Source organism: Lolium perenne, chromosome 4 (genome assembly GCF_019359855.2).
Source record: "Lolium perenne isolate Kyuss_39 chromosome 4, Kyuss_2.0, whole genome shotgun sequence".
Taxonomy (NCBI): domain Eukaryota; kingdom Viridiplantae; phylum Streptophyta; class Magnoliopsida; order Poales; family Poaceae; genus Lolium; species Lolium perenne.
This window is the reverse complement of record NC_067247.2, coordinates 325,631,975-325,704,063: the sequence shown is the minus strand read 5'-3', so window position 1 is coordinate 325,704,063 and position 72,089 is coordinate 325,631,975. Positions and strand designations below refer to the sequence as shown.

Genomic DNA, 72,089 nt, shown 5'->3' with positions numbered 1-72,089 from the left:
GGTTAGCTCCCTTAACTGAGGGTATCCTTAGGTGCTCCAGGAAAATACCAGGCGGAATTTTCTTCCTGCCGGATCCGAGCTTGGATAGCATGTCTGCCGCTGTGTTATCATCTCTCCTGACGTACTTGACTTCGTATCCGAGGAAGCACTTGGCAATCTCATCAACTTCGTCTCTGTAGGCCGCCATGACGGAGTTTCTGGCATTCCAGGTTCCGGCTACTTGTTGTGCCACCAGGTCGGAATCTCCACAGCATATAATGTGCTTGATCCCGATTTCCTTGGCGATGCGCAGACCGTGTAGTAGAGCCTCGTATTCCGCCATGTTGTTTGTAGCTTCAAAGTGGATCTGCAGAACATACTGCAGTTCTTCTCCGGTAGGGGACTTCAGGGTGACTCCGGCTCCTGAGCCTTGATGCTGCTTGGATCCATCGAAGTGCATGACCCATGTTTCTGGTTCTGGCTCTAGACTTGCATCCGGGGCTTCTGTCCAATCTGCGACGAAATCTGCCAAGACTTGGGATTTAACCGCAGTCCTAGGCTTGTAAGCGATGTCGAAGGCGGATAATTCGATGCCCCATTTAGCCGTACGTCCTGTTGCGTCAGCGTTGTTGAGAATTGTTGACAGCGGAGCCTTGCTCACGATCACATCGGGTGCTCTTGAAAGTAATGTCTCAGCTTCCGGCTGCCTAGGAACACTCCATAAGCTAGCTTCTGAAAGTGAGGGTATCTTTGCTTTGACTCCGTCAGTACCTCGCTAATGTAATAGACAGGTCTTTGGACGTCGTATTCATGGCCTTCTTCCTTTCGCTCCACCACGATGACGAGGCTGATCACTTTGTTGGTAGCTGCCAGATAAAGGAGCATTGGCTCTGACTCTGCTGGGGCTGCCAAGATAGGTGGGGAGGTGAGTATTTCCTTCAACCCCCGAAGAGCTGCGTCGGCTGCGTCGTCCCCACGCAATTTGTCTGTTTTCTTCAGCAGCTTGTACAAAGGTAGCGCCTTCTCGCCAAGACGGCTAACAAACCTACTGATTGCTGCGACGCAACCAGTTAGTCGTTGCACATCTTTAAGACAAGTTGGCCGTTTGATACACAGGATTGCCTTGATTTTTTTCGGGTTAACCTCAATGCCTCTGTGAGAGACTATGAAGCCAAGGAGTTTTCCGGCTGGCACGCCAAAGACGCACTTTAGCGGATTCAACATCATCTTGTACCTGCGGAGGTTGTCGAAGGTTTCTGTGAGGTCGCTGATCAAGTCGGATCCTTTCCGGGTCATGACCGCGATGCCGTCGACGTAAGCGTGCACGTTCCGGCCGATTTGATCCTTCAGGCACCGCTACATCGTACGTTGGTAGGTGGCACCTGCGTTTTTCAAACCAAAAGGCATAGTAACATAGCAGTAAGTACCAAACGGGGTAATGAATGAAGTTGCCTTTTGGTCGGATTCCTTCATCCGGATCTGATGATACCCGGAATAAGCATCAAGAAAACACAGAAGTTCCGCCCCTGCCGTCGAATCAATGACTTGGTCAATGCGCGGCAAGGGGAACGGATCCTTCGGGCAATGCTTGTTCAAGCCGGAGTAATCGATGCACATTCTTAGTATTTCAGTGTTCTTTTTGGGTACAAGGACGGGATTTGCGACCCAATCGGTGTGGATAACTTCTATTACAAAACCTGCCTCTAGTAACTTAGCTAGTTCCATTCCTATGGCGCGGCGCTTCTTATCTCCAAAGCGTCGCATAGCTTGCTTCACCGGTTTAGCCCCCGGATTTATGTTGAGGTAGTGCTCGGCGAGTTCCCTAGGTACTCCGGACATGTCAGAAGGTTGCCATGCGAAGATATCCATGTTAGCGCGGAGGAACTCGACGAGCGCGTCTTCCTATTTGGGGTCCATGTTGGCTCCGACTGAAACCTGCTTGGAAGGGTCGCCTTTGATGAGGTCGTGCTTCTTGGTTTCTATCGCGGCCTTGAAGGAGGTTTTCTGTTCGGAGATCTACTTCTTGGTGGTCTGCATCTCAGTCGGATCCACCGCGGCTCTGTAGCCTTTCAGCTCCTCTCCAGATATCACAGACTCTGCGAAGGCGGCTTCGCCTAACTCGCACTCATGAGCCTTTTTGTAGTCTCCGGATACGGTAATCATACCCTTAGGACCTGGAATCTTGAGTTTGTTGTAGGTGTAGCACGCTCTCGCGTGGAACTTGTGGTAGGTGGGCCTGCCGAAGATGACGTGGTAGGAGCTCTTGAAGGGCACAACTTCAAACGTGATCTTTTCTTCGCGGAAATTGTGAGCATCGCCGAAGGCCACGGGAAGTGTGATGCTGCCGAGGGAATTCGCCTTCTTACCCGGAACCACGCCATGAAACTCAGTGTTGCTGTGTTTGAGCTGTTCCTTGGTGAGGTTCATCCGCTCTAGAGTCTCCAGGTACATGATGTTCAAGCTGGCTCCACCATCCATGAGGCACTTGGAGAAGTCATACCCGTCTATGCGGGGACTTACAACCAAGGCGTAGCATTCTTTTGGCACGACGGCAGGGTGATCCTCCCTGTCAAATGTGCATGGGACTTCCGACCACCTGACATACTGCGGCACAGCCGGAACTGTGGCGTTCAGGATCCGGGTAGCTGACTTGGTAGCGCGGACTGTTGGGGTTCCGAGGAAAGTGTGGTAAGCCCCCACGCTCTTTTTCTCGAATGGGTTGGATTTACCTGCGGGCCCTGCCTTGGGGTCCGGCGAGTTGTCATCCTCATCCATCGCCTCGGAACTGTCTTCCTCTTTGTCCTTGTTCTTGCCCTTGCCTCCTTTGCCGCGTGGGCGGTGCTTCCGGGCTCGCTTGTAACCTGCTTCCGGGTCAGATTTTAGATCGTTGACCCACTTGCAGTTGCGATTGGTGTGAGTGGACTTCCCTGTAGCCGGATCCAGGCGGGCCAGGCAGGGCATGTCTCTGTACTCTTCATAGGTTTGGGGAGCGCGGGTTCCGGCTGCGGTGACTTCGTCACGCTGCTGGCCCCTGCCGGCTCCGCCTCCGCGGCCGCGTCCTCTTCCGCCTCCTTGACGGCAGGGTGATCCTCCCTGTCAAATGTGCACGTTGGAACGTCATGGCGACCATCTCGGATCCGCCACTCTTCTGGTCATCAGGGGGATTTTTTCGCTTGCCGCCGCTACTGTTACCGTTGACACGGTTCTTTTTCTGCTGGTGCAGGGGGATTGTTGTGGCTGCTAGATCTCCGCCAGCGTCGTCATCGGCGGCAGTATGATCACTGGCAATGGATATCATATCATCCAGGGTCAGTTTATTTGCGTTAGCTAAGCATGTGAGCTTGTGCCGCAGCAACCCTCCTCGCTGCAATCCTCCTATAAAGGCGTGCATAGCCGTGGTGTGATCGACGTTCTCACACTCGTTCCTGCATGCTAGCCATCGGGTGAGGAAGTTTCTTGATGTTTCTCCCTTCTTCTGGATACATGCCTGTAAGTCGCTTATCGTGGCTGGTCTTTTGTAGGTGCCCCTGAAGTGCTTTTCGAAGGCATTCTTCAGGTCGAACCAGCAAAAGATGGAGTTCCTTTCGAGGTCGCTGAGCCAGATCCGGGCTGGACCTACAAGGTACAACTGAAGCATGCGGCATGCGATATTAGGGGTTCCTCCGGCGAAGGTTACAGCATTGTAGTAATCCTCAACCTAGGTGTCCGGCCTTTCGGTACCATCATATGTCTTTAGGTTTCCGGGTAGCTTGAGGTTCATCCTTGGCATTGGTTCCTCTCGGATCATCCTGCCGAAGCACTTTGGGCCAATGTAGTCAGATCTGTACTCATTGAGGCGTTCTCGGGCGTCGCGTGGACCGCCGCCTGGGGTTTTTGAGCGGGAGCGGGATCTTCGGCCACCGCCTCCGCCTCCGCCTCCGCCGCTGGGTGGCGGTGAAGGGGACCTGCGAGGGGGCCTGTAAGATTTTTTGCTTCCGCCGTCTGAATCCCGGCGGTCTTCCCGAGGCTCGCTCCGACTTCGGTGGCTACCTTCACCTTGGTGATAGTTTCCTCCGTCATTCCGGCTCCTACGAGGCTCTGGCTCACGTTCCGCGTTCCGGTTCCTCCTGGGCTCCTGCTCGCGATCATTGTTCCGGCCCCTTCTGGGCTCGGGCTCATGATCGTTGTTCTGGTTCCGACGTGGTTCCGGCGTGCGCGCCCTGGTCCTTGGTGGCGGCATATTGTCGCGGATGTTAATTCCACCAGCCCCATGGGGCCTGGTGTTTCCGGCTGGACTGCGGCGGCGAGGTGGCGGGGGACGCGGGTACCCGTTAGGCGGAGGTGACGGATCCCGGTACTTGTTCCTACCAGTGTACATTGCATCCTTTCCCTTCTTTGGGTCTGACGGAGGCGTCTTCGATGGTACCGGGATTGGGTTCGGGTGCTCCCTTGCTTTTCTTCTGCGCTCCGTGGATCCGGTGCGCGATTCATCATCAGGGTGGCGATTGATACGGGCGTCCTTCTGCGCGGTGGATACACAATGATCCGGATTGGATTCCAACTTGCGCGAAGTATCGGCCTTACTCTGCTGCTGCATTGCCGAAGCAACGAGCTTGCGGACGTAATCGATATCAATTTCTTCGTCCTTTTTGTTCAAGATTTCCGCCGCTTTCTGCATGTTATCCTTTGGAGTTGCGAGCGGCTGCTGCTCGACAGGGGTTGCGAAGTTGATCCTCCGGGGAGGGATTGCTTCTCTGACGATTCTATCAGCCTCCGCCTGTGCGTAGGTCATTTTCACCTCCCATTCTTTTCTCATGCTCTTGACTTGCTCGAGTGTTGCGGTGATTTCGCGATCCTGTCTTTTGAAACGGTCCATGAGGTGCGCAGCTTCTTCCCTCTCATCCAATATAGCAGCTGCGGTATTGGCAAACTTCTTGGTTGTGGCCAGCATCTCCTTTCTGGTGGCCTCTAAAGCCTCCGGATCTGCGGCGTCGCCAGGCGTTATTGGCTTGTTGAGGACGTCTGACTTTGCGACCAAATCCATGCGTGCTTGTGCAACTATTTCTTCCTTGGACAGGACATCCTCGTACGGTAGTCCCCGATCCAGCGGAGATCCTATATTGGACGGTCCCGGATCGAAGGCGGTGTCTTCGTCCTCGGGTTCCTGCTGATCCGGCTGTGCCACGGTTGCGAGAACCTGCATGGGCTGGGCGGACTCGACGTCGGGCCGTTCACCGTATCCGTATTCCTTTACCTTCCGATCGAACTCTTCGGTGTCCATGGAATCCCCGGACATTGGGCTTAGGTTGCCAAGGATTGATTCCTCAGTGTTTCCGGCACCCTCTGGACCCGGAGCGTCGTTTTCTCCGACAGCCTCCTGCTGATCCGGAGCGACAGCGTTTTCCGGCGCCTCATCCTGCACGGGGCCAGCTCCGATTTCTTGAGGGGCGGCTCCGGCGGTATGGGCTATGAAGTGCACGAAGTGACACCTTTGCTTCTCTAACACCTGGGAGACCCAGGCGGATCTGCATTGGTCTTCCACCGTTATTTCCTGCTCAGGGGCGGATTGGGTGGGATTTGATTTTTTCAGATCTAAGGCGGAATCCTTCTTAAGAAGTTCCTGCGACTCAGATCGGATCTTCGCGACTGCGTCACCTTTCGGCGGCGGTCGCGTCGGCGTCACCTTACCAGTGGGTTTCCGTCGGAATCGACGGTTTCCCCGATGAAGATGTGTATGCCGCCAATTGGGACGATGGAGAGCTTGACGGGGTCGGTTTTAGCCGGAATCCAACACTCATCCGGAGGGACGATCGGCAGATTTCCGGCGTAAAGGACACGCCCCACAGCGATTGTGTCGTCGAAGCTTCCCATGGCGGAACCCTCCCGGTTCCGGCCTCCAGACGCCACAGGCCCCACGGTGGGCGCCAACTGTCGTTGCCTAATCGACGGTACCTCGGAGGAGGGATCCTGACAAGGGGGAGAAGAAGTAGGGGCCATAGGGCGGAGTGCACACGGGACGGTGGTACGCGATTTACCCAGCTTCGGAACACCTGCACGATGACAGGGCCTACTGCTGCTTGTCTGGAATTATCTGGGTGCTTTCGCGTTGTTACAATGAGTTGTGGTTGTGCCTCTAGGGCTCCCAGGATCCGGCTTATAAAGGCGCACAGATCTAGGGTTTACATGGAGAGTCCCAGACGGAATACAAGTTGCCTAACTACGGTACAATGTCTTGCCGTGTACGTCAAGGATCCGCCTTCCTCCAAATACGTGCTGGATCCGGATACTTCATGGGCTGTCACGGATCCGGCCTCCTTCGTTGGTCGGTTGAGATCCGGCTCCTCGTTCCTGGGCTGGACTTCATCCTTCACGATCAACAGCAACTGGGCCGCCCGATGGGCCACATGCCTCACCACCAACTATGGGCCACCCGGGCTTGCCGGATCTAGGCCATGCCGTTGATATACCCATAAAGTATACCCACAACAGCGTCCAATGCTCAAGCGGCAGCGGCCGGTGCTCATGCAGAGGCGGCAGCTTCGGGCGGGTGCCCAAGCGACTGAGGTCACGGGTGTTGCATCTGGTGCTAAAGCATGCAAATGTTCGAAAAGATTCTAATTGCAGGTGCTCTCACTGTTACTGTTGCTATGCATTTCTACAAGAAACTATGGTGACTCGGTGTAGTAGACTAGTGTAGATGCTATCTGTTAGATATTCCTCTGTATGTAATTTCTGAAAATAGAGAATCTAGGAAAGATGATCCTTCAAAGGGATGATATGAAAACAATTCACCATCAACATCAACCAGAAAATAAAGTTTTGAACTACATTAGCTAGAGATGCGGGCTGGTGTTGGATTTTTTTCCTCGGGAAGTTCATAGTAATAAAACCAGGTTTAGTTGTGGAAAAAAAACCAGTAGGTCAAAAACTACATACATGTCATGCCACATGGACCAGATGGCGCGGACCGACCTGTCAAAACGTTGTAATTCTTTAAAGAGGGTAAAATTTGGCGAAGAAAATTCTAAATGGGGTAATTAGGATGAAATTTGTTAAATGAGGTATTTCGTGTCAAAATTAAGATAGTAGGGGGTAAAAACCGGAATTCACTCGTAATAATATCTTATACTACTAGTAGGATCATGCAGTCCCTAACCTCATGCTGAGAATAACTTTTCGGTGCAGCTATAAAATTAAGCAGCAAGTTGGCGACCATACATGCGCTCGCGCTCAGTTGAAGAAAATAAACTCTACTTAACCTATTTACGACAATCAATGATGCACATCCCAAGCGACTTGAGACAGTGTCCAAGCTAGCCACTTTAGTTTACTTTCTTGTTCAGCGGTCGAATATTCCGTTTGATCTTTTTGAGTTCTTACGGACACGTTGTGCAATTATTTTTCGATCAAGGACGCTTTATTACTTACAAAATTTAAGCATTACACCTGGCCTTTACATAGGTAGGATGCACACCGCCGTTCCGAACCATAACTGAACAACGTACAAGTTGCATAACAAGAGAACAAAAAAGCTAAAACGAACACTCGCTAGATCATTGGAGTCTCAATCCGACGGCTATGTAGTCACCCATGTTAGGAAATAAACTCATTGGCCGAGTTCTCCAACCGTGTAGACACCTCCGTAAATAGGCCGCGGTCCTCCAAACGCTGAAGCGATGACCATGAACGGAGCATAGCCGTACATCAATATATAACCTACATAAGAGAAAAAAATTATCATAAAAAACCTTGTCGTTTCTACATAGCCATAGCTACCATATAACTGCAATCGCGCCCACTCTAATAAAAAATTTAAACCTATGATCCACCCCATTTAATCAATTACCAAAAATATTTGCAATGCCACAAGAAGGGTATAAGGTAGAACCTATCTGAATGATTGGACATATAGACCTAGCAAACCGACACTGGAAGAAAAGATGTTTTATAGTCTCCTCTTCTTGACAAAAAGCACATGTCGTACAACCATGCCAATTGGGTTTTGCAAGGTTATCCTTAGTAAGAATTACACCACAACGGAGATACCATGCAAGAAACCTTTGTTTTTAACGACATCTTCATCATCCAAATTGGTTTATTATTATATACCGATTGAATGGGTTCAATTAAGGTTTTGTACATGGAATTTACCGAGAATAAACCATTTTTGTAAGTCCCCAACGAAACACATCAGCCCTTGCGACAACTGGACTAAAGCTAACATGTGTAGCAATTCATTCCAATTAGTTAACCGAGTGCCAATGAGATCCCATCTGAAAGATATATCGGGTGGAGATGACTCCATCACCTTATTCAAGGTGTCACCCTTATCTCTAACATGATTGTACAAAGCGGGATATTGTTCGCGATGAGTGGTTGTTCCGAACTATCTATCTTCCTAAAACCTTATGTCCGACCCATCTCTAATAGAGAAATAACCGTACAGGAAGAAGTGCTTCTTAGTGGCCATGATACCCGCCCAGAAATGTGATTCTCCTGGTTCCCAAATAACCCGAGAGATCGGATTTGAGCCCACATACTTTTTCCGCAGCAGTTGTTGCCAAATGCCATCCTCGGTTAATAATCCGGCTAGCCATTTACGGAGAAAATCCTAGTTTCTAACCACAAGATCATGAACATCAAGTCCACCTTGATCTTTCAAACGACAAACAACACTCCATTTAGTCAACCGATATTTCTGCTTATCACTATCTCCTTGCCAAAAGAACCTGGATCGAAAGTAATCCAATCTTTGCAAGATTTATTTGGGAATTGGAAGAAAGATATCATATACATCACCATATTTGTGAGTACTGAATTAATGAGAACTAATCTCTCGCCTACAGATAGTAACTTTCCTTTCCAACTACTACATCTATAGTCTTTCCTCAACCATTTTCCATTCAGCCAAAGTGAGTCTCCGATAATGAATCGGAATTCCCAAATAGTTAATTGAAAACTTCCAATTCCACATCCGAAAAGTTTGGCATAAAGATTGGCCTCGTCTTTGGCCTCACCGAAACAAAACAATTCACTTTTATGAAAGTTAATCTTAAGATCGGACAATTGCTCAAACGTTGAAAGTATCAACTTCGGGTTTCTCACCTTTCCAAATCATGCTCCATAAATAGAATTGTGTCATCGGCATACTGAAGAATAGTCAGTCCCCCATCGACCAAGTGGGGTACTACTCCTTCAATCTGACCATCGACTTTAACACGTCTAGTTAAAAGGGCTAGCATATCCGCCACAATGTTAAAAAGCATTGCAGACACGAGATCACCTTGTCTCAACCCTTTCCTAGTCTGGAAGTATCTACCAACGTCATCATTGACTTCAATGGCAACACTTTCTCCAGAAACAAACTTGTTAATGAAAGCACGTCACTCATCAGAAAACCTTTCATTCTGATAGTTTGTTGAAGAAAAGAACATTTGACCTTATTATAGGTTTTTTCAAAGTCGATTTTGAGTATCACTCCATTCAACTTTTTGCGGTGCATCTCATGGACTGTTTCATGTAAAGTGACGACTCCATCGAGGATATATCGTCCTTGCATGAAAGCAGACTCAGTAGAATGCTCTACATGATTAGCCACTGAATTTAGTCTAATAGTAGCCACCTTTATAAAGATTGAAACATTTAGAAAACATATGGGTCTCTATTGTTGAAGCCGCTCCGCATCATTAACCTTTGGAAGTAGAATAATCTCTCCAAAGTTGATACGGAACAGGTCAACTTGCCACGCATGAAGCTCGGTAACCAGTTCCATTAAATCTCCTTTAATTATATCCCAAAATGATTGATAAAACTCAGATAGAAAACCATCTGGTCCAGACGCCTTGTTGTGTTCCATTTGGAAAACGGTTGTTCTTGTTTCCTTCTCAGTATAAGGGCGGTAAGGATAGCTTTTTCTTCTAGCGACACTTGGGGATATCATCAGTCCTTGATTCATCCAAAGAAACATCTGATTCCCCCGGCCTCAAACAAACCTTGGTAATATGGTGTAATATACGACTTGAGTTGCTCATGGCCTTCAATCGTGCCCTCTTTCTGCTAAACAGAATGAATGAGTTTCTTCATGTGTTTACCATTGGCGACACTATGAAAATATCTCGTATTCGGATCTTCTTCCAGCAAGAAATGAGCATTTGATCTTTGTTACCACTTGAGTTCCTCCTCACGTAGTAGGCCTGCTAACTTGGCATTGTATTGATTTTAAGTTTAACTAGATCATGAACACGCGCGTTGTTGCGCCCGTCTATATTGTGAAAGAATCTTAGAAAATGTCAGACTGCAAAAATAATTTAGAGGGTGTGAGTGATGAGGATCCCATGAGAAAAATATGATTTTACAAATGCCGGTTCCACATAGAGATACCAATGCTAGATACAATTATCCCTGTGTTTAATGTTAAAAACCAAGGATGCTATGATATCTCACAAAATTCGTGTACTACTACCGCTTTTCGGCCTCATTGATAGAACCTTCGACATGCCCCAGTTGGCCACACAAGATTTCATGTCATCTCGGCGTGACCTTATTATTGGTAAAAAAAAATGCTCAGATGGTTGAATTCAGGCCATTCAGCTGCTCTACGGCCTTTTTTTAATCTTCTCGATTGCCTTGTTGAGTTTGTTCTCTCAATTGTTTGCAGGGCAATGTACACCTGACCAACCCAACATAATTGTTTTAGAAAAGAGTAAACTCAGGAGTAGATTCCCCAGAACATGGCTCTATTGTGAAAAGATCAAGTTCGTTTCTTGCTAGATTTGCAAAAAGAAGAAAGTAAACACAAACAACAATAGGACAAAAATGGGAAATGGACACTTGTAAGTTGGATTTTCTCACATAAATCTCAACACAACCTAGGCCAAAAGGAAAGGATTTATATCAGATGGAAGATTAAATCTTTTTCTTACTCAAAGGATGAGATCATTTTCCAGTGTAAAAGAAAACATATAGAATGAGCTGATGGGTTTGCAACTCCTCAAACCCCTAAACTTGTTCACCCATGCAGACCCATCTACTGATATTGCAAGGATGAATGAAATCCTGCATAATTTTCATTTTCTGGCAGGGGTAATCTATGCGGTTATTTGAAAAAATACAAGTGAATAACTGATTTTCTTATAGACTACACTACATACAATTAGCTCAAGAAAGCTCAACCTATCTGAAAGATAAACCATGATAAAGAAAAAATATGATGGGAAAAGGTGTTTCAAGGAAGCTTTCCTTTTCAAATGAGAGATAATCTAATCAGGAAGTAATAACCTAAAAGAGAAAATTCTAAGGCCAAATGACTAAAGTTGTTTGTAAAATATATAAATATAAATACAGTTTGTTCATAGTAACAGAAACTTAAAAATGCCCAACATCTCAACTCTTCCGTGCCAGTCTTTGAAGTGGCTTGCATATTTTCAATCTAACATCTGATGGAACAATATATTCCTTACATAGCTTTGAAACGTAAAACTGCAGGTCGCTTAGAACATGATCTACACAATTCAAGGAAAGTTGTTGAACACATATACCATGGAGATCTAGGATCTCATTATATGTATTTTTCCCAATCAACACCATACACCATTTCTATTTAGTAGTATCATAAATGACAAGAATTCAGGATAAGTTATAACCAGTGCACCACTATAGTACTTGAATAAATTCCACGTGAAGATGTCCAACAATCAGTTGGATTCATAAGGGTACTGACCGACTTAAAGATAGGTGTCGTTTATTTTGTAACATGCCCATTGCAAGGAGCAACAAAACACAATTGAGAATATAAACCAACAAATGTCCCATGGGCTTCGAGTGCCTGAAGCTGAATATTTCCCTTCACCTTATACGATCTAGTATAGACAGTGGCAGAGTTAGAGAATATAGCACCAGGTGCCTACAGGTGCAAAAACAGAGAAAACCCATTTTTTAGGGTGCATATGTGGTGAAAAAAAATGTTGTTTTGTGAAGAAAAAAATTATACCTGGTATGCAGTGTAACCCCATGGCTCCATGTAGATCCGCCATGGATTATAGGTGAAAGAAACGCTCATCAATATGGAAGCACATGTAACAAAGTATCATTTACTTAATTCCTCTTATAATAGCTACACTGGTAGTGTACAACTACAGATTGCCTACGAGTTTTCAAAACTATACTTATATTATTATACAATAAGAGTGCTCAAAAGAAAGAAAAAATAGTAAGAAGGGACACAAGAAAAACATTGACCTATATCACACAAATTAAAAAAACAACAGTACGTCGTTTAAAGATGATAACTTATTAAGAATCTTCACGAGCATACCTCTGGAGAACCGAGTGTTCCAGTTGATAGAAATAAATTTGAAGAAAAGAATACCACTTTTTTTTCATCAACCTATCTTTAAGAGCTTAGACTGCCGGTTGGAGATTGGCCTGCGTCAACTAATTTGGAACGGATGGAATACATAGTTACCTAAAATGCAGTGAGATATCTTACAAGGAAAACTAAAGATAATACTACCTTTCCAGTCTTCCGTGGTGTGCTTGTTAGCTGAGAGCTTGAGACACTATATTTAGTAATCCCTCAGAAATCATTCTCGAAGTTGGAGTCCAAATATAGAAAATCTTGCATAAAAAACCTAAATGACATGTCCATAAGTTCAGAGATATCAGTTATAATGGAATCTCAGATCCGAGCTTTACTCTCCAGGATTGGGATCCAAAATGAACAAATATACGATCAGGGAAATAAACGGCTTCACCATCAGTACACTACCCGTTTTAACTTCACCCGGCTGGGATGTCCATCGATGCACAATTGATATAAAAGAAGAAACAATATTCTCCCTGAAGATTACAATCGAGATTAGAGAGTGCAGATAAATTGCAGTACAGAGTATGGGCCGGATAGGAATACCTGGATTCGGAGGGATCGCTGGCGACAGAAATTGGTGGCGCAAGGGCCAACGTAAGATGTAGGAAGCATCTTGGTAGGAAGAGATGACGGCCATGTCACTCCTGTTTATCCACGCCTCCTCGCCTTGGCCGCGAATTACCGAGCCCTTGTGCTACCGCCGCCGCTATGGTTGCCAGTACGGGAGAGGGAGAGGCGCCAGTAACTGTCAGTCGGGTACTATTATCACCATTACTACGCCGCCGCAGGTCTCCGAGTGCACCGAACAGCAGTAGATGCATTATTTTGGGCTAGGCTTACAGATAAATCAGAGGCCTAGTTAACGACAAACTGGCCTGCTTTACCACAATGCGGCCTGGTCGATCTCCGGAGTAGACGCCCTTCAACGATGGGCCGCTTAGGATGCGCACAGTAACGGGTAAGAAAACCCATGCGTGCTTGGTGGGACGACCAGAAGATCCTGCGCGTCCATAGGATAGATCCGACGGCTCAGGACATCTAAGCGCTGTGAAGGCTCCTAGCTGGTTACGTTATACTGGTAACTAATTTCATGCGTTGTCAGCTGCCTCACCTTAGCGATTGCCTCTAAATCATCAATGTTCGATGATAGGCGGAGTTTCTCTTTTTTGAGCACCCCAGTCATATATCCCATCCACCCTCCAAGGAATCTTCGCATAAAACAAAGTTTATTATTTCATCTTAGGATGGTGGACAGACCCGCGACAGGCTTCTCTCATACATTCTTAACCATACTTGAGAACCTTTCTCTTTGTAACCATCCAAATTCAACTTTAAACTGGCGTCTACGCGGAGGAGTTGGACTTCCAGTGGTCAACAATAAAGGAGCGTGATCTGACAGATTTTCCAAACGAGGCAAAGCCCGTACCGAGACCGTGGGGAATTTCAGTTCCCATTCTGAGTCCATGAGTATGCCATGCAATTCTATTGAACTCGAAACGAAAAGGAAAAAAGGCTAAGCATGGAAGACGCACTATTTCACCTACGTATGGAGGACTGGATTATTGTAATTTCTTTTACTTTTAGAGCTCTTTGTATCTTTACTAGGTGGTTCAAGAATCTATTTGTAATTTATTTACTTCTAAACCTATTTATACTACTGTTGATGATTATCAATAGATTGGTAGATTTTTTTTCATAAAACAAGAAGGACATGATTATTGTAAGGCGTGATCCAAAGTGACAACGTGCATTTATCATGGTGATATAAAATGTTTTGAGCCACTACGTGTAATTCATCTATCTGCTTGTCGTTGCCGGTAGAGAGTTTTGCCTTCTAATATATCAACAGAAAGGTCAATGAACACTGCTCACTACGGGAAAGACGAACGTTGCCGTTCGAAAATTCGTACAGCAAAGGGTCCTATATACACGACAAAAGCTTTAACGTGCAACGTCGCACGGCAACGATCGTACGATAACGTTTCCGACGGCAACGACGTCGTTGCCGTGCGCGTCGCAAAGGTTGCACGGCAACGTCTTTGCCGTGCGCCGAAAGCTTTGCCGTGCAGCCAGACGCTGTCGTGCGTGGGCGCCTTTGCCGTGCGCGCAGTCTTTGCCGTGCGGCTGGCCAGTGCCGCGCAGCTAACGCTGTCGTGCGATGTGGTCTTTGCCGAGAAGGGTGGCTCATGTGATAATGGATGCAGGTATATATATAATTTAAGGCTACCATGTGCCAAAGGGTCCCAAGCTTGGTTTTTCATGTGTATATGTCCCAAACAAACCTAAAACAATGAAAACGTACATTGCTGGAACCCCGCGCGGAGACATCTAAGGGGTTGGACCCGCCGGGGCACACATACCGCTGTTCGGGAGGGGGGAGGGAGGGGGAGAATGACCGCCGGAGCACCGGAACCCCACCAAATCTTGCATGTGGACCTATGATATGTGTGAAAGTGTGGTGGAAGATGTAATGGTGCAAAAATAGCTTCCCTAAACCCTTAACCCTAAACTGGGGAGGCATCGAGTAATGTACATGCAGCTACTGACACAGCAGCTCCAAACCCTAAATCCTAAACCCTAAACCTAACCCTAAACCCTAACCCTAACCCTAACCCTAAATCATAACCCTAACCCTAAACCCTAACCCTAACCCTAAATCCTAACCCTAACCCTAACCCTAAACCTAACCCTAACCAGTAGATCAAGGCAGCTCATGTGATAATGGCTAGTTGCGGGTATGCCGGAGGCTACCATGTGCCAAAGGGTCTCATGCTTGGTTTTCCATGTGTATATATCCTAAACAAAACTAAAACAATGAAAAAGTACATTGGTGGAACCTCACACGGGGATATCTAGGGGGTAGACCCGTCGGGGCACACATACCGCTGTTTTTGGGGGAGGAGGGGGAGAATGACCACCGGAGCACCGAAATCCCACCAAATCTTGCATGTGGACCTATGATATATGTGAAAGTGTGGTGAAAGGTGTAATGGTGCAAAAATAGCTCTCCTAAACCCTAACCCTAAACCCTAAACTGGGGAGGCTTCTTGTAAGCAACTTCAGCTACTGACATAGGAGCTGCAAAACCCTAAATCATAAACCCTAACCCTAACCCTAAACCCTAACCATAACCATAACCCTAAATAAAAACCCTAACCATAAATACTAGCCTTAACCCTAACCCTAAACCCTAAATCTAACCCTAACCAGTAGATCAAGGCATCTCATGTGATAATGCCTAGCTGCGGGTATGCCGGAGGCTACCATGTGCCAAAGGGTCTCAAGCTTGGTTTTCCATGTGTATATGTACTAAAAAAACTAAAACAATAAAAAATTACATCGGTGGAACCTCGCGCGGAGAAATCTAGGAGGGTAGACCCGCCGGGACACACACATATGTAACACTGTTTTTGGGGGGAGGAGGGGGAGAACGACCGCCGGAGCACTGGAATCCCACCAAATCTTGCATGTGGACCTATGATATGTGTGAAAGTGTGGTGGAATGTGTAATGGTGCAAAAATGGCTCCCCGGTGTGACCTTCCTTACATTTGGGCGATAACACTTAGCAGATTTTTCGAAGCGCGGATTGCTCCAAAACCCTGATATATGTGGGGTGATGAAGATGAAGAGTACTTTTGTATTGCACGTTGTCTTAAGTAACACTAATAAATAGTCATCAAAAAGTAAAACTACTTAAAAAAATAAATATAAGTATTAGATGAAATAAAATAAAAATAAAAACAAAGAAAATATCATATGGCGCATGACAAAGACAAAACGCACGACAAAGGCTATGTTACCGTGCATCCAAGATGCGCGCACGACAAAGGGTGTGGCACGACAATGCCCAAAGCCTTTGCCGTGCAGTGAGTCTTTGTTGTGCAGCATGTTGGGTCATTGCCGTGAAGGTTTCTTTGCCGTGCGCTGTCTTCAGACTTTGCCGTGCAAGGCTTCTTTGCCGTGCGCTCTGTTCAGATGTTGCCGTGCGCATTTTGTTTCCCTTGCGTTCTGGTTGGTGCGCACGGCAAAGAAATCTTTGCCGTGCATGGGCTCACGGCAATGAATTGCTGCACGGCTGCCCCTATTTTTCCCGTAGTGGCTACTATCTTTTTGTTATGCTAATTGTGATATATACAAGAAAATGGCAAAGCAAATGAGAGAAAAAGAGCTATGTATAAGAGAGTGGCCAACCGGCGTTTTTGGAGAAATTAGAAAAAGACATTTCAAAGTTTTAAAAAAATCGAAACAAAATTCTTGATGTACATAATAATAGTAAAGCCTACTAGTGTGCAAAAAATCAGTCCTAAATTCGTTGTATTTTGGTATCAGGAAACATAACAAATCTTGATTTCATCATTGGTGAATAGTAATGAACAATGCACTATAATCTAGATTTTGTTATTTTGTGAGATTTTGTCATTTTTATTGAGGGTAAAATTCAACGTATTTTAATGTGAAATTTACAGATTGATAGATTCCAACATTCTCTACGTCTATGTATTTTTGTTCAAATTTTTCTGGAACTATAAAATCAAGCTTCTCGCCTCCGATTTCATTTCACAAATGAAACCCGAAAAAAACTAGACATACATGTTGAACTTACTAGATCGTCTAGTGTAGATCAGTGTACTGTGAGCATTTACCTTCTCCCTTGGAGGTGGAGTTTGCCGACCTGGACATGTGGTGGCAGAGCTTCCCGTCGGGACTGCGCAAATCCTAATCGGTGGGTCTGTAGGTGGGGCGTGTGGCAGCTCCAGACAAGCTCGTGATGAGTGCCACCACCCCCACCACTCTATATAGCGCAGGCGACAGGGGCCCACCAACTAGTGAGCGGTTGGTCGCCCCCGATCAGGACATAGTCAAAGGTTACGTTCAGCCGTTAGGCTCGTACGTGGTGGAGATCAACCTAACATTCTTCCCTTGATCTCAGCTTTACTTTTAACTTTATACTTTTATTTTATTCGTTTCATTTTGGATTAGTCCATAGGGCATGTTTCATCATCACAGCTCTATTGACGATAGAATCAGATAGCCACAATACACTTCTCTGTTTTGAAACAAATTCTTTTACTTTTGGGCCTCTTATGATCCAGGATAGGTAAGACTTTCCGTTAAACCCATGCCGGCTACGTGTTCCTTGAACACGCTGGGTGGTAAGCCTTTTGTTAGCGGATCCGCAAGCATATATTTTATCCTTATATGCTTGAGACTTATAGTTTGATCCCGAACCTTGTGTTTCATAATATAATACTTAACCTCAATCGGTTTGCGTAGCATTACTCGACTTGTTGTTGTGAGCATAAAATACTGCAGGCTCATTGTCGCAGTACATCTTTAGTGACTTGTCAATACAATCTACCACTTTCAAGTCGGGTATAAATTTCTTTAACCATAATGCCTGCCACATGGCTTCATAACATGCTATAAATTCTGCGTACATCATGGATGATGCAACTATTGTCTGTTTGGAGCTTCTCCACGAAATAGCTCCCCCTGCGAGAGTGAATACATATTCAGGTGTGGATTTTCTATCATCTTTATCTTCCGCAAAATCTGCATCTGAATACCCTCTTATTTCTAGGGAATAGATCTTCTGTATATTAGCATGTAGTTCTTTGTGCCTTTCACATAACACAATGCCTTCTTTACCATTTTCCAGTGTCCGAAACCTGGATTTTCTTGATATCTACGAAGTACTCCGGAGATAAAAAAGCTAAGTCAGGACGAGTGCACACTTGTGCATACTGTAGGCTTACAATGGCCGAAGCATATGGAACCGCTTTCATTTGATCGAGCTCGTATGGATTTTGGGGACTTTGATGTTTCCCAAAACTGTCGCCCTTGACTATAGGGGCAGATGTGGCATTGCTCTTATGCATATTATACTTAGTTAGAATCATTTCTAAATAAGCCTTTTGCGATAGTCCTAATACTCCATTTTTCCTATCTCGGTGAATTTCTATGCCCAAAACATATGATGCTTCACCAAGATCTTTCATATCAAAATTTGAGGACAAGAACTTCTTTGTTTCTTGCAGTATACTAACATCACTGCTCGCAAGCAGAATATCATTCACATACAAGATTAGGAAAATATATCTCCCACTTTTAAACTTTGCATAAACGTAGTTATCCTCAATATTTTCTTTAAATCCAAAACTCTTAATTGTTTCATTAAACTTTAGATACCACTTTCTGGAGGCTTGCTTTAATCCATAAATGGATTTATCTAGGCGGCATCCCATTTCCTCCTTGCCCTGCATGATAAAACCCTTGGGTTGTTTCATGTAGATATTTTCTTCTAAATCCCCGTTTAGAAATGTCGTCTTTACATCCATTTGATGCAACTCTAAATCAAAATCTACAACTTGTGCGATTATGATTCTGAAGGAATCCTTACATGAGACTGGAGAAAATGTCTCATTGTAGTCTATCATTTCTATTTGTGTAAATCCGTTTGCCACAAGTCGTGCTTTATACTTTTCGACATTCCCATTGGAGTCATATTTTATTTTGTAGACCCATTTGGAGCCCACTGTTTTGGCTCCTTTAGAAATATTCTCTAAGTCCCAAACATTGTTGGCACTCATCGATCTCATTTCATCTTCCATGGCCTCCACCCACTTTGATGAATCTGGGCTTCTCATGGCTTCTTCATATGAAGTGGGATCACCTTCCATATGAACTGTTTATGTGTTGTAAACTTTGTAATCAGTCGAAATGGCTGATTTTCTAGCTCTTGTAGACCTTCTAGGGGCCTCATTCTCTGGAGCATTCTGTTCCTCAACTTGTGGCTCAGCTTCTGGAGGTGGCTGTTGTTGCTCCCTGTCATGCTCAACAAATGGTTCATTCGGCTCCTGACGGATAGGTAAAGAATTTTCACTCATTGTTGTCATGGGTGGAGTCACAACATGCGCTTGCACCACAATCGCAGGGATTATCAGTGCAGGTGCACATGGTAGCGCAAAAAATGGCTCCTGAGTCATTGGATTAGGTGCATGCACCCTCTTATACTCAAGATAAATTTTCCGAGCTACCATGCTCCCCCTCATCATTTTGTCCTCTAAGAAGACAACATGTGTCATTTCCACAAAATTTGTGTATTTATCAGGACAATAGAAACGATAACCTTTTGACTTTTTAGGATAGCCAATAAAATGGCAGCTGACTGTTTTGGTATCTAACTTTGCGATATTTGGATTAAATACTTTGGCCTCAGCAGGGCTCCCCAACACTTTCAGGTGGTTTAGAGAAGGCACTCTCCCTGTCCATAGCTCATATGGTGTTTTGGGAACATATTTTGCTTGGTACTCTGTTTAGAATGTGAATCGCGGCTTTTAACGCCTCGATTCACAATCCTAATGGTAGGGTGGAATAGCTCATCATATTGTGCACATATCCATAAGGGTACGATTGCGCCTTTCAGCTACCCCATTCTGCTGAGGTTTGCCCGACATAGAATACTGGGCGACTATTCCAGTCTCTTGTAAGAACCTTGCAAAAGGTCCAGGTACTTGGCCATATGGAGTATGTCAACCGTAGTACTCCCCTCCACGATCAGATATGACTATCTTTATTCTTTTATCATGCTGATTTTCAACTTCAGCTTTGAATATTTTAAATTTATCCAATGCTTCTGTTCTTTTTTTTAATTGGATAAATATAACCATATCGGGAGTAATCATCCGTGAATGTTATGAACGAATCATAGCCATTCACACTTTTCACAGGAAATGGTCCACATATATTGGTGTGAATTATTTCTAGTGTTGCGGTGCATCGATTTGCACCCTTTTAATTTGCTTTACACATTTTCATTTAATACATTCGATGCACTGTTCTATGTATGAGAATTCTAATGGAGGAAGAATATCATTTTTAACAAGTCTTTCTATTCTTCCCCTCGAAATATGGCCTAAGCGACAGTGCCATATTTTTGATGATTCATCAGTTCCTTTTCTTTTCTTTTGTTCTTTATTTTGCACAAGGATAATAAATAAAGCTCATCATGGAGTAAAACAATGCCCACACAAGCATTATTACACCATATGGCACATTTGGCTTGTCCTTCATGTCCATGTGTTCTTTTCTGTCACCAATTGCTTCAACAGCTGGGTAGCATATATCTTTGAAGAAACAGTGAACTGGCTCTTTATTCTTTCAATATACTCCCCTACGGAAGCACACTCTGCAATTGACCCCACAATAGCGTTTTCAATTGTATTATTTTTAAATGGCACTTAGCCACTTTTTATTCTGCCATGCAAAATCATCATCCTTGTCATTTCTGACCGGATCTTTTGGTCTGACCGGCTGTGGGAACCCGGTCCACCTCAGCACAAACGGTGACCCAACATACCACTGCATGGTGTAGTACGCAAGTCATTGACATAACACAAGTGAAACACCGTTCCACTCATATTACATCCCTCAGAGTGGTACAACAGAAATATATGCGAGTCCAAGGCATGTCTATAGAAGGATACACAAACTGTTTACAGAAGATCAACATAGCCTCCTACTTTACAATAAGGTAAAACTTCAAATAAAGCTCCAAAAGAACGACTATCGTAGTCTAACTTATTTCTAACTCTAACTCTAGAGATACTTGGCTTGCTATAGAACTCTAACTACTTAGGTGCTAGTATTAGGGAAATGACTCCCTTCTATTACTAGTCTAGGGTTCCACTCTAGCTGATGTAGAAGCTGACTCTATTGACTTCATTGATTGGATTCTTAATCTTGTTGCAGTTGACTCCTTTGTCTTCGAGTTCCACGGTAGTTTCTCCTTCGATGCCTCCAACTGAGCAGGGGATTCAAAGAGGGATGAGTACGAGCGTACTCAACAAGTTCATTATAGGAAATATGTGTATCATGCACTCGCTACAACCACAGACCAAAAAGTCATAGACGCGAATGCAAGTTTTCGTAAACATTTCTTCAAAAGGTTTATTTTATTCTGAAAAATATGCCCGTCAGTCTTGACAGGTTGACCAGAACTTCATGGAGTTACTTTCCTGCCGCGTTCGTAGTTCCCTTCCCGGAACAGGGAGTGACAAGCCACAATTCAATACACTCTGCAGAGGTGCGTTACTTTTCCCATAAGAGAACTTATCATTGTTGCCTGATACGTCCAATTTGCATCACTATTTTATATCATAATTTGCTGTTATTCATTGATATATTTCATGTTTGGACATAATACTTATGTTATTTCATCTATTTTGCATATTTCATGATTATTGGAGGATCGAGCACCGGAGCCAGGATTCTGCTGGAAAAAGCACCGTCAGAATGCAATATTTCGGAAGATCAACAGTCGAAGGAAATTATACCAAAAATCCTATTTTTCCAGATGACGAAGGAAGCCAGAAGGGGAAGCTGAGGGGACCCAAGGTGGGCCCACCCCATGGGCCGGCGCGGCCCAGGGCCTGGCCACGCCGCCCAGTGAGGAGGGGGGCCCACAGCCCCTCTCGCCTCCTTTTCTTCGCGTACGCCTTCATCCCGAAAACCTAAGCCCCAGAAAAAGAGTCGCGGAGCGTCACAGCCGCCTCTGCGAGGCGGAGAACACCAAAGAGAAAAGAGCTCTCCGGCAGGCTGAGTTTCGCCGGGGAAATTCCCTCCCGGAGGGGGAAATCGACGCCATCGTCACCGTCATCGAGCTGGACATCATCTCCATCACCATCATCATCATCATCTTCATCATCATCACCGCCGTCTCCACTGCTGCACATCGTCACCGCTGTAGCAATTTGGGTTTGATCTTGATTGTTTGATAGGGGAAACTCTCCCGGTGTTGATTTCTACTTGTTATTGATGCTATTGAGTGAAACCGTTGAACCAAGGTTTATGTTCTGATTGTTATTCATCATCATATCACCTCTGATCATGTTCCATATGATGTCTCGTGAGTAGTTCGTTTAGTTCTTGAGGACATGGGTGAAGTCTAAATGTTAGTAGTGAAGTATGGTTGAGTAATATTCAATGTTATGATATTTAAGTTGTGGTGTTATTCTTCTAGTGGTGTCGTGTGAACGTCGACTACACGACACTTCACCTTTATGGGCCTAGGGGAATGCATCTTGTACTCGTTTGCCAATTGCGGGGTTGCCGGAGTGACAGAAACCTGAGCCCCCGTTGGTATATCGATGCAGGAGGGATAGCAGGATCTCAGAGTTTAAGGCTGTGGTTAGATTTATCTTAATTAATTTCTTGTAGTTGCGGATGCTTGCAAGGGGTATAATCACAAGTATGTATTAGTCCTAGGAAGGGCGGTACATTAGCGTAGGTTCACCCACACAACACTTATCAAAACAATGAAGATTAATTAGCCGTATGTAGCGAAAGCACTAGACTAAAATCCCGTGTGTCCTCAGGAACGTTTGGTCATTATAAGTAAACAAACCGGCTTGTCCTTTGTGCTAAAAAGGATTGGGCCACTCGCTGCAATTGTTACTCTCACACTTTACTTACTCGTACTTTATTCATCTGTTACATCAAAACCCGCTGAATACTTGTCTGTGAGCATTTACAGTGAATCCTTCATCGAAACTGCTTGTCAACACCTTCTGCTCCTCGTTGGGATCGACATTCTTACTTATCGAAGATACTACGATACACCCCCTATACTTGTGGGTCATCAAGACTATTTTCTGGCGCCGTTGCCGGGGAGTGAAGCGCTATTGGTAAGTGGAATTGGTAAGGGAAATTTCTACTGTTTGTGCTGATTTTATTTCTCGCTTTCGCCATAATTCATTATGGAGAGATCTTCTCTTGAGTGTTTATTTGGGAAATCTACTACTACTGCAAAGGTAGTGGATGAGGCGCCAGGTGAGGAAGAGATACCATACAAAATACCTATGAAAATTATTGAACGTGTAGTGGATAACCGTTATACAGGGGATGGAACTGTCCACCCTGGAGATCATTTACTGTTCTTACATGAATTATGCGGTTTATTCAAGTGTGCAGGTATTGCTATGGATGAAGTGAGGAAGAAACTATTCTCTATATCGCTATCTGGTAAAGCGGCGCATTGGTATAAATTACTGGATAATGGGGATTCTCTTGAATGGAATGATATTGTGCCCCGGTTTTATTCTAAGTTCTATCCTCCAAGTGAAATTCATAAGGATCGGAACCGCATATATAATTTTTGGCCTCATGATGGAGAGAGTATTGCCCAAGCGTGGGGGAGATTGAAGTCTTTAATGCTCAAATGCCCCATTCATGAGCTTCCTGGTAATGTTATTATTGATAATTTCTATGCAAGACTTCCTTTTGAAGACAAGACCTTGCTGGATACTTCTTGTTCTGGATCATTCACGCGCAACAAAGAAGAGTTTAAAAGGGACCTTCTTAATCGGATCCAGGAAAATACTGAAGGATGGGAGAACGACAAAGATAGAGAATCAGGTATAAATTATGATTACAAATGCATTGAAGCTTTTATGGATACTGATAAATTTCGTAATATAAGTGCTACTTATGGTCTTGATTCTCAAGTTGCTGCAAATCTTTATAAAGCTTTTGCCTCTCATTATGAATTGCCTAAGAAGAATTTTGATAAGTTTCATGAACCGTATAAAGATAAAATTGATTCATCTATAAATAAATGTGTTGTAGTTGAAACTGTGGATCATGTTATTCCTGAAGCTTATATTGAAAAAACTCCTTTCCCTGCTAAAATGAAGGAGTACTCTGTTATAAATAGTGCGGTTCATAAAAGTGAAAAGAAACCTATAGAACCTGAAGAACAAATAAAAGTTGAACCTCTTTGTTGCAATAGTTAAAGATCTTGTGACTGAAAATGTGGAGGATGGTCATATTATTTTCTGTGAAGATGCTTCTAATATTGTTTCACATCCTAATAAACCCAAGCAAGCTAGTGTTCCTATGCTATCTGTTAGAATTGGTGATCATTGTTATTATGGTTTATGTGATATGGGTGCAAGCGTTAGTGCTATTCCTTATGAGCTTTACACGGAGATTATGCACGAAATTGGTTCTTGTGAACTTGAGGATATTGATGTGGTTATTCAGCTGGCTAATAGAGAAACTATCTCTACAATTGGTATTGTTCGAGATGTGGAAGTTCTATGCGGTAAGATTAAATATCCTGCTGACTTTTTGGTACTTGGTTCTGCTGCTAGTAAATATTGTCCTATCATTTTTGGTAGACCTTTTCTAAATACTTGTGGAGCTATTATAGATTGCAAGAAAGAGAAAATTTTGACTAAATTTGCTGGTGAATCTTATGAGTTTAACTTCTCTAAATTTACCAAAACTCCTTATAAAGCTGATTTGCCTAATAATGATTTTAGAGTTGAACAGTGTGCATCTATTGCTCTTGCTCCTAATAATCCTTTGCAGCAACATTTGGAGAATAGTGAGAGTGAAGTTTTTAGGGAAGAAAGAAATGAGCTTGATGAAATTTTTCTCCGTCAACCTATTCTTAAGCATGATTTACCGGTAGAAGATCTGGGTACAACACCGCCACCGAAGGAAGATCCTGTCTTTGATTTAAAACCATTACCTGATAATCTTAAATATGCTCATATTGATGATAAGAAAATATATCCTGTTATTATTAGTTCTAAGCTTACAGAGTTTGAAGAAGAAAGGTTATTGGAAATATTGAAGAAACACCGAGATGCTATTGGCTACACTCTTGATGACTTGAAGGGGATTTCTCCCTCTATTTGCCAACACGCCATTAATATGGAAGATGATGCAAAGCCTGTTGTTGAACCTCAGCGTCGTTTAATTCCTAAGATGAAGGATGTGGTAAGAAATGAGGTATTAAGACTTCTTGAAGCTGGTATTATATATCCTATTGCTGATAGTAGATGGGTCGATCTGTGCATTGTGTTCCTAAAAAAGGAGGAATGACTGTTGTGCCTAATGATAATGATGAGCTCATACCTCAAAGAGTAGTTGTAGGTTATAGAATGTGCATTGATTTTCGTAAAGTTAATAAAGTTACTAAGAAAGATCATTATCCTTTGCCTTTTATTGATCAAATGTTAGAAAGGTTATCGAAAATACTCATTTTTGCTTTCTTGATGGTTATTCTGGGTTTTCACAAATTGCTGTTAAAACTAAGGATCAAGAGAAAACCACTTTCACTTGTCCCTATGGAACCTATGCTTATAGACGTATGCCTTTTGGTTTATGTAATGCTCCTGCTACTTTTCAAAGATGCATGTCTGCTATTTTTCATGGCTTTTGCGAGAGTATTGTAGAGGTATTCATGGATGATTTTTCTGTCTATGGGAATTCTTTTGATAATTGTTTGCGGAACCTTGATAAAGTTTTGCAGAGATGTGAAGAAACTAACCTTGTTCTTAATTGGGAGAAATGCCACTCTATGGTTAATGAAGGAATTGTATTGAGACATAAAATTTCCGATAGAGGTATTGAAGTTGATAGAGCTAAAGTTGAAGCAATTGAGAAGATGCCCTATCCTAGGGATGTTAAAGGTATTCGTAGTGTTCTTGGTCATGCTGGGTTTTATAGGATGTTTATTAAAGACTTCTCTAAGATTTCAAAGCCTCTTACTAATCTTCTTCAAAAAGATGTACCTTTTGTTTTTGATGATGATTGTAAGGAAGCTTTTGAAACTCTAAAGAAAGCCTTAACAACTGCTCCTATAGTTGAACCTCCTGATTGGAACTTACCATTTGAAATTATGTGTGATGCTAGTGATTTTGCTGTAGGCGCTGTTCTTGGACAGCGAGTAAATAAAAAATTGAATGTTATTCATTATGCTAGTAAAACTCTTGATGCTGCTCAAAAAAATTATGCTACTACTGAAAAAGAATTGTTAGCTGTAGTCTTTGCTTGTGATAAGTTTAGATCTTATATTGTTGATTCAAAAGTTACTATTCATACTGATCATGCTGCAATCAGATACCTTATGCAAAAGAAAGATGCTAAACCAAGGCTTATTAGATGGATGCTTCTGTTGCAAGAATTTGATTTACATATTGTAGATAGGAAAGGTGCTGATAATCCTGTTGCTGATAATTTGTCTAGATTGGAAAATATTGCTTATGATCCTGTTCCTGTCAATGATAGTTTTCCAAATGAACAATTGGCTGTAATAAAAGTGAGCTCGCGAGACAGTCCTTGGTATGCTGATTATGCTAACTTTATTGTTTCCAAGTACTTGCCTCCGACCTTTTCAGCTCAGCAAAGGAGGAAATTCTTTTATGACTTGAGGCATTATTTCTGGGATGACCCACACTTATATAAAGAAGGAGTGGATGGTATTCTGCGAAGATGTGTTCCCGAATATGAACAGCAGGAGATATTGAGTAAATGTCATGGGAGTGCTTATGGAGGACATCACGCCGGAGATAGAACCGCGCAAAAGGTTCTACAATCAGGTTTTTATTGGCCAACTCTCTTCAAAGATGCAAGGAAGTTTATTTTATCTTGTGATGAATGCCAAAGGGTTGGTAATATCTCCAGACGCAATGAAATGCCTATGAATTATACTCTTGTTATTGAACTGTTCGACTGTTGGGGATTTGACTTCATGGGACCTTTTCCCTCTTCAGAAGGTAACACTCATATACTTGTTGTTGTTGATTATGTTACTAAATGGGTGGAAGCCATACCTACAAAAAGTGCTGATGGTGAGACCTCTTTAAGAATGCTTTTAGATATTATTTTTCCTCGATTTGGAGTTCCTAGATATATTATGACTGATGGAGGTTCTCATTTTATTCATGGTGGTTTTAGAAAAACTCTTGCTAAATATGACATTAATCATAGAATTGCTTCCGCTTACCATCCTCAAACTAGTGGGCAAGTAGAACTATCAAATAGAGAAATTAAATCTATCTTGCAAAAGACTGTTAATAAAACTAGAAAGAATTGGGCTAGTAAATTGAAGGAAGCACTATGGGCTTATAGAACTGCTTATAAAAATCCCATGGGAATGTCACCTTATAAAATGGTTTATGGAAAAGCTTGTCATTTACCTTTAGAACTAGAGCACAAAGCTTATTGGGCTGTTAGAGAATTAAATAAAGATCCTAAACTAGCTGGTAATAAGAGGTTGCTGCAATTGAGTTCCCTAGATGAATGGAGAAGTGAAGCTTACGAAAATGCTAAACTCTTTAAAGAGAAAGTTAAAAAATGGCATGATAGAAGGATTATCAAAAGAGAATTTAATATTGGGGATAAAGTCCTATTGTATCGGTCTCGTCTCAGATTCTTTGCAGGGAAATTACTCTCGAAATGGGAAGGACCATACGTTGTTGAGGAGGTGTATCGTTCAGGAGCAATAAAAATTAGCTCTCTCCAAAGCAATGTCACACAAGTGGTGAATGGACAAAGACTCAAGCATTATATCTCAGGTGATTCTTATAATGTTGATGTTGATATTATTCGAGTGGAAACACCGGAGGCTTTCATCAAAGGACAAATTGACAGTCCGCCAGAACTCGACTTTGAATAGGTAACAGTACTGGTAATGAGAAGTTCGCAATTTACTTTCCGAACAATATTTTTGCTGTTTTTGGAAAATATGAAAAATTACGAGATCGAAACGGAGTGGAGGAGACGCACGAGGGGGTGCCCCCATAGGCCGGCGCGGGCCCCAGCCAGGCCGCGCCGCCCTATGAGCTGGCCGCCTCGTCGCCTCTTTCCGACTCTGGTTCGACCTGGTACTTTCCTTATGACATAAAAATTTATTCTATATAATCCCCCGGACACCTGGAGGTTCGTATATCGTTTTCTCGACGTGTTTTGTTTCGAGCTGTTTCTGCCAGGATCTGTTTTCAATCTAGAAGCACCATGGTCTCCAACAACAAAGGCAAGGGGCTTTCGGATGAAGATATTCAAGATCCTGAGTGGAAAGAGGTGGACGAGAGCGTCAAGGAAGAAGATGAAGAAGAAGTGGAGGAAGACTCGCGTGCGCACCCGCGTGCTACCATCGCAAGCATCAGGGTGGTGGAGAACCCTTTCAGTGCAAAGAGGAACGCAAGAATTCGCACCGGAGGAAAGGTTCCACGTCACTACCTAGCTCCAAAGACATCTCCTCCAGGCACCTACAACCCCTTCCGCAATCTAATTTACAATAATCAAATTGAAAGGACTCCCAAGGCAGCATTGCCTAGCAATTGGGATATAGATCGTTCTAACACTGCAGGAGGGACGAAGCCTGAAGCTGAAGGGTGGGGAAATAACTCCAAGAATTGGGACTAGCCGTCGGACATACTTCTTAATCGCGTCGAGCACAATTCGGAGATGATCCGCAACCTCATGTACAAGATTGATGAGCTTCAGGAGCTTGTGGAGAAGCTTGTTAGGAATTCATCACCACCGTCGCCAAAGGAGTAATTCATCATCGGTATTGGCATCCCCTTGGTTTGTTCCAAGCTTGGGGGAGTGCCGCGGTATCACTTCATCACTACCTTTTTACTTTTTACTATCAAGTAGTGTCATATCATGAGTAGGGAAGTTATCATATAAGATGGGTTGCAGTGTGGAAGTATCTCTCCTTTAGTTTGTTTATGTATCCCTTGGTGTGAGTTATCGTTATGAAATATTAATGAGAAGTCTTATCATTTACATATTGCACACCTTATTTTAGTTTGCAATTTCTATTATATGATTGATCTTGATTTTAGTATTGGTACCACTTTGGGAGCATTGAGTAAGTCTATTTGGTTTTGGCAAACTTAGCATTGGTCAATAGCAACAACACCTTGAGGTTTAAGTAGAAAAGAGAAATATATATAGCTGTTTCATTGTCTTCCTTTCTTGTTAGCTCATAGCTTATTATTCTGAAGTTAAAATTGTTTGTGCTTACAAGAAAGATGCATGATTGTTTCTATCACATGTATATTCGTTTGTTTCCCTCAACTTTTGTGCTTGCTAATTAACCTTGCTAGCCAAAGACCTGTACTGAGAGGGAATGCTTCTCGTGCATCCAAACCTCAACCCAAACCTATGCCATTTGTGTCCACCATATCTACCTACTACATGGTATTTCTCCGCCATTCCAAAGTAAATTGCTTGAGTGCTACCTTTAAAATTTATATCTTTACCTCTGCAATATATAGCTCATGGGACAAATAGCTTAAAAACTATCGTGGTGAAGAATATGTACTTATGTGTCTTATTTCTTAGTAAGTTGCTTGTTGAGCGGTAACCATGTTTTCTGGGGACGCCATTGATGCTGTCCAGGACTGGCGCGTGGTTGACGAGGGAGGAAATCCCTGTTGTGTAGCTTTCTGGTCCCCGGCAACGGCGCCAGAAAATAGCTTGATGTCTACGCCCCCTCCTTTTCCTGTAGACAGTGTTGGGCCTCCAAGAGCAGAGGTTTGTAGAACAATGACAAGTTTTCCCTTAAGTGGATCACCCAAGGTTTATCGAACTCAGGGAGGAAGAGGTCAAAGATATCCCTCTCATGCAACCCTGCAACCACAAAGCAAGAAGTCTCTTGTGTCCCCAACACACCTAATAGGTGCACTAGTTCGGCGAAGAGATAGTGAAATACAGGTGGTATGAATAAGTATGAGCAGTAGCAACGGAGTAAAACAGTAAACAAGCAGCGATAGCAGTATTTAGGAACAAGGCCTAGGGATCATACTTTCACTAGTGGACACTCTCAACATTGATCGCATAATAAATAACTCTTTCTCATATGTGCTACATACACTCTTTTGTTGGATGATGAACACATTGCGTAGGATTACACGAACCCTCAATGCCGGAGTTAACAAGCTCCACAATAATGTTCATATTTAAATAACCTTAGAGCATAATAGATCATTGCAAAATAAACCAAGAACTAACATAGTGCACACACTGTCCACATTACACTATGAAGGAGGAATAGATCACATCAATACTATCATAATGATAATTAACTCCACAATCTACAAGAGATCATGATCATAGCCTACGACAAGAACCACATGGTGCACACACTAGTCACCTTTACACCATGCAGGAGGAATAGACTACTTTAATAACATCACATGAGTAGCACACAACTAGTAGCGATACAAAGCTCATCATATGGATCTCAATCATGTAAAGCAGCTCATGAGATCATTGTATTGAAGTACATAGGAGAGAGATTAACCACATAGCTACCGGTACAGCCCCGAGCCTCGATGGAGAACTACTCCCTCCTCATGGGAGCAGCAGCGGTGATGAAGATGGCGGTGGAGATGGCAGCGGTGTCGATGGAGAAGCCTTCCGGGGGCACTTCCCCGTTCCGGCGGCGTGCCGGAACAGAGACTCCTGTCCCCCAGATCTTGGCCTCGCGATGATGGCGGCTCTGGAAGGTTTCTGTGGGTTTCGTCGAACGCGATAGGGTTTTCGCGACGGAGGCTTTAAGTAGGCGGAAGGGCAGCCTCGGAGGGGGCCTGGGGGGCCCACACTATATGGCGGCGCGGCCCCCCCTCTGGCCGCGCCAGGGTGTGGTGTGGGGCCCCCAGGGCTTCCCTCTGGCGGCTCTCGGGTGTTCTGGATGCTTCCGGGCAAAATAGGAACCTGGGCATTGATTTCGTCCAATTCCGAGAATATTTCTTTACTAGGATTTCTGAAACCAAAAACAGCAGAAAACAGGAACTGGCACTTCGGCATCTTGTTAATAGGTTAGTTCCAGAAAATGCACGAATATGACATAAAGTGTGCATAAAACATGTAGATAACATCAATAATGTGGCATGGAACATAAGAAATTATCGATACGTTGGAGATGTATCAGCATCCCCAAGCTTAGTTACGCTCGTCGTCCCAGCAGGTAAAACGATAACAAAGATAATTTCTGGAGTGACATGCCATCATAAACTTGATCATATTGTAAACATATGTAATGAATGCAGCGATCAAAACAATGGTAATGACATGAGTAAACAACTGAATCATAAAGCAATGACTTTTCATGAATAGCACTTTCAAGACAAGCATCAATAAGTCTTGCATAAGAGTTAACTCATAAAGCAATAAATCAAAGTAAAGGTATTGAAGCAACACAAAGGAAGATTAAGTTTCAGCGGTTGCTTTCAACTTGTAACAAGTATATCTCATGGATAGTTGTCAACATAGAGTAATATAACAAATGCAATATGCAAGTATGTAGGAATCAATGCACAGTTCACACAAGTGTTTGCTTCTTGAGGTGGAGAGAAATAGGTGAACTGACTCAACAATGAAAGTAAAAGAATTGTCCTCATAGAGGAAAAGCATCGATTGCTATATTTGTGCTAGAGCTTTGATTTTGAAAACATGAAACAATTTTGTCAACGGTAGTAATAAAACATATGTATCATGTAAATTATATCTTACAAGTTGCAAGCCTCATGCATAGTATACTAATAGTGCCCGCACCTTGTCCTAATTAGCTTGGACTACCGGATCATCACAATGCACATGTTTTAACCAAGTGTCACAAAGGGGTACCTCTATGCCGCCTGTATAAAGGTCTAAGGAGAAAGCTCGCATTGGATTTCTCGCTATTGATTATTCTCAACTTAGACATCCATACCGGGACAACATAGACAACAGATAATGGACTCCTCTTTTATGCATAAGCATGTAACAACAATTAATAATTTTCTCATATGAGATTGAGGATATTTGTCCAAAACTGAAACTTCCACCATGGATCATGGCTTTAGTTAGCGGCCCAATGTTCTTCTCTAACAATATGCATGCTTAACCATAAGGTGGTAGATCTCTCTTACTTCAGACAAGACGAACATGCATAGCAACTCACATGATATTCAACAAAGAATAGTTGATGGCGTCCCCAGAAACATGGTTATCGCACAACAAGCAACTTAATAAGAGATAAAGTGCATAAGTACATATTCAATACCACAAAAGTTTTTAGGCTATTTGTCCCATGAGCTATATATTGTAAAGGTGAAGAATGGAATTTTAAAGGTAGCACTCAAGCAATTTACTTTGGAATGGCGGAGAAATACCATGTAGTAGGTAGGTGTGGTGGACACAAATGGCATAGTGGTTGGCTCAAGTATTTTGGATGCATGAGAAGTATTCCCTCTCGATACAAGGTTTAGGCTAGCAAAGTTATTTGAAACAAACACAAGGATGAACCGGTGCAGCAAAACTCACATAAAAGACATATTGAAAACATTATAAGACTCTACACCGTCTTCCTTGTTGTTCAAACTCAATACTAGAAATTATCTAGACCTTAGAGAGACCAAATATGCAAACCAAATTTAAGCATGCTCTATGTATTTATTCATTAATGGGTGCAAAGTATATGATGCAAGAGCTTAAACATGAGCACAACAATTGCCAAGTATCACATTACCCAAGACATTTATAGCAATTACTACATGTATCATTTTCCAATTCCAACCATATAACAATTTAACGAAGAAGAAACTTCGCCATGAATACTATGAGTAAAGCCTAAGGACATACTTGTCCATATGCTACAGCGGAGCGTGTCTCTCTCCCACACAAGCATGATGTAATCCAATTTATTCAAACAAAACAAAAACTAAAACAAACCGACGCTCCAAGCAAAGCACATAAGATGTGATGGAATAAAAATATAGTTTCAGGGGAGGAACCTGATAATGTTGTCGATGAAGAAGGGGATGCCTTGGGCATCCCCAAGCTTAGACGCTTGAGTCTTCTTAATATATGCAGGGGTGAACCACCGGGGCATCCCCAAGCTTAGAGCTTTCACTCTCCTTGATCATAATATATCATCCTTCTCTCTTGACCCTTGAAAACTTCCTCCACACCAAACTCGAAACAAACTCATTAGAGGGTTAGTGCATAATCAAAAACTCACATGTTCAGAGGTGACACCATCATTCTTAACACTTCTGGACATTGCCCAAAGCTACTGGAAGTCAATGGAACAAAGAAATCCATCCCACATAGCAAAAGAAACAATGCGAAATAAAAGGTAGAATCTGTCAAAACAGAACAGTCCGTAAAGACGAATTTTAAAAGGGCACCAGACTTGCTCAAATGAAAATGCTCAAATTGAATGAAAGTTGCGTACATATCTGAGGATCACGCACGTAAATTGGCATAATTTTCTGAGTTACCTACAGAGAATTTTGCCCAGATTCGTGACAGCAAAGAAATCTGAAACTGCGCAGTAATCCAAATCTAGTATGAACTTTACTATCAAAGACTTTACTTGGCACAACAAAACACAAAACTAAGATAAGGAGAGGTTGCTACAGTAGTAAACAACTTCCAAGACACAAATATAAAACAAAGTACTGTAGCAAAATAACACATGGGTTATCTCCCAAGAAGTTCTTTCTTTATAGCCATTAAGATGGGCTCAACAGTTTTAATGATGCACTCATAAGAAATAGTAGTTGAAGCGAAAGAGAGCATCCAGAGGCAAATTCAAAACACATTTAAGTCTAACATGCTTCCTATGCATAGGAATCTTGTAAATAAACAAGTTCATGAAGAGAAAAGTAACAAGCATAGGAAGATAAAACAAGTATAGCTTCAAAAATTTCAGCACATAGAGAGGTATTTTAGTAACATGAAAATTTCTACAACCATATTTTCCTCTCTCATAATAACTTTCAGTAGCATCATGAGCAAACTCAACAATATAACTATCACATAAAGCATTCTTATCATGAGTCTCATGCATAAAATTATTACTCTCCACATAAGCATAATCAATTTTATTAGATGTAGTGGGAGCAAATTCAACAAAGTAGCTATCATTATTATTCTCATCAAGTGTTGGAGGCATAGTATAATCACAACAAAATTTACTCTCCATAGTAGGTGGCAACAAAAGACCACTATCATTATAATCATCATATATGGGAGGCAAAGTATCATCAAAGAAAATTTTCTCCTCAATGCTTGGGGGACTAAAAAGATCATGAAAACCAGCTTCCCCAAGCTTAGAACTTTCTATATCATTATCAACAATAGTGTTCAAAGTGTTCATACTAATATGTTCCATGGGTTTTTTAATTTTCGCATCAAACCATCCATGTCTTAAATCAGGAAATAGAATAAGAAGCTCATTGTTGTCCATTATGCCAAACTAGTGTAAACAAGAAACAAAAAGATGCAATTGCAGGATCTAAAGGAAATAGCTTCGAGTACTTACAACGGCGCCGGAAAATAGCTTAGTAGCCGAGATCCGGAGTATGAGTACCTTTTACCTTTCCTCCCTGGCAACGGCGCCAGAAAATACTTGATGCTGTCCAGGACTGGCGCGTGGTTGACGAGGGAGGAAATCCCTGTTGTGTAGTTTTCTGGTCCCCGGCAACGGCGCCAGAAAATAGCTTGATGTCTACGCCCCCTCCTTTTCCTGTAGACAGTGTTGGGCCTCCAAGAGCAGAGGTTTATAGAACAGCAGCAAGTTTTCCCTTAAGTGGATCACCCAAGGTTTATCGAACTCAGGGAGGAAGAGGTCAAAGATATCCCTCTCATGCAACCCTGCAACCACAAAGCAAGAAGTCTCTTGTGTCCCCAACACACCTAATAGGTGCACTAGTTCGGCGAAGAGATAGTGAAATACAGGTGGTATGAATAAGTATGAGCAGTAGCAACGGAGTAAAACAGTAAACAAGCAGCGATAGCAGTATTTAGGAACAAGGCCTAGGGATCATACTTTCACTAGTGGACACTCTCAACATTGATCGCATAATAAATAACTCTTTCTCATATGTGCTACATACACTCTTTTGTTGGATGATGAACACATTGCGTAGGATTACACGAACCCTCAATGCCAGAGTTAACAAGCTCCACAATAATGTTCATATTTAAATAACCTTAGAGCATAATAGATCATTGCAAAATAAACCAAGAACTAACATAGTGCACACACTGTCCACATTACACTATGAAGGAGGAATAGATCACATCAATACTATCATAATGATAATTAACTACACAATCTACAAGAGATCATGATCATAGCCTACGACAAGAACCACATGGTGCACACACTAGTCACCTTTACACCATGCAGGAGGAATAGACTACTTTAATAACATCACATGAGTAGCACACAACTAGTAGCGATACAAAGCTCATCATATGGATCTCAATCATGTAAAGCAGCTCATGAGATCATTGTATTGAAGTACATAGGAGAGAGATTAACCACATAGCTACCGGTACAGCCCCGAGCCTCGATGGAGAACTACTCCCTCCTCATGGGAGCAGCAGCGGTGATGAAGATGGCGGTGGAGATGGCAGCGGTGTCGATGGAGAAGCCTTCCGGGGGCACTTCCCCGTTCCGGCGGCGTGCCGGAACAGAGACTCCTGTCCCCCAGATCTTGGCCTCGCGATGGCGGCGGCTCTGGAAGGTTTCTGTGGGTTTCGTCGAACGCGATAGGGTTTTCGCGACGGAGGCTTTAAGTAGGCGGAAGGGCAGCCTCGGAGGGGGCCTGGGGGGCCCACACTATAGGGCGGCGCGGCCCCCCCTCTGGCCGCGCCAGGGTGTGGTGTGGGGCCCCCAGGGCTTCCCTCTGGCGGCTCTCGGGTGTTCTGGATGCTTCCGGGCAAAATAGGAACCTGGGCGTTGATTTCGTCCAATTACGAGAATATTTCTTTACTAGGATTTCTGAAACCAAAAACAGCAGAAAACAGGAACTGGCACTTCGGCATCTTGTTAATAGGTTAGTTCCAGAAAATGCACGAATATGACATAAAGTGTGCATAAAACATGTAGATAACATCAATAATGTGGCATGGAACATAAGAAATTATCGATACGTCGGAGACGTATCAGCCATCAACTCTTTTACCTTTGTTGAATATCATGTGAGTTGCTATGCATGTTCGTCTTGTCTGGGGTAAGGGCGGTTTTCACAATCAAATGGTTTGAGTATGCATACTGTTAGAGAAGAACATTGGGCCGCTAACTAAAGCCATGATTCATGGTGGAAGTTTCAGTATTTGTTGTTGAATGCTTATGCATTAAAGAGGAGTCCATTATCTGTTGTCTATGTTGTCCCGGTATGGATGTCTAAGTTGAGAATAATCAAAAGCGAGAAATCCAATGCGAGCTTTCTCCTTAGACCTTTGTACAGGCGGCATAGAGGTACCCCTTTGTGACACTTGGTTGAAACATATGCTATGCAATGATAATCTGTGTTAATCCAAGCTAATTAGGACAAGGTGCGAGCACTATTAGTACACTATGCATGAGGTTTGCAACTTATAAGATGTCTTATACATAATACATATGCTTTATTACTACCGTTGACAAAATTGTTTCTTGTTTGCAAAATGAAAAGCTCTAGCACAAAAATAGTAATCCATGCTTCCCTCTGCGAAGGGCCTATCTTTTACTTTATGTTGAGTCAGTAAACCTATTTCCCTCCATCTCAAGCAAGCATTTGAGTTGTTGTGATCAAACCATTATATTGTGATTTACTTCATCATGTCTTTTACTCTTCCTTGTTTAGTACAAGTTTTGTCTGAATGAATATAGCTTTGAAAGTTATCAATGTTTACTATGATTGAGTATGCAAGTTTACCATAAGCTCTCCATAGATAAGTATAATCTGTTAACTATTCTCTGACCAAGAACAAAGTTTGCCATCACCAACTATGACTTCTTATGCACCTTTATTTGTGATTACCTTATACTTGTTTCAAGTTGAGTTATATGAGGAAGTTGTTCACTAGAATGTCTTGTGCGAATGAATATGATGCTTCTTGTCTGTATTTTATTTATCGACTCTTCACTCCATAAACATGTGGTCCTGTTTACCGAGTTCAGTTTCGTTTGGGGACAAGCGAAGTCTAAGCCTGGGGGAGTTGATACGTCCAATTTGCATCACTATTTTATATCATAATTTGCTGTTATTCATTGATATATTTCATGTTTGGACATAATACTTATGTTATTTCATCTATTTTGCATGTTTCATGATTATTGGAGGATCGAGCACCGGAGCCAGGATTCTGCTGGAAAAAGCACCGACAGAATGCAATATTTCGGAAGATCAACAGTCGAAGGAAATTATACCAAAAATCCTATTTTTCCAGATGACGAAGGAAGCCAGAAGGGGAAGCTGAGGGGACCCGAGGTGGGCCCACCCCATGGGCCGGCGCGGCCCTGGCCCTGGCCGCGCCGCCCAGTGAGGAGGGGGCCCACAGCCCCTCTCGCCTCCTTTTCTTCGCGTACGCCTTCGTCCCGAAAACCTAAGCCCCAGAAAAAGAGTCACGGAGCGTCACAGCCGCCTCTGCGAGGCGGAGAACACCAGAGAGAAAAGAGCTCTCCGGCAGGCTGAGTTCCGCCAGGGAAATTCCCTCCCGGAGGGGGAAATCGACGCCATCGTCACCGTCATCGAGCTGGACATCATCTCCATCACCATCATCATCATCTTCATCATCATCACCGCCGTCTCCACTGCTGCACATCGTCACCGCTGTAGCAATTTGGGTTTGATCTTGATTGTTTGATAGGGGAAACTCTCCCGGTGTTGATTTCTACTTGTTATTGATGCTATTGAGTGAAACCGTTGAACCAAGGTTTATGTTCAGATTGTTATTCATCATCATATCACCTCTGATCATGTTCCATATGATGTCTCGTGAGTAGTTCGTTTAGTTCTTGAGGACATGGGTGAAGTCTAAATGTTAGTAATGAAGTATGGTTGAGTAATATTCAATGTTATGATATTTAAGTTGTGGTGTTATTCTTCTAGTGGTGTCGTGTGAACGTCGACTACACGACACTTCACCTTTATGGGCCTAGGGGAATGCATCTTGTACTCGTTTGCCAATTGCGGGGTTGCCGAGTGACAAACACTGAGCCCCGTTGGTATATCGATGCAGGAGGGATAGCAGGATCTCAGAGTTTAAGGTTGTGGTTAGATTTATCTTAATTACTTTCTTGTAGTTGCGGATGCTTGCAAGGGGTATAATCACAAGTATGTATTAGTCCTAGGAAGGGCGGTACATTAGCGTAGGTTCACCCACACAACACTTATGAAAACAATGAAGATTAATTAGCCGTATGTAGCGAAAGCACTAGACTAAAATCCCGTGTGTCCTCAGGAACGTTTGGTCATTATAAGTAAACAAACCGGCTTGTCCTTTGTGCTAAAAAGGATTGGGCCACTCGCTGCAATTGTTACTCTCGCACTTTACTTACTCGTACTTTATTCATCTGTTACATCAAAACCCGCTGAATACTTGTCTGTGAGCATTTACAGTGAATCCTTCATCGAAACTGCTTGTCAACACCTTCTGCTCCTCGTTGGGATCGACATTCTTACTTATCGAAGATACTACGATACACCCCCTATACTTGTGGGTCATCATTGCCAACCGAGTAGCATGCTCGTCCACACTTCCTTGGTGTGAGGCCAGGTATAAGAACCAAGCCAATCAATGCCTTCTCCGCGATCCCGCATACCCACCCTTTTGTAAGTCTGTCATGTCCTTTATCTATAGGTAGACTGACCCAGGCATTTGTTCTCACCTTTACCATTAAGTTAGACTGTTCCAAACAATTCACATGCACTGTCATGTACACTATAGATATACTAACCCGGACAAGCCTTACAATCCATCATAGATCTTTAATAAGTCTTCCCTCTCCTAGATCTATTGGTAGACTATTACGGACCATCGTCCTCACCTTTACCAAATAGTTAGACTCATACAGGCAACCCTTATCACTGATCCGTTGATATGCGAGATGAAAAAGATACAGCTGACTTCCCTAAAGCCATTATAGATCTCATGGTTAACGCGATATATACGGCGCTAGAATCACTAGACGACATTGGTGATTAGTCCTAGATGAGTAGAACCCTTGCAATGGAACCTCCACCATCAACACATACCATGGTTCCATTGCCCACCACGTAGTCATATTCATAATTGTAAAATAATATTTTGCTTTTCAATGCAGGAGTGATAAGTATATTACTTTGCATATAGTTTGATAAAAATAATCAAATGACATGAGAAAGCGATGAACTTGCCTTTCTTGACTGCAAGATTATGCAGACAAAAGTTCGTGATAACTCCAAATTCTGAAATACCATCATTGTCTGGTAAGGACAATGTTTAAACAACTGGCAAAGATGCTATAATTCATAGTATGAGATGCAATCGCCCCAAGTGTAACCTAACCCCGATGATTTACGATTGGTGAATTGTAAAGATTTCTTTAGGGTGTGTTTCACTTTTAGAATGGTTCTCCATCAAGGTTCTTATTAGGGTTTGGTGATATGAATAGCATAAACAAGTGATATAATGCATCATAACAAACATATACAAAAGAATAGTGGTTACCTAATAAATAAAGAGTAGTTGTCAGGTTTAGGTTATTCAGTGCATGGTTGATGATACTTATTATGTACCTCAAAATAATAAATAAAGAGTAAGAACTATTGGCTTCTATGGTTTTCTTGATATTTACTTCAAAAGAATAACTTTTGAAGAACATATTTAATAAAGAACAAGAGCTACTACAAATAGGAGATATGTGCTTCTAGGGTTTACTATTGGATTCATTTAGTTTGCTAATAGGGACTAGTTGGTTCTTAGGTAGAATGGGTCTATATGTAGGAAGTATTGGCAGGTTTATTACTATGGTTGATCATAGGTATCATGTCAAAGGATGGTTGTCAAGGTGGTGCTATGAGTTAAACATTAGGGTTTACTACTACTTCTCATTTTCTTCACTAAGTAATCAATAGCGGTTTCCTAAACTAGGTGGTTTCTTATCCTCAAGTAAGATTTAGTTGAATAGGAGCATGTAAGGTGAAGTGCTACACAAGGTTTCTATTATGGTTGATCACCATGGTCCTATTAAACTATGATGATCAAGGTTGACTCCCATGGTGTGGTATTAAGGAATGGTGATCAATGGGGTTACTATGAGAGTAACAAGCTAGGGTTTACCCTAGGTGGTACTAATTGGTTACATATTAGGTTTATTAAAAATTGAAGACATGAAATGATGACTTCATGTGAATTGGTCTTGATAGTAGATCATGAGTATGCATCAATTCTATTAGGATGAATCTATGAGTAAGGTTGCAAATCATATGATCACATTTCATAACTTCCTAGGGGTTTAAAAGTGTGCTAACTTAGGGTTTAACATAAAATAGGGTTAAGGTTTTTTTTTTATTCTTATTGGAACTAGGTTTCTAAATTATGATACAATTCCTAAAATAATAATTGGTAATGGAGTTAAAGTGATTAATTACTTTGAAATAAAATTAATAATGGGTTTAACATTTTATTAATTTTAAAATATTTAATAATTAAGGTGAATACTATTTAGGGTTTAATTTAGAAATTAGGATTTTATAGTTGTTATTAAATTTTAAAATAATAAATTGTTAACTAAAAAGGTTTAAGTAAATAAACAAATTTTGAAACACCAAAATTAATATTAGCATTTAATATTTTTCTTACTTTGTTATTATTTAAAGGGAATAGTAAATGGTAATTTGCAATTTATGGTTTATGAAATACCACTACTACTTAAGTTAATGAAAATATGATAACGAAAATTAATCTTAATATTTTACTTAGTTAATGAATAGATATTATTTAATTTTGAAACTTAACTAATTATTGAATTTTATTTGTATCTAGGATAAATGAAAAGGATAATTAATAAATGTTAAAATAATTGAATTTTTATTTTGACAATCATTTTCATATTATATTTTTATTGAATATAGTTTATTTTTGTGAATGTTTTGATATCTTATTTGTATTTTTCTGATTTGAAATTAATTTTATAAATTTTGTCAAAGTTTCAGTTATTTTTCTGGAATTTTGAATATAATAGAAATACTACACGTACCGGTTCACTTTTACCCGTAGAGGCTGGCTGGTGGGACCATTGACTAGGTCATCTACCACGCAGGCAAAGACCAAGTCAACACCTAGTGGGCTCATGGCCATGTCACCCTCTTGCCGGCGGCTTGACGCCGTCGCCAGTGGAGGGTGGCCCCGCCGATTTACCGTACCCTAGGACACGCATCTGGTCTCTTCCGAACCCCCTCGACACACATAAGCCGATGGTGGTGACGGATTCTCGAAACACTCACCAGAGCATCACCGGCAACTATGTGTTGCGGTGGCGCACTCCGGCGAACTGGCTACTGCGAGCTACGATCCGCGAATTAAAGCGAATAAGGGCTTGAGAGATGCGCTAGCTCACTCTGAAGCTTCTCGGATGGTCACCGGTGCGGATTGAGGACGGAGGCGAGCTCAAATTCACCATTCCTGGCGATGTCCGAAGAAAGGGAAAACCAAAATTGGCATCGCACCGGGCTCCCCTTCTCGATTCCTTCCGCCAGGAGGGTCCACGGCGTCGGGTGCGTCAAATGAGCTACTCCACGAACTCCAGGGTGGCTCCAATCGAGGCCTTCGTCTTCGACCCCAGCGGCAGCTCTAAGATGATGGCGAGGATTTGGAGAGGTTAGAGAGGGAATGGAAGAGCGGCGAATAACACGGACGCCACGGCGATGCTACGGAGCGACGGAGACGGCGAGGATGCGTCGGTGCATTTGGTGCACGATTTGGGCACTAATCAATTCGCATTTCGGATAGACTCGAACCTAGCAAGGATTGTATGTGTCTCGGGTGGTCTCTAACGTCCGCAAATATCAACGACGACGGCCGGGACGTGGCAGAGGTTGCTCGCCGGCGTGTCCAGCTCGGGAAGGAGAACGAAGACATTTTTCTACTATGCTTATATCGAATCGTTACAGCGGGTTGGGCTAGTTTCGTTCGTGGGCTGGGCTGGCGACGTGGGCTGCTGCTGGGCTATGGTGGCCTGCCAGGTAAACTTCCCCCCTCTCTATTTTCTATTTTCTTTTCTTTTTTTTAAATTTTCATTTCAATCCAATTTAGTTTAAGGTGATTTTAAATATATTATGGTAAAATTTATTTGAGTTAGTTTAGGTATTAACCTTGTTCTAAGGCATTACTAAATAAATTAATATGGTTATACTTTAAATCATGCATCAATTTTTAAATAGAAATGCTAAGGAACATGATTTTGTTCTCTTTATTCTGAGATTCAATGTATCTTTCTTGTAACTTTTAAAATTACCTTCTGCATAACAAGATTTTTCATTTGGTATTTCCTTTCAAATAATAATCTACAAAGTAAAGTTTATTACCTTATTTTTAATATTAAGATGATGATCTTGGAAACATGATCTCCTATGTCTAATTATTTCTTAGAACTTTATAAAAGGTTAGGTCCATTTTATAATCACTAATCTTGTTTTAGAGGGATTTATTTTGAAATACTTAGGGTACATCCTATGCTCATCATAGTTAATGTATTTGCTAAGATGATGGTCCAAACTGTAACATATTATTTCATTTGGTCAACTAATCAAAGTACTTGGAAGTCAAAGTATAATGGGATATTGGTTTAACTCTACTCACCTAAATGACATTTAGTCTTAAGGTATATATAGCTTGGGTTTATGCTTGTGATCCATGATTCACAAGTTAGGAAATATTATTTTATGTGAAGTGGATCCCATGTGAAATGGTTTAGGGTTTTGCATAAGCTTCACTAAATGAAGTATAAGTGGACATGAGGTGTGGTAGGTTCAACTTATGATCCCAAGTGATCCATGGATTTGATTTCAAATGTGGTCTAGGGTTTTATTTGTGATCACCCAAGTGATACACAAACTATGATTGGGGTATAAGCATAAGCTATGGTTATCTTTAATTGTCTAGGGTTACTCTTCCTCACTTTGTTATGATTCTCGTAACAAGACAATACTAGGGTTGTCTCAAGTATTTGGATAAGCAAAGTTTAAGTGCAATGCCATTACTCCTCCACTCAAGGCATGAGGAAGGATCAAGGGTTGACTTATTGTGATTTACCTATCATTTAATGTGAGGATGGTATCAACTTATCACATAGGTTTATCTTATCATGTAAATCTACAAAACATAGTTATACATTAGACCTGATCAAGTAATTCCTCACTAATCTCTCTTTATTATTCCTCTCATCACCCTCATCTAGATCCCTAGGGTTTATGATCATTAACCAATTTGTAATGATCAAGGTATTGGCTCCTTATGAATTACTAGTGTAATAGATTCTCTCTACACATCAAGTGTTGGTTTGATCAAATAGGTTTAAGTTCTTAGCTTGTATTTCTCATAGCATTAGTTAGTATCGATGACTTACCTCACTTAGATAGGGCTTAAATGATAACCAAACGTTCCACTCAAGAGATAATGTAAACACATATGGATGGTCCTCTCCTTTCTTAGAGGTTTAGTGGAAATAGATTTGGGTAAAAAAGATTAGAATAGTCAACGGTTGATAAAGAACTAATGTGAATGTCCTTGACAGAAGGTCAAATATTGGAGTTGAAGATATACCATGTAAATCATAGTAAGAATATTTATTTAGTAAAAGACATGAAAAAGATAAGTAAAAAATAGTTTCTTAATTAATTGTGTTCTTGGATTTATAGTTGAATAATTATTCATGTGTTATTGTTGTAAGGAATGTCATGTTGACATCCTTTATAAGATCTTGTAGTTGACCCTTATTTAAGGTGTTCTTATTGTAAAACTAATTCCATTTGATCTAGCCCATAGATCAAATCATCTCTATCCAAGACAAGGTTTTAGCAAAGATCACAGTGAAGTTTATAGCGCTTGACTTGATGATCTACTTCAATTCCAGCAAGTCAAGTGAAACTTCAGTTATTGTGACAAGTTTTATTTGAAAGCGCGAAAAATCCCCAAATTTTCTATGCATGAATGCAATGCACACTCTGGTGTTATATCATTTTGTAGCCTCTAAACCTGGGATATTACACAAATCGACCTTCTTTCTCCATTCAGTGTAGTTGTCACCTATGAGGGTTGAAACATCCTTGATGCAGCTCATCAAGTAGTACCCTCCTTTAAATCACAATGAAATGAGATCATAACAACAATTGCATGCAATAATCCAACGTTGGTCAAAATTAGAACGTACAACTATTTGTGCAATTAAAATTATATCACCGTTGAGAAGAAAATAGTGATAAATGCACACCTTATTGCAACAAAACATGATCATGTCATTAATAACGTTGGTCCAAAAATACCATAACCATAATTGTCACAATAATCACTTTAATCATTTCTTTAAAATTTCGATTATCACTTTTGCATTTTTTCAAAATTAAAATGCAAAATTAACTATTTGCAGCGGAAACTTTGAATTCATTAAACTTTAAAACTTTCAGCAGCATCTTTGTTACTTTTCATTTCCTAAACAAATATCTCGTTGGTTCAATTTGCTCAGAAAAAAAACCTTGACAAAAATGCATCTTTTACTATTTGCAGTGGAAACTTTGACTTTAAACTATTAATTTTGAACTTTTCAGAGGCATTACTGTTACTTTTAATTTCCTAAAATAAAAATCTCGTTGGTTCAATTTGTTAGGAAAAAACTATGCAAAAAATAGGCCCAAAACTGACCTAAAAATGCCTCTGGAAATATTAAAGCACAGAAAAAACTGTGCAGGGCCCAAACTAACTCCCGCGGCCCCCAGCCCACGCGAGCATAAATCTTTGCGCGCCACTCAGGCGTGTGGCTTTGTGGCCTGCTGGCTCTTGGCCCCCAGCCCGCCTACGGCCTGTTAACGCGGCCCGCCCGCCTACGGCCTGTTAACGCGGCCCGCGTCAGCTCTGTGCACCGGCCCGGCTCGCCACGAACTAAAACGATCCGGATGGTCCGAGCTCTGATGACCCACAAGTATAGGGGATCGCAACAGTCTTCGAGGGAAGTAAAACCCAATTTATTTATTCGACACAAGGGGAGACAAAGAATACTTGAAAGCCTTAACAACGGAGTTGTCAATTCAGCTGCACACAGAAAGCAGACTTGCTCGCAAGAGTTTATCGATAGTAACGCTTTATAGCGATGGCGATAGTGAAATAACATCAGCAGAGTAACAGAGACAGCATTAGTGATTTTAGTAAACAGCAGGATTAAAATACTGTAGGCACAGGGATGGATGACGGGCGTTGCATGGATGAGAGAAACTCATGTAACAATCAAATCAGGACATTTGTAGATAATAATAAAACGGTGTCCAAGTACAAAGCAATTCATAGGCATGTGTTCCATATTTAGTCGTATGTGCTCGCAATGAGAAACTTGCACAACATCTTTTGTCCTACCAGCCGGTGGCAGCCGGGCCTGTAGGGAATCTACTGGAAATTAAGGTACTCCTTTTAATAGAGCACCGGAGCAAAGCATTAACACTCCGTGAACACATGTGATCCTCACATCACCGCCATCCCCTCCGGTTGTCCCGATTTCTGTCACTTCGGGGCCTTTGGTTCCGGACAGTGACATGTGTATATAACTTGCAGGTAAGATCATAAAACAATGCATATCATGATGAAATAATAACATGTTCAGATCTGAGATCATGGCACTCGGGCCCTAGTGACAAGCATTAAGCATAACAAGTTGCAACAATATCATCAAAGTACCAATTACGGACACTAGACACTATGCCCTAACAATCTTATGCTATTACATGACCAATCTCATCCAATCCATACCATCCCCTTCAGCCTACAGCGGGGGAATTACTCACACATGGATGGGGGAAACATTGCTGGTCGATGGAGAGGCGTCTGTGGTGATGGCGGCGATGATCTCCTCCAATTCCCCGTCCCGGCGGAGTGCCGTAACGTAGACTTCGGGTCCCGAGACGGAGTTTCGCGATGTGGCGGCGTTCTGGAGGGTTTCTGGCGACTTCGACTTCTCCCCGTGCGTGTTTAGGTCGAAGGCGTTAAGAAGTCCAAAGGAGGGCGTCGGAGGCCGGCCGAGGGGGCCACACGCTAGGGCCGCGCGCCCCCCTCCTGGGCCGCGCCGCCCTAGGGTGTGGGGCCCTCGGGCCTCCACCTGGCTTGTCCTTCTGGCTCCGTCAGTCTTCTGGAAAAATAGGACCTTTCGCATAAATTCCGAGGATTTTCCTGAAAGTTGGATTTCTGCACAAAAACAAGACACCAGAACAGTTCTGCTGAAAACAGCGTTAGTCCGTGTTAGTTGTATCCAAAATACACAAATTAGTGGCAAAACAATAGCAAAAGTGTTCGGGAAAGTAGATACGTTTTGGACGTATCAACTCCCCCCAAGCTTAGCTTATTGCTTGTCCTCAAGCAATTCAGTTAACAACTGACGCGATAAAAGAACATTCACGAACACATTTGTTCATATGATGTATATATTCTCATGATATGGCTAACACTTAAGCAGTTCATAATAAGATACATGCAAATAAAAGCATCTAATATCTATGTCAATCATGGAAAAGCGCCAACAACTAATAGTAAGCATCATGAATCATGTCTATAAGCAAGATTGCAATGTTCATAAAAGGATATGATAGAGTGGTATCTCGCTTGCCTGTGTTTGAATAGCAAAACATAAATGCTCAGGCACCTCTGAGGTTCATAGAAAGACTAGAAATAGAGATTGTCAAAGATAAAAGCATCAAAGTTATACCACAATCAATCATATTTCGAGACAAGCATATTATACTAAGAATGCCAGTTGTGCTCTCAAGAAAGTGCTCAAAGAAAGGATGGAGACACAACATAAAAGTAAAAGATTGACCCTTCGCAGAGGGAAGCAGGGATTAACATGCGCTAGAGCTTTTCATTTTTAAAACAGGAGTAAAATTATTTTGAGAGGTGTTTGTTGTTGTCAACGAATGGTAATGGGTACACCAACTACCTCGCCAACCAGACTTTCAAGAGCGGCTCCCATGAAGGACGTTATTTCTACCAGCAAGGTAGATCACCCCTCTTCTCTTTTGTTTACACACGTATTTTAGTTTTATTATGGGTGACACTCCCTCCAACCTTTGCTTACACAAGCCATGGCTAACCGAATCCTCGGATGCCTTCCATCAATCTCATACCATGGAGGAGTGTCTATTTGCAAAATTAAGTTGCTTACTGATGAATCAGAGCAAAACATGTGAAGAGAATTATTAATGAAGTTTGATTAATCGGGGCTGGGAACCCCGTTGCCAGCTCTTTTTGCAAAATTATTGGATAAGCGGGTGTGCCACTAGTCCATTATGAAAGTCCATCAAGAGTAAATTACAAGGTTGAAAGATAAACACCACATACTTCCTCATGAGCTATAAAACATTAACACAAATTGAGAAGCATTTTGAAGGTTTAAAGGTAGCGCATGAGAATTTACTTGGAATGGTTTGAAATGCCATGCATAGGTATTTATGGTGGACACTTTGGAACAACTTGGTTTTCAGGGGTTTGGAAGCACGAGCAGCGTTCCCGCTCAGTACAAGTGAAGGCTAGCAATAGACTGGGGAGCGACAAATCAAGAGAGCAGTCACTATCATAATCATGCTTGCGGCAAAATAAATTAACGGAGGTATAAAAGTGATACAAGAACTCTGAAGCAAGGAAATCATCGAGGCTTAATTAACTTTTGTTCAGTCATATGCATGCGTGAGCATGTGCCAAGTTGATTCAAATGAATTATTCAGAGGAGGATACCACAATGTCATACCTATTTATGAATAAAACAATGCAAGCAAACATCCATGACATGCTACTCATATTAATAAATTGGAGCTAATCATGAGAGATCATGAACTACTAGTTTTCTTAAATGACATATACCTCACATGAACCAACTAAGCATGCTCACATGGATGAGTATATGTACAAAAATGAAAACAAATAGAGTTCATACCAGCCTCTCACCACAGTCGAATTGTCGTAGATCGTCATTATTGTCTTTCACTTGTGTAGCTTGGATAATATGAAATGAAAGCCACGCTCCAGCCACCGAATACCATTTAACTCATGATGAACTTTACAAAACCAAAGAAGAACAGCAAATATTTTTGGTGTTTTTGAATTGGGAACAAGAACAAAAGGAAACAAGCAAACAAAGCAAAATCTTTTTGGATTTTCTTATAGCAAACCAACGATAGCAAATAAAGCAAAATAAAAGCAAGAAACCAAAATAAACAAATGGTGAAGAGAAACAACAGAAATATTTTTGATCTTTTTGTGTTTTAGGAAAGAAACAAAGCAAAAACAAGAAAATGAAAACTAAAAGAGTCACATAAACACAAAGCAGCAGAAATTCGTCAAACTTGACAGCAGTACAGTAATCGATTTTTAAGAAATTCTTCCGCTGCTCAAATCGAAAAGTGTTCAACTAATGAAAGTTAGATAACAACCTGGGGAACATGCTCAAAAATTGGGTTCGCAAAATAACGTTCTGGCTGTTTTTGAGGATTTTTATGGTGACAGTCCAGAATCTGTTTTTCAATCAGCACTTCCCCAAATATCATCTCCCTCTCATTAGAAAACCACTCAAAAAAGCAAAACAAGTATATACAAGTATCCAGCAATCATAATATGCAAAGAATGAGTGATGCCGGTATACCTCCCCCCAAGCTTAGGCTTTTGGCCTAAGTGGAGATCAATCCCATGGTGCCCATGAAGTAGCACCTCCGTAGTACGACGAAGATGGATCATATTCCAGGTATGTGCTGGAAGAAGCACCCAAATACGTGACGGTGTAGTCATAGGAGGGCTTGGCATCCTCGGAGTCATGCTGCTGGTGGAAGCCTTGTATCTTCATTTTCTCATCCACCTCCTCCTTAGAGCGCGACCATGGTTTCCTGTCAATACTGAACAAATCTGGTTGTGGCAAAGGGATTTCCCTCTCATCCCCGTCAGCAAACAACATTCTATAGACCATATTATCTGAATTAGAATCAGATGTAAAAAATTGATGGCTCTTCATAGCAGCAATATCAAGTCTTATAGGAGTTAATGGCACATCAGTAGGATCAAGAGGAAATTCTAGATGTGCTAAAATGCATGATGCAATAATTCCTCCAAAAATAGGCCCCTTGCTAGATAAGCGGCGAGCAATAAGAGCACCAAGATGATAAGGTGTCTCTCCAGTGAGTGCAGCAATTAAGAAAGCAAGATGATAGCTAGAAATATTGCTAGTGTTCTCCCTGCCAAGAATGCTAGTAGCAAGGTAATAAGCAAAATACTTAATGGCGGGGAGTTGGATGTTTCTTATCTTGCCACGCTGAATGGTGCGGCAATCATCGTTGGTGATCTCTCGGTAGAGCTCAAGCAAAACCCTCGGATTGTCCTCGATCCTCTTTGCGGTACCTACAGGGGCAATACCCAATGCAGCACAAAAATCTTTCAACTTCATAGTAATGGCTTTACCATAGATCTTGAATGCAACCGTCGGGTGGTAGTGCTTGTTGTTGAACTTGAAGCTCTCCACAAAGATTTTAGTGAGCATATAGTATTGCTCCCTTTCATCTTCCATATAAGTGGTTAAACCCGCCTTACCAACGAGGGTCAAGAAATCATCCACCAACCCTGCATTACTCAAAAAGTCATAACATGGGAAAGATGAAGCGTTAGGGACTCCATCGTCCTCTTCGGGATCGAAGCTTGGCGCGATGGTATCCTCATTATAAGATTGCCTGAATCGAGTGGCGGTCCTAGAGGGCCTTCCAGTGCTTGTAGTCTCTCTCTCAAACACTTCTCCAAAGTTATAATTATCCATCTCCCTTTTCTGAAATTTTTCAACAATCACCATAAAATTTGATTTGGTGACATATAATTGAAGGAAACTACTATAGGAACTTGCTAGAGTACTAATCATGCATCAAAACTAGTTTTTACATCATAGAACAAGCATGCAAGCTCACTAAACATGTTACCTACAGCAGCAAAATATTCAAGATATACTCAACCAAACAGAATTCTACTTGGATCATCGGAGGAGTCACGTACCAAGGAGCAAATGTGCCAAATTTCAGCAAGAAATCTGGGCTGAGCAAAGAGATCGAGAAATCTGGAGTTCTTGAGCAGAAACACGAGTGAGAGAAAGCTGGTATTGATTTTTTCGGGAGAGAGAAGAGAGTGGGAGGAAGAGATGGAAAAGTGGGGCAAAGGGGGGCCCACACACCAGGGTGGCGCGCCCCCCTTGCTGGCCGTGCCAGCCAGGTGGGAGCCACCCTGGGGTGTCCCACTGGTCATCCCCAGGTGTTCCCAGGTGCCTCTTCAAAAAATAGGACCAACGGTATAATTTTTGTGAATTTTTGAAAACTTTGAAAAATGCACATTTCTGGGTATTAATTTTATTATTACTGGGCAGGAAAAGATTTTTGAAATCTCTATACAACTAAAAACTTTGCAAAACAAAAGTGCTACAGCAAGTAGAGCAAATGGAGGAAGAAAGAGATGTTGTTTAACTCCTCTATGCATATAAAATGAATTTGTTAACAAGGTTGATCAAGGCTTGTCACCAAATAAATTTTACATAACATATGAAGAAAATAAACCTCAAATCAATCATGTTACCTTGTATTGAATTGATATGGATCCAATCATAAGAGTTTGATATTCTTCTTTAGGCTCATATATAGGACAATCAATAGTTCCAACTTTAATAGTTCTCACATTAGAAATAGTATTAACTCCACATGCTTTCTCAATCCTCTTGGGAAAATAAACGGTATGCTCCTTGTCATCGACATTGAAAGTAACCTTTCCTTTATTGCAATCAATAACAGCCCCTGCGGTGTTGAGAAAAGGTCTCCCAAGAATAATAGACATATTATCATCTTCAGGCATTTCCAACACAACAAAATCAGTTAATATCAAGCAGTTAGTAGTAACTTGAACAGGAACATCCTCACATATACCAACAGGAACAGCAGTAGATTTATCAGCCATTTGCAAAGATATATCAGTAGGTATCAACTTATCTAAATAAAGTCTCCTGTAAAGAGAAAAAGGCATAACACTAACACCGGCTCCCAAATCACATAGAGCAGTTCTAACATAATTATTCTTAATAGAACAAGGAATGGTCAGTATACCTGGGTCACCCAACTTCTTTGGAACTTTGCCATTGAAAGAGTAATTAGCAAGCATAGTGGAAATCTCCTCATTAGGGATTTTCCTTTTGTTAGTAACAATATCTTTCATATACTTTGAATAAGGAGGCAATTTAATAGCATCAGTCAAAGGGATTTGCAAGAATAAAGGTTTCATCCAATTGCAAAATTTATTATAGTGTTCTTCTTCTTTTGATTTTAGTTTCTTAGCAGGAAAAGGCATTTGCTTTTGAACCCACGGTTCTCTTTCATTACCATGTTTCTTAGAAGTAAAATCTTCTTTAGTATACTTTTTATTTTTAGCATGCTTTTCAGGTTCATCTTCAACTTCTTCTTTATCAGAAGCATCATTCTTATCATTATCTTTATCATGTTCATTACCACTTTCAGTTTCAGGATCAGAAATAGAAATACTATTAGGATCATTAACAGGTTCAGAGGATTCTACAACATTTTTATGTTTCTTTTTCTTTTTCTTCGAAGGTGCACTAATTTCTTTAGTTCGTTGAGAATCTTGTTCAACTCTTTTGGTGTGCCCTTCAGGATATAGAGGATCCTGGGTAGAAACACCGCCTCTAGTTGTTACTTCATAAGCATGTTTTTCTTTAGAATTATTTTTTAATAAGTCATTTTGCACTTTAGTGAGTTGATCAATTTGAGTTTGAATCATATGAAAATGTTTAACAATCATCTTAACATCATTGGAGGTTCTCTCCACAATATCATGCAATTCACTAATAGCTTGAGAATTTTCCATTAAATGATTCTCTACTCTAATATTAAAATTTTCTTGCTTAACAATATAATTATCAAACTCATCTAAGCATTGAGCAGGAGGTTTTGAATACGGAGTATCTTCCCTAGTAAAGCGTTGAAGGGAGTTTACCTCAATCATGGATGAAGGGGGAATTGTCTCACATAAATCTTCTATGGGAGGTAAGTTTTTCACATCTTCAGATTTAATACCTTTCTCCTTAAGAGACTTCTTGGCTTCCCTCATATCTTCATCATTTAATTTAATCAAACCCCTCTTCTTCAATATTGGCGTCGGGGTTGGTTCAGGTGTAGACCAATCATCATGATTCCGGCCTATTTTAGCCAATAATTCTTCAAACTTCACTGGAGTCCTTTTCCTGAAAACACAACCAGCACAACTATCCAAATATGCTCTAGACTCAATAGTGAGTCCACTATAAAATATATCAAGTAGATCATTCGTTTCCAGATCATGGTCAGGTCTAGCTCTGATAAGAGAGCAAAATCTTGCCCAAGCTTCAGGCAATTTCTCTCCATCTTCCTGGTCAAATCTATAAATTCTCTGCAAAGCAATATGTTGAGCACTAGCAGGAAAGTATTTTCGAAAGAAAACATCACGCAAATCAGTTGGACTTTTAATAGAACCAGGAGGCAAATTATTATACCAAGTTTTAGCATCATCCTTTAATGAGAAAGGAAAATTTTTAGCAACAAAATAAGTACGCATCTTGATATCATCAGAAAACAAGCTACTCAGAGTAGACAGCTCAATCATGTGTTCTACAGCACTTTCTTCTTCAGTACCACAAAAGGGTGTTTTCTCCACAATAGCTATATGAGATAGATCAAGAGAAAAATCATAATCTTTATCCTTAATGTTTATGGGAGATGTGGCAAATTTAGGATCAGGAGATAGCTTATATCTAACAGTATGTTGCGCAAGAAACTTTTTAATTTTACTTGCATCAGTAATAGAATTGCATTTATCAATAAAATCATCATTAAGCTCCACATAATCCTCATCACGATCATCACTAGAGTAATCAACAGACTCAGGTGAACTAACAGGTGTAGTAGCATTAGGAGTTTCAGTATTTTCAATTTGTCTAGACTTAGCAATTGTAGCATCTAGAAAAGATCCCAATGAACCACTATCATCAAGCACAGCAGAAACGTTATCAATATTATAAGAGTTTTCAGATTCAGCAGAAGTACCAGCAAGTGAAGCTTGCGGCGGTGAAACAAGTTGACTCATCACAGATGGTGAATCAAGAGCAGCAGAGGTACTCAGAGTTGTACCTTTTCTTGTAGTGGATGGTAATATGGCGACTTTAGGATCGCGAGATTTACCCATGATGGAGAATTTGCAGCGAACAATATCAATCCAAGTGAACTTACAAATAAAGCTATGCTCCCCGGCAACGGCGCCAGAAAAAGAGCTGCTAGCGTACAGTTGACGTGGGCGTAGTAGCTTCCTTGTGACGGTAAAGCACTCGTCCGTTGGGAACCCCAAGAGGAAGGTATGATGTGTACAACAGCAAGTTTTCCCTCAGTAAGAAACCAAGGTTTATCGAACCAGTAGGAGCCAAGAAGCATGTTGAAGGTTGTTGGTGACGGAGTGTAGTGCGGCGCAACACCAGGGATTCCGGCGCCAACGTGGAACCTGCACAACACAATCCAAGTACTTTGCCCCAACTTAACAGTGAGGTTGTCAATCTCACCGGCTTGCTGTAACAAAGGATTATATGTATAGTGTGGAAGATGATTGTTTGTAGAAAACAGTAAAACGAGTATTGCAGTAGATTGTATTCGATGTAAAAGAATGGACCGGGGTCCACAGTTCACTAGAGGTGTCTCTCCCATAAGAAATAGCATATTGGGTAAACAAATTACAGTTGGGCAATTGACAAATAAAGAGAGCATAACAATGCACATACATGTTATGATGAGTAGTGTGAGATTTAATTGGGCATTACGACAAAGTACATAGACCGCTATCCAGCATGCATCTATGCCTAAAAAGTCCACCTTCAGGTTATCATCCGAACCCCCTTCAGTATTAAGTTGCAAACAACAGACAATTGCATTAATTATGGTGCGTAATGTAATCAACAAATACATCCTTAGATATAGAATTGATGTTTTATCCCTAGTGGCAACAGCACATCCACAACCTTAGAGGTTGCTGTCAGCAAAAGTGTTCGGGAAAGTAGATACGTTTTGGACGTATCAAGCTCCATCAACGGCCGTCCGCGCCGATAGGGGGTATATGTAACATCCCAAGAGTAATACATAAACCCCTCGTACCTACGCGCTCTGGGTTTTCCTACTCCTGGGGCTTACAGACTTGGTATCAGAGCAGGACTGCCTTTAGGAGCCCTTGCAACGGACGAAGTTGTGTCTAGAAACTCATATTTTAGTAGCTACATAGGAAAAAAATTGTGCGCGGGAGTAGGAACTCTGCTTTTATTTCTTAGCCACCCACCCACCCTCTGGTGAGGAAGAGCAACGGTTTTACTCTATTCTTATCTTGTTTCACATAGGCTTGGACGTGTTCGGGGAAATCGTATTGCCATAGGGAAAAGTATTTTTTAAAATTTTCTGTACTATGGTTGCTTCAATATCGTCTGCTATCAATCTCCACATATAATCTGTTCCTTTGCCATGTTGGTATTTTCATACTAACATTCTCTCTCCGTTGTTCCGTTGTTGTCCTGACAACTTCCTTGTTCCAACACCTTTTTTTCGATCAAGCTTCATTCTTTTACGGTGTAGTTTTCTTCCACCAAGTTCTTGTTCATCTTGTTCTTTTTCCAATAAGCATAACTTGGGTCATGTTGACACTTGCTATTGCAAAAACTTCTGTATAGCTGCACTTCATAAACCTCGCAAGGTATCTTTGTGAAGTACTGTTGCTGCTATCGTTCTAATCTTTTACATGTTATGGCTACCTCTCGTGTACTTGAATTCTTCTACCTTGAAGATATCTTGTCATATTCATGTTTCCTCTGAAGTTCGCGTTAGCACTAATATTGGGTTTTGTTAAATTCGATAAATCTGTTGATCTTGTTGTTCCGGTGCAACCCACCTACGCGCCTTGTTCGAAGGTTTTGTTTCCCGCCCTCCCACCCCTCTTTCTGTTCCACGCAGATCTCAAGTTCAGCAAAAGTTCTGTTTCAGCTATACAAGAAAAATGGTTCCTCATCTTTCCTATCAACCTTTTTTCAGCTACAGTTCTGTTTGATACCGGAGCGTCTCATTCTTTCATCTATCAAAGTTTGAACTTGTTGTTCGAGGTTTTCCTATTTCTTCTTCTTAATTCCGGCTTCGATGTCATCATTGGCATGGATTGGTTGAAGGCCAACAAAGTTGTCATTGATTGCGCCAAGCATTCAGTTTCTCTTCCTACTCCAACAGGAACCTTGACCTATACACCTTTTCAGACACCTTCCGTTCAACTCTTTGCTTTGAATCCTAGTTCTCTTACGGAGCTTGAGTCTATACCGGTGGTTTGCGACTTTCCTGGCGTCTTTCCTGAAGAACTTCCAGGTATGCCACCTGACAGGGCTGTTGAGTTCGTCATTGAACTAGAGCCTGGAACAAGTCCTATCTCTAAGCGGCCATACAAAATGGGCCCCAATGAGTTGGCTGAACTCAAGAAGCAGCTTGATGAGTTGCAAAAACTTGGTTTCATTCAGCCAAGCACTTCTCCATGGGGATGTATTACCATCTTCGTCAAGAAAAAAGGATAAAACTGATCGATTGGTGGTTGACTACCGCCCTCTCAATGAGAAAACGATCAAGAATACATATCCTCTTCCTCGCATCAATGAGCTCTTTGACCAGCTTGCGGGTGCAACTGTGTTCTCTAAGATGGATTGAGAAGCGGTTATCACCAAATCAAAATCCGCAAGGAGGATGTACCCAAGATAGCCTTCAAAACTCGTTATGGCCTCTATGAATACACCGTCATGTCCTTTGGCCTCACTAGTGCTCCTGCCACTTTCTCTCGGTTGATGAACTACATTTTCATGGAGTACCTCGACAAGTTTGTGGTAGTCTATCTCGATGATATCCTTGTCTACTCCAAGTCCAACGAGGAGCATGAAGAGCATCTTCGCCTCATCCTCATGAAGCTCCGTGAACATCGCCTTTATGCCAAGTTCTCTAAATGTGAATTTTGGCTTCCTCAAGTCGTCTATCTTAGCCATGTCATTTCGGGAAAAGGCATTGCTATCAATCCTGAAACCGTCAAGGCAATCGTTGAATGGCTTCCTCCGAAGAATGTCAAGCAAGTGAGAAGTTTCCTCGGTTTGGCAAGTTACTGCCGCCGCTTTGTTGAGAATTTCGCCAAGATCGCCAAGCTTCTTACCGATCTCCTCAAGAAAGACAAGAAGTTCCTTTGGTCTCCTCAATGCCAAGAAAGCTTTTACCTCCTCAAGCAGAAGCTCACTTCCACACCTGTCATTGTTCTTCCAGATACTTCTAAGCCTTTCCAGATATTTTGTGATGCCTCTCTTCATGGACTAGGTGATGTCCTCATGCAAGAACGTCAAGTTGTGGCGTATGCTTCTCGTCAGTTGAAAAAGCATGAACTCAACTATCCCACACATGATCTTGAGCTTTCAGCCGTGTTACATGCTTTAATAACATGGCGCCAATACTTGTTGGGCAACAAATGTGAGATCTTCACCGACCACAAGAGTCTCAAATACATCTTCACACAACCCAACTTGAACCTCCGTCAAACGAGATGGATGGAAACCATCAAGGACTTTGATCTGTCTATCAACTACACTCCAGGCAAAGCTAATGTCATGGCTGACGCCATTAGTCGCAAGTCCTATTGCAACACTCTCATGATTCAAGAAAGTCAACCTGCTCTTTATGAAGAATTCAGGAAATTGAATCTTGAACTTGTTCCCCAAGGCTACCTTGCAAACTTGGTGATCACGCAAACTCTTGAAGATAAGATCCGAAAAGGACAGTTGCGAGATATTTGCAGCAAGAATATCAAAGAGAATATGCACAAGCCCAAGTATAAGTCTTTCTCTCTCGATGATCAAGGAACTCTCTTCTTCCAAGGTCGTTTTGTTGTTCCGAATGATCCAGACCTGAGAAACCTCATTCTCAAAGAAGCTCACGACACTACTCTTTCTATCCATCCTGGAAGCACAAAGATGTATCTCGATATCAAGTCTACCTATTGGTGGACTAGGATGAAAAGGGATGTTGCTCGCTATGTCTCAGAATGTGATGTCTGTCGCCGTGTCAAAGCAGAACATCAGAGACCTGCCGGTGTCTTCCAACCCCTGAAAATTCCTGAGTGGAAATGGGATAAGATTGAGATGGACTTTGTAACTGGTTTTCCAAAATCTCGAAAAGGCAATGATGCTATCTTCGTGGTGATCGACCGTCTTTCCAAGGTTGCTCACTTCCTTCCTGTCAAAGAAACAATATATGCTAGTCAGTTGGGTGAGCTCTACACTGCAAAGATTGTTTCTCTTCATGGTGTTCCCTTGGAAATAAGCTCTGATCGCGGAAGTATCTTCACTTCCAGGTTTTGGGCTAGCTTTCAGAAAGCTATGGGAACTAATCTGCTCTTCAGCACAGCTTACCATCCGCAAATGAGTGGACAAGTCGAAAGAGTCAATCAGATTCTAGAGGACATGCTCCGTGCCTGTGTTATCTCCTTCAGCATGAAATGGGAAGAATGCCTTCCATTCGCTGAGTTCTTTTACAACAACAGCTATCAAGCCAGTTTGGGTATGGCACCCTTCGAAGCTCTCTATGGTCGCAAATGCAGAACACCTCTAAATTGGTCTGAAACCGGTGAAAGACAAATCTTTGGCCCCGATGTCATCAACGAGGCTGAAGAAAAAAGTGTGAATCATTCGTGACAATCTGAAGATAGCACAATCTTGGCAGAAAAGCTATTATGATAGCAAGCACCGTGATATGTTATATCATCCTGGTGATCAAGCCTACCTTCATGTTACTCCTATGAGGGGCACTCATCGCTTTGGTATCAAAGGCAAGCTGGCGCCAAGATACATTGGTCCCTTCAAAGTTCTAGCAAAGCGTGGTGAAGTCGCTTACCTCCTTGAACTTCCTGAGAAGCTCTCCAAAGTGCACGATGTCTTCCACGTGTCATAGCTCAAGAAGTGCTTCAAAGATCCGGGCCGTGCAGTTGATCACGAGTCCATCGACCTCCAAGAAGACCTCTCCTACAAAGAGCATCCCGTTCGGATTCTTGATGAAGCTGAACGTCGAACTCGCAACAACTCTGTCAAGTTCCTCAAGGTGCAGTGGTCGCAATACATTCTGATAAAGAAGCAACTTGGGAGCGGGAAGATCAACTCCGTTCCGAGTACCCGTCTTTTTTTCTCTTCTTCCTGAGAATACATAAACCCCTCAAGGTGCGATTCCTTCAAGGGGGGGCGTTTGTAACATCCCAAGAGTAATACATAAACCCCTCGTACCTGTGCGCTCTGGGTTTTCCTACTCCTGGGGCTTAAAGTATAAGAGGGTTGTCCCCTGAGAAACCCTAACCCTAAGCCCCCATTTTTTCCCCGTCTGTGTCTCCCGCATGCCTCCGGCGGTGGAGAAAGAGCGAGCGTGTCCGGCGCCACACCGGCGATGGTGAGCCCACCACGGGCTCTCATCTTGCGCGGCTACCCCACCCTCCCCTTGCTACTCCTTCCCGTCGACGCTCAGTAGAAGCAACCGCTCGTCCGCGCGCCGCCCAGCAGCTCGCCGGTGACGGCTACGACGGCGCCGCCCGGCGGCTCCTAGCGCTCGCGCGCGCAGCACCTTGTCGGTGACGGCGCGGCGTTCCCTTTCTTTTCTTTACTCCACCACCTTAAACCAACCGACGGCCATGGTGGAAATGAGATGCAGTGGCAGCGCCCCCTTTGGCCCTCTTGCCGGCGCGTGCGTGCACTCTTCTGTGGGTGCACCGCCGGCAAGCGGCTCAAGAGGTGGTGCTCTTTTCCGGCGAGCTCGAGCAGCAGCAGCGGCTGTGTTGCGCCCGGTGTTCTTTCGGCGCATGTCGGTGTTGTGCCCCACTGCCCGTTGTTCCTCCTCGCCAGCGAGCCCAAGGCCTTGGCCGGCAAGGATTTCTTTTCCCTCTTTATCACTTTTAGGGTAGGGTTCGGAGTTCGGGATCTAGGGTTAGGGTAGTTGTTGTTCATACTTTTCTACCCGAAAAACACAAGATCTACACACTAGATGGCTCTGACACCAATGTTGAACTTACTAGATCGTCTAGTGTAGATCAGTGCCGGGTAGGATATGGGTACTGTGAGCATTTACCTTCTCCCTTGGAGGTGGAGTTCGCCGACCTGGACATGGCGGCGACGGCGGCGCGTAGGTGAGGGAGTGGTGGCGGCGGATCTTCCCATTGGCACTGCGCAAACCTTAATCGGTGGGTCTGTAGGTGGAGCGTGTGGCAGCTCTGGACAACCTCGTGACGAGTGCCACCGCCCCCACCACTCTATATAACGCAGACGACAGGGCCCACCACCAGTGAACGGTTGAGCCGTTGGGCTCGCAAGTGGTGGTGATCAACCTAACAATACACATCTGTTTTAAAAAAAACGACTTGACAAAAAAAAAAAGACAAAGAAGTGGAATATACACACACCATGCATTTGAGCTCAATGCTCAGTGGTTAGTGCTGACCACAAACAAGGCCATGAATGAACCGTGCATGTTCAGTGGAACTGCTACTGCCACCGACGACCGACAGAGCAAGCTATCGCGTTTCATGCCCACGATGGCTCGTAGTCGGCTAGATGATGAGGCATATGAACTTTTCTGACTTTACCTTATGGAGTTGCGCGCGCCTCCGTTCCGTGCACCACCAGTCCACCACAGCGACCAGCCGCGCGCACGCACGCCGTCCTCGTCCTCGCCCACCCTCCCTTCATCCCTTCCAGGCAAACATCCGCGGCTCGCCGCACAGGCCACGAGAGCGACGCGCCGTATATACACGTACGTATCCCGCGTGCCGCTACGTATATGCGCGCGGGGTGGCTGGGCTGGTCAGGCAGAACGGCGCGGCTTTACTGCGGCGACAGCGATCGACCGGACCGGGGAGGAGGACGGAGCGGATGGCATGGCATGGCAGCTCCCATCCTCGCCACGCGCCCACGTACTCCATGATTGGCACTGGCATGCATGCACGGCACCTACGCCGTCGATCGCGGTCGGTCGCGCATTGATAGATTCTTCGGTACACGAATGTGAAACATGGGGCCTGACCCCATCGAAGTGCTCCTTCCTACACTGCTCCTGCTTCTGGCTGATCAGGGGAGAAGTGTCTGGGTGTGGAGTAGGGTGTTGTGAGGGCATCTCCAGCGGGGCGACCCATATTTATGTCCGTTTGTGTCGGGCACGGACATAAAAAAACGTCTGCATGTCCGCATGCGTCTGCCCCTTCTCCAACGGCAGAGACGCATTTATTTGATCGCATGCGTGATTAGAGAGGAGAGAGAGGGAAAGATTCTGTTTGTGTGGCTAGGAATAAGCGCATGCGTGATTAAAGGAGGAGAGAGAGGGCTGCATGCAGCCCAACCGGACACAAACGGACGCGCGGACGCGTCCGCAGAGACGCATTCCTAGCACATATTTGGTCCACATTTGCGTCAGGACGGACACTGCGAACGTTTTGCGTCGCCCCGCTGGAGGGCGTTTTTTGTCCACGCAGACGCAAACGGACGGAGATGCCCTGAATGATTGGTCGCCGCCTCGCCGGATGTGTCGGTGCGTGCGTGCATGGCCCGGCGAGGCCGTGGTGGATCTCCACGTGCTCGGCCGGCCAGGTGCGCGGTCGGAGCTGCTATGCAAGTGATAGAGAGAATCTTCGGTTTTTAGGACCAGAGCATTACAGCTAGGCGATATATCCACTGGCTCGCTCATCCTACTTTTTTATACCAAGCACATGGAAATTGCAAGTACCGCTCCATTAACACAATGTTTGGGATCGTTTTGACACGAGTGGTGGTACGTGTTCTCCATCCTAGGAACTTTTTTCCGGTTTTGCTAAGTCTCAGGCGACTGAGATTTCCTTATGTCTCAGTCGATCTTAAGAGCCGTTGGATTATTCTTCGAGATTTGTGCAAATTTCGTTGACAGACAGAAAAATTATTGCATGAGAGGCGCGCGGAGTCGAACTCACGTACTCTTGAAAAGCAGCGCGACACCACAACCACTGTGACAACTCTCAGGTTGTAGAGTAACTACGGTTTCTTTATAATGTCCTTCTATTTAGTACAAAGAGCAGGTGAGAGGGCATTTGTGCAGATTCCTTTCTTCTCCCTTCTTTCTCATTATTTGTATAATTTTTTCTTTCATTCCTGTGGCTGCACATTTAAAGAGATGTGCAACTTCCTCATTATTTGTATTTTTATAATTTTTTCCATTTGAATATATTGCACTTTTTGTCAACCAAAGTACAACTATTTCCTTTCTAATTTTTATCTTGTCACACCACGAGCCAGGTTTTTTATTTTTTCAATTTTTTATCAAAAACCATTTTTTCTGATAGAGAAAAAATGTGCAACTAGCAAAAAATAAGACACCAGTTGCAGTTTTTTCGAGAAATATGCAACTAGCAAGCTATATTCGATATGAGTTACACTTTTTCAGAAGAAACATGAAACTCTATTCGGTTTCAATATGAGTTGCACTTTTTCTTGAGAAATATGCAACTAGCAACTAGTTATTGATACGAGTTACACTTTTTTTAAATAATTGTGTAACTAGAAGTTTTTTATACGAGTTACACTTTTGTCCAACAGAGTGTAACTTTTCGATATGAGTTGCGTTTTTTTCAAAAATATGCAACTCCATTTGGTTTTCCATTTTGAGTTGCGCTTTTTCTCAAGAAATGTTCGTCTAGTAATCGTTTGTTGATACGAGTTACACTTTTTTAAAGAAATGTGCAACTAGAAGTTTTTTTTACGAGTTACACTTTTCTCCAGCAATGTGTAACTAGCAATCAATATTTTATATGAGTTGCACTTTTTCTCAAGAAATGTGCAACATGCAACCGGTATTGGGTATGAGTTGCACTTTTTACAATAAATGTGCAACTCTAACGATTTCGATATGTGTTGCATTTTTTCTGAAGAAATGTGCAACTCGCAACCGGTATTTGGTTGAGGGTTGCACTTTTTTACAAGAAATGTGGAACTCTAGTCTTCTTCTATATAAATTGCATTTTTTTAAGAAATATGCAACTGGCAACTTTACTTTTTCTATACTGTGTACTATTAATGGCAACGACTTGAATTTTTTTCTAAAGAACTCACATTGTCTTTTTCTAGACCAAATTTGGCCCAGCTCCCAACTACTAGAAGCATGTCTAACGCGTAAGAAACATAAGGAATGCGTGCAGTTAGCTGTACGTGCATATCTGGATCGCTAGGTGAACGGGTCGTGCCTTTGCTCAAAAAGAAATGTTTGGATGGTTTGGTTCAGCAAGCTTGCTGACCGACCGATCAATGGGCGGCTCGCGTCGACTGAGACTTACAAAGTTCTCAGTCGACTGATATCTAGCCACACCCACTTTTTTCACTGGGTGCGATCTGGTTCACCTCCACGATTACTAAGGGCTCTCCACGATTACTAAGGGCATCTCCAACTGATTCGCCTTCCACAATTACTAAGAGCATCTCTAACTGGTGACGCAAATCGGACATCAAAATTGACCAGCTGTGTCCATTTGCATCGGCTTCCGCGAACACAAAAGTTATCATCTTTTTACCTCACGTCCGTTTACGTCTGAGTGTGCGGTGTATCTCCAGCGGCCCGACGCATATTATTGTTCCAACAACTTTTTCATTCAACTGAAAAGCATAATTTGCATATGAAATAAAGGAAAAAACAAGAAGGAACAAGGCTCCTATACTATTTGTCACCCCTCGGAGTGGCTGACGGCTTGGCCCCATCATTGCCTCCCTCCCTCCTCGGCTTCTCCGCTGCCCGTCGCTCCTTCCACCGCGCGGTAGCCAGAGCTCGGTGGGCCACCGCGTCCTCCCGTGGCCGCTTCAATAGCGCCTCGTTGGCGCCATCCTCGGTCAACTTCAGCATCTCTAAGGACTCAACTAAGACCCTCTGCTTCGCCACCTTCTCCTCCGGGTCAAGCCCGCTCGAGTCAAAGTGGTCGTCATTGTCCGACTCCTCCTGTGCAGCCACCGCCTCCCCGTGGTGTTGCTGCTCCGCGTCGAACGCCGTGTGGGTCGCCCGCTCCTCCTCTGCCTCCTACTCCGCGTCAACCATGAACTTCACGTTCATGGCCGCGTCAATAACATCCTCAGCGCTATCCTCGTTCGAGTCGTCGAACTCCTCGGTGTCGGAGTTGTCGGTCGGGGGAGATGGAGTCGCCAGTAGAGACGGAGGTGGAGGCGGAGTAGCGTGGCTGCCGCCGCTGATCATCCTGGCAAAGTTGGTAGCTACGGTGGAGGTTGTACGGCGGCTAGGGTTAAGGAGGGGATGAGGCAGCTGAGCACGCGCCTCTCTTTATATACAACGGAGGAAGCCGAGGGGCACGGCACGGGTGGTAACAACATGAATTTCCTTGGCAGAGGTGGGTGGCGGCCACGCGGCACGCAAGGTGTTGTCATTAACGTGGCGCAGACTGCCGAAGCGATGCCTCGTCGTCAGTACTGACGCGCTTGAGAAGCCGCACCAACCTAGGTCGCTCCCAGCCGGGACGTGAGAGATGTGAGCGGTCACGCGGCGCGACCGCGTACGTCCTCCGAGACGCATTCGTGGCGCATATTTGGGCCGCAGACGCATTATTCGTTCGCGCGATCGCAAACAGTCGCTCCACATCTGTTTGCATCAGTGCGTTGGAGATGCCCTAAGCCACGGCCGGGCGGCTCGGCTGCATGATGAACTTGCTGAGACATTGCCTGCCGCTAGGCTCATACTGTGCGGCTTGGCTGCCTGATGAACTTTTGTTCCATTCCCTAAGAGCATCTCCAGCAGCAGCACAATGAATAAGCGATGTATAATCGCGGTGCAGCGCGCTGCATTCGAATGGAGCGTGAGACGCCGGCAACAGCTTCATCGGACGTTGTACTTTACCGCGCGCGTAGTGGTCAAAATAAGGCCCCCTACCGGGCGCTGCAAATTACAGTGCGCGGCGCCCAGCGCAAACAACATCCATACACTATACATGTTCAACAAGATCAAACAAATGAAAACAAAAATCAACAATAAATGATTGGAAACTCCACATAGCATCCAAAATATCATAGTTCAAATGTATCACATAGTTCAATGCAAAGGACAACGAAGTTAAACACCACATAAAACCAAGTTCACAACATCCATGCCTCACACACGAACACATCTTAATTATCAACACCTTCATTTTCTCCATTAGACTCATCGACGGTGGTATTGGCTTGCGTCGTTGAATCTTCGTTGCCTTGATCACTTGAAGGAGGTATTGGAGAAACCATGGAGACCATGAAACCCCCGGTGGTGCTCCCATGCCTCCTATGCCACCGTAGCCTCCATAGCCATCCATTCCTTGTGCGAAGGAGGAGCCAACATTCTTTGTTTCTACAAATATGGCATCATCAACACTACATAGCAATTGAATGAACCAAGTCAAAATCAATGTAAATCTACATAGCAATTGAATGAAGCAAGTCAGAATCAATGTAAATCTACAAAATGAATGGACCAAGTCAAAATCATAGCAACATTTACCTTGTGGCCATTGTGTCGAGCACCTCACACGTGTCGGCTGCAGCTGCAGCGGTGGAAGACGCCCTCGCCGCCGATGGACCATGCGGCTCGGTCGGTGCATCTCGGGACGCTTGTTGGGCTCCCCGAGCACTGGTACGCCACACAGTCATCTTCTTCATTGGCTTCTTGGCGGCTTTTGGGAGAGCATCCCACCACTTGGCGCCTGCGACCTTGCCCTTCGGCGCTGACGGTGACAGCTGCGCCCCGCTGGGGTGCATCGGTCGCGACGGCACGAAGAGGACACGAGTGGCGGCCGAATTGCTCCCCGCAGCGGCAACTCCGCTAGGGTTTGGCCCCTTAGGTCACATCGTCGGCCAGTAGTAGGCCGCACGACTGCGAGTAACCTCGCCCATAATAGGTCGCGCGACGGCGAGTTGTCACGGCCATCGTAATTTTAGGTTAACTCGACTAACCATCTTTCTAAAATAGTCTTTTTGGCCAATCAATAGTTAATGCGAAACTTTTATTATATCTTTCACCGGGCCAGTATACAGCCAACGCGGATGGCTTGATCACTATACGTCAGGCCACTGGACCTAGATGCAGACATATTTTTCAACCGTGCGGTCGTAAACGGACACTTCATGTCCGCTTGCGTCGAGCTGTTGGAGATGCCATGACGACCGAATTACTACTATATCTTATGCGCGCGTAGAAGCTGAAGAACATCGGATGTAGTATCCATTACTGACTGCTTTGATCTACTACCATGCTCAACGAGCGTAAATGTCGGCATCCATCCTCGTGGCATATGCATGATTTAGCAGGTTTTGTGTAAGGCAAGGTTTGCGTGTCGATCGACGCATTGGGGGGGGGGGGCCTGTATGTACGACATGTCCATGATTTTTCTTCTATCCCACTCATCATGTCTCGTTCTTAACTTAATTTTGAAGGAAAAAAATCACGATGACTGGGTTTGCCTCAGCTAACATCAAGAAAACGAACCCCTCTTGCCCCCGCGCCGGCAGCCTCAACCTCCCCCGCCACCGTCGGGCAAAGATCGGGCAGCAACGGGGCTTTATCGCCATGCGGCGACCCTCCTTCTTCCTCGGTGGTGGCGTAGTGCAGAGATTACTCGATCGCAAGCTCAACATAACGACAGAGTCGAGGGACGTTCCCTTCACCAGTGGGTGGTGCCCCTCCGGCGGCGGCAGCCAAATCAGGGTTTGCCCTAGGTCTCTCAATCGACGTGGACCTATGTAATCCGGGGCTACAGCTGCAGGCGGCGTGGCGTTGCCTCAGTGATAAGGCTTCCTGGCACCGCGGTGGTGCCGATGATGATGGTCCATGCGGCATAGTGGTTTTTCCCGTTGCGGCGGTCAGGTCAGTGGGTACAACTTTGTCGTGGCGATGTTAAGGTGCTATGGCGGCGACCGTGCGGCCAACTAGAGCGATTTGCTCCTCCGGGCCCATGCAGGATGGGACGACGAGTGTGAGACAGTCCGGATGAAATCTTGCTCGTCAAAGATCCGGCGATGACGGCTCTTGCACGGCGTCATTCCCATCCGTTGAGGCATTTCCGAGGAATGTTGACCCCTTCCTAGCCCACTCAGAATGGTGTTTCTAGGTGAGAACCGAGATAGGGTGTTCGGTTATTGTTGGCGGAGTCCTCGGTGTTGTGCCTACCTTGGAAGCATCATTACGGAAACACGGGATTTGTTGTTGGTGTTGTTGCTGCTCAGGGTTGAGCCTCTAGGGTGCCATGTACACAGTCGCTGGTGACTCCCTGAGGACGCCTTCTCGGATATGCCCAAGTTCCACCACTCACTGGCCAACTCCTTCGGAAATCAAGGGTGGAGGTTGTCGTTGCATGGATAACACTCATGAGGGGGGGTCTCACGGATAGGTCTCATGGTGGAGATGCATGACGGGATGAGACGGTGTAACTCGGAGATTTATCCAGGTTCACATCCACTCGATGGAGGATCACTACGGCATGCTAGAATTCACTATAGCAACACAAAGAATAGATTACAATGATTTATTTCTCTTGCCCTAAAGGTGCCCGCTCGGCCGGCTTATAAGGCGACAAGACCTAGGGTTTGATGGGGGTAAAGACCTAACCAACTACAGAGTCCTAGACGATATGGGCAAGTATGTCGTATCTTGAGTTACAAGTCTTCCTTCTTCATGAACCTTCTGGAATCCAGCTTGAGCCTTCCTTGGTTGGTTGGGCCTCCATCTTCAAGCAACCGTGCCGCCCGGTAGTCTTGGCAACTTCAACACCCAAGTGTCTCACTCTGCCTTGCTAGGCTAAGGCTCTTCCATGGTATACCATGTTCGGCATAACCCAACAGTAGCCCTCGCAACATTTTGGGACTTGCTACGCCATGACGAAAAATTTGAAGATAATCATCCGGGTTGCTTTGATTAGTTGGCAAAACAATCTTCATGGGTTCCTAATCATTCAATTTCAAACTTCCCCGTCCTAATAAAAAGCTAGTCGGCTAACGTTCATATATTCTTTTCCTGATATATTCTTTTCGTGTGAAAATGGCAAACAGCTCAACATGAGCGACGTCAAAGAGCTTTTGGTATCGTTACGTCTAACCATTTGATACGGCATTTCACTACGCGGTTTCTGATGCACACGTAAAATAATCGATCACAATGAATGTGAATGATTTGTTTTCAAACATGGCAATTTCATACCACGATTTCATCAAGGGAGGGACACGTATAAAAAGGGAATGCCCTCGTTTCCTTCTTCCCTCACTGCTCTTTGGCGCTTGCGCCACCATCGGTGTGGTCGTCACCGGTGATCATCCAGATCAACGATGAAGAGAACGTGCAGGCGACGCCAGTGCAAACCCTAGTTTTAGGATTCTAGTTTACTTTTTCATGCCTTTTTTCATTTTTTGCCGGTATGTAAAATTATGTTAAATACGAAATAATAATGGAAGAAAATATGTGTTGCGCCGCTTGGTTCACCTCGGACCAAAACGAATCAGGGATAGACACGATCCCTTTTTCTATGCACGGGTCAACTTAAATGGAGCAACACGAAATGGATCGATCCGCTTGAGATGATATGCCGTCTAAAACCTTCAATATTTGCATCGGACGCAATACGCTTTTGATCTAACCAACCACGGATGGAGGTGCGTGCGGGTGAGAAGGGGTCACCGGTCACGGATTGGTGAATGCTGCTAGGTTTAATGCAATCACCTTGACAGATTTCGTTGTGGTTCAGCTCTTGGTGCCTGCGATGTCTCACCGGCCAGCCCGATCGATCCACTCAAATAATTGGCGATCTTCACCCATCCTGCCTAAACACATTAGGTAGCAAATCAATGGTTACCAGGCAAAGTGCGCGTGTGCGCCGTCTTGATATTTTCGTCTCGGCTCCCCTTTTCCCTGCCAGTAACCATGCTTCAGTGATCAATCTAAATATGCATGCTTTTTTTAGGGAAAATATATATGCATGATTTTTGTGCGTACGTGTACTGTTTACTTTGCATGCCGTGGCGACTAGGCAAGAAATGGAATCCATTTTGCTGTATGGATCGTGCTTGTCTTGGTGAGTATAGTTCACTCCGCCGTACCTGGCACTGCTTAGGTTGGAGGGGATCTAGTATTAGCTAGCGGAGTGCGGACAGACACGTTAAACATGATGGATTAGTCACGTCGCTATATATGTGGAGGTAGTTACGGATAGCTTGCTTCCCTATGGGAGATGCTACGCACCGCTTCACATCGCTTTACTTGGACCAAGCTAGCTTGTCTAGGCGAAATCTCTTGCTACTGTTGTTGGATCATCTCGTCCTTGCTTTACTTGGAACCAAGGGGCTAATAATTTTCAATACCTTATACTACTAGGATCATGCAATCCCTAACCTCATGTTGAGAACAACTTTCCGATGCAGGTATAAAACTATGCACCAACTTGGCGACCATGTATTGGTGCGTGGGCTCTCTGTGTTTTTTTTTTTTTTTGCGAAAGGGATCTCTTATTTCGTTTGTATTTGAATAAAAGAAACTCTACTTAACCTATGAACGAGAATCAACGGTGGACATCCGCAAGCGACTTTGACAGTGTCCAAGCAGCTAGCACTCGTTTACTTTCTAGCGATGGCGGAATATTCCGTTTGATCTTCCTGGCCGACGCACTGCACAATTATGTTGGACCCAAAACGAAAAAGGGCTAAGCATGGAAGACGCACTACTTCGCCTATGTACGAAGGACAGGATTATTGTACGACGTGGCCCAAAGTGACAAGCTTTTTTATGATGATGATGATGATGATATAAAATGTTTTGAGCCACAATGTATCATTCATCAATCTGATTGTTGTTGCGGGCCGGTACAGTGTTTTGCCTTCTTCTGATTTTTTCAACAGAAAGGCCAAGGAACACGGGTACTTTCTTTCGGTTATGCTATAAGCTGGATATAAAAAAACAAGGCAAAGGAAATGTGCAGGAAAAGAGCTATGTAATATACTGTTACGTAAATCATCATGTTGATGAGGATGATCCATCTATTATTATATAATTAAACTAAAACATTAAAAAACAAACCACCATAATCGTCCACATAGGCTAGATTATTTGCTCATTGATCATGATGTGGATTTGGCTTTAACCGAAGTCGTCAAAATCATGATTTGATTCTCTAAAAAAAATCACGATTTTATCATACAATTCTACAACTTCACGATAAAAATTGATTGGCCTTATTCGATGATTCCAGTGAGCGGAATCTACTACATTGCGAATTTGATGGTTATGACCCTGTGATTTGTGATATTCCTTAAGGGGTCTCGATCATATCCATAATCATGATTCTAACACCTTGATCATAGCAACAACAAAAATAATGTAACATAGACACATATGTATTCGAAAGGACCATGAAATAGTAGATTATTTAAGCAGCGGTCTGAATAATGGATTCGAATTTACTCGTTGTCATGATATCAACAAATCCATACGTTGTGTTTCACATTTTTCCTTCGCAATTTCACATCCAGAGTCTAAATTCATCAAACCGTATTCCTTCAGGCAACCCATTTAGTGAACTTTACAAAATAATAATTCTAATCTCTCATTCCAGAGCCATTTTTAGCCTTGTGTTTTAATTTATTACACCCTAATAGGGTAATGTTGAGAATTCAATTCTAATTTTGAGATTGTTATAACATGAAATATGGAAACCCAAGAGTTGTAATAATGCCATTAGATATGCATAACCTTACTTAAAGAAACACATGCACTAGTGGGGGACGGGCCTACTTTAGTTCAAAGGTATTCAGTTGAATACCCGAATATTTTTGCAATATTAAATAGTGGTATATCAATGTTCTATAAGATGTATAAAAATGATAAACTGTCAATTGATGACATTATATATGTGGTAGCTTAATTGGTTTCGGAAGAATGAGCATTTGGTTTTGGATACAAATTCCCTTTTATCAAGTTTTCTTATTTTTTTAAATAATCCTTTTGCATGTATTTCTGTTATTGCAAAACGCATACTCCTTCCTTGCCACAATGTAGTGCATATAAGAAGAAGAAAATTAAGTCAAAGGATGTAAATTTTGAACAAGTTCATTGAAAAAAAATATATACCTAGCAATACCAGAAGTATACCATATGAAAATATACATCACGACAAATCTAATGATGTAAATTTAGTATTGCAGATATTGACATTTTTTTCTACTACCTCCGATTCATATTAACGGACTCTAGCTTGTCTAGATTCGCATGTGTCTAGTTAAATTTTAGACTAGATGCATATGTATCCAGACAAAGTGAAGTCCATTAATATAAACCGGAGGGAGTACATACTTCGGTAAACTTCATAAAAAATTATAGGCACTGCATTTGGCATGGAGGACAGGGACGGAGGTGTCGTATAGCCATTGGGGTCAGCTGGCCCAGTGAAAATTAGCAATCTCTTTAGTAAGTAGTCAAAATTAGTGTCAAATTTAGCAAGATGATTCTGGTAAAATAAGGACAAAATAGAGCTGACCCTAGTAAGATACCTTTCCAGCTTCGTCCCTGAAGGAGGGAGTATATTGTTTCTTCTATTCTTATTATATTTTCATGTTAAGTGCGTTAGTTAGAAACTCGTACGGAGTAGGAAGTTACATGCTGGATACTCTTATTTTGGTAAATTTATATGTTCCTCAAAGCATAAGTATCCCCTCATTTTGAATGATCAGACACATGAGATAAGTGTGGGCATTAGTTTATATTCTAATTCTTTATATAGTAAATAATTTATAAATTTTGAATACCCGTATATACTAAAAGTTCTGGGCCTGCGCGCTCCTGCCGCTCTTTCGATGCATTTGAGCTAGGTCACCACAAGGCCATATGCACCATGCATGTTCAGTGGCACTGCTGGAAGCACCGACGATGGACATCGCAAGCTGTGGTTCCATGCACATGATGTCGACTAGAGGAGGCATATAGTATGTACTTTTGTGAGTTTGCCTTAAGGAGTCGTACGTCGGTTGCGCCTCCGTGCTGCTACAGCAAGCCGGACACGGACCGCTCTACCCCTGCTCGCGCGTGGCCGTCGAGCTGACCAGCCGCACGCACACCATCGATGTGTTGCTCCATTCCCATCTTCTTCGTCCTCGCACAGGCCGCAACAGCGACGCCCAGCCCACCACGCCGTACATTCGCACGTACCTATACCGCGCGCGTGGCGCTACGTACGTGAGAGCGTGGAGGCCGGGGCAGGGCGGCGCCGCGGCGCGGCTTAACTCCGGCGACAGCGACCGGACCGGAGGACGGATCGAGCGCGCCGATGGCAACAACTCGATCCAACCCATGCTCGGCAATGCATGCACGACAAGTACGCCGCCGCACTGGCATTGCATCGGCATGTCATGTTGTGTGCGCATCGATCGGTTCCTTCCTACACGCAGTCGTGGCATGGGGCCTCACTCACCCCATCCAAGTGCTGTGCTGTTGGTGCATCTGGTTCAGGGCAGGATATATTCTGTGGACTGCAATGTGTTGTGCTTGATCGATCCATCCATCGGCCCGGCGGTGAATGATTGGCCGCCGCCTGGCCGGAGCTAGCCGGACGGCAAGGGATGTGTCGGTGCGTGGATCTCCACGTGCGCGGTTGGAGCTGCAAGTGCGAGAGAGAGAATCTTCCGTTTTCTAGGACCAGAGCATGACAGCTACTCTACTCGCTCCTTGCACATTGAAAATGCAAGTACTGCTCCATTTAACACACGCAGTACTAGACCGGGTGCGATTTGCATTGCCTCAACGATCTGCAGGCCACGTGGATGCACATTGCCTGCTCAACTTTGTTCTAAAACTTTGGGCAACGAGCACCCAATTT

The 72,089-nt window shown here is 43.1% G+C and overlaps 1 pseudogene; it reads left to right on the top strand.

Annotated features, from left to right (window-relative positions):
• Window positions 1–14,179: 14,179 nt before the first annotated feature.
• Window positions 14,180–58,168, top strand: LOC139830232 (uncharacterized; annotated as a pseudogene).
• Window positions 58,169–72,089: the final 13,921 nt, after the last annotated feature.